Source organism: Pseudophryne corroboree, chromosome 1 (genome assembly GCF_028390025.1).
Source record: "Pseudophryne corroboree isolate aPseCor3 chromosome 1, aPseCor3.hap2, whole genome shotgun sequence".
Lineage (NCBI taxonomy): Eukaryota > Metazoa > Chordata > Amphibia > Anura > Myobatrachidae > Pseudophryne > Pseudophryne corroboree.
Genome location: NC_086444.1, coordinates 593,565,560 through 593,637,648, shown reverse-complemented (window position 1 = coordinate 593,637,648; position 72,089 = coordinate 593,565,560).

Genomic DNA, 72,089 nt, shown 5'->3' with positions numbered 1-72,089 from the left:
GCGTATACACGCACACATACATTTATCTGCATTTCTTTTTCAAATTTCGTATATCACTATTCCTGTTTGCCAAGTTTTATAGTTGATAGAAAGTGCAAAAAGAGATTTGCTGTTATTTCATAGTAGAGGTAATAGTTAAAGTATAGACCAACACACGGCTTGTCTGGGAGATAAGACAGTCAGTGTGGTGCGCGGTAGATGATCAGGGATCACCTACATTGATAAAGGTAGAAATTGTGTTACGGTGGATCTTTGTTTTGCGTACACGTGTCCCTAACAAAAGACTTGCGTACGCAATCCAAACGGCAGACGCACGCAGCGTACATTACGCAACGTAGCGTCTGGTTACGCCCACGTAGCTCAAGTCACGAAAAGTTGAATTAGCGCAAAGCGATAATTAGCGCAAAGGCGATAAGTAACGCACAGCGGTAAATAACGCAAATCTATTTTTGGAAAATCTGAAATTTAGTTTAACAGATCCTGCTCCTAATTAGTAACACTGTTGGACTGAAGACAATTTCTGCGCAGAAATAGATATAGAAACAAAAGTGTACATGTGTTGAGTGAGTGTGGTTTTGTATACAAAAGTTTATATAACTTTAAGGTGGAACCAAAAGGAAAGTCGGGTACTCGTCAAGGGACACACGTGTAAGTGACATATACGGTGGCTAGGGAGGCATCCCTGGTTAAATAATATTTGAGCATTAGAGTATAGCGGACCATAAGGTAACAGACCAGGAGGTCATAAGGTAACAGACCAGGAGGTCATAAGGTAACAGGTAAAATAGACAAAGAGGTCCGCTATAAAAGTCCAGTGGCACAACGCCTGGGGTGTTGGTGCAGAACCCATATAGGCCATAAGCTCTTGCTGAAGGAATCGCGGCCGGAAACATCGATTCCATTGATCTTTCAGTACATGACAAGTAGTGCTTATGTACTGAACGATTGGACCGCACGTAATTGTGTACAGTAGTTAGTAATCTGACCTAATACCATTAGAGTAAAGTGGTCACAAACGCTATCTGTACATTCTGACGTGATTTGTGTAATTTTTTATTTTTGGAAGGGAAGTTCGCTGGTCACTCAGGAACTATCTAACAACCCCACCTTTACTGGAAAGAGTAAGTGTCCTGCGGGTAACCCTCATATGTTCCAGTAAACTGAAGGTTCCATAGGGGCCCTGTATCGAGTACGCCAGCACCATATCGGTGTGATCAGGTCGTATTGGTCGAGGTGGGCGAGTGAGTGGGGTACTCGGTAAACCGCCACCGCCGGCCTACTGTGGAGTAATTTGGTTGTCTGTAAAGGCTTGCTGAAAACCTTGATACAGAAATCCAAGGAGGACTAAGCAACACCTGCAGACTATGGGGGCCAGTTGCTCAGGTAGGGGGCGATCAACCCTGGTTCAGGTTGATTCTGTGAACCGACCAGTTGGGTCGGCACGATATGTAATGTGTGAAAAATACGGAAGTCACACAGAATCTTTATGTGATGAATGGGAGAGAATGACTGTACAAGACAGGGACAAATTCCCAAGAATAGGTAGCTTCAGTCCAGACGTGTTACAAAATTTAAGGAGGAGGATATGTCTCGTAAAATCATCAAAGAGACGAATTCAGCATCATGATTACTTACAGTTATGGCACCAGGAAGGTGAGATACAGAGAGGTTTGGCTCTGGCGGCGGGATCTGGGGCAGTCAGGAAGCTGATAGCCACAGCTCCACCTCCACCATACATTGCAGGAGAGAAGTTGATTACGGAGAGAAACGCACTGGGTTGTAAAACACAAACTCTTAGTAACCCTGTAAATGTTAATGATGTTAACCAAATAACTCATGCAAGTATTAACCCGTGCAAGATGTACCCTGTTTTGAACCTTCCTCAGGAGTGTAATCAAGAAGAAGATTCAGCAACAATTTCAGCGCTCTCTCTAGCGGCCACCATATCAGAAACCACAGTAGGAACTGCACCACCCACGAGATTAGTTAAGGCCCCTAGCGGAGGGATAGGTGAGGTCGTGTCAACGGGTAAGTACGGCACCATGCACTACACTGAAACAATTGTACCACAAGTTGTAGAATCTACGCAGAATGAGGCTGTTAGAATTGCTCCTGTAAAGGTGATAGTAGTTCCCAATGGGAAAACAGATGCATCAGGAGCCACACCCGTCAGGAACATTGCCATGTATTGCCCGTTCACTAGAATGGAATTGAGGACCATAGTGTCTGAATTCCCAGACCCCAGAAAAGATTTAGTGGCAAGCCAAAAATACATCAGGGATCTAGGAAACACTTTAGAGCCCAATAATAAGGATTGGCAGATAGTGCTAAGAGCTTGCTTACCTTCCAATGTCGACTCAGTTAAATTCTTGGCTGATTGTGGACTAGATAAAGATGTACCGCTTACAGATGTGTACGACCAGGATAATGTAAAAAGGATAAATTTACAGCTAAAGGAGTATTTCCCAGCCGTTGTTAAATGGAATAAAATATTTTCCATTAAGCAAAAGGAGTCCGAAACGGCAGCAGAATATTTCCACCGGGCACTATCAGAAATGGCAAAATACACTGGTATAGAAGACATTAAGACCAACCCAAACCATCGAGAAGTAGCAGTATCTGTACTGATGGGTGGTTTGAAAGAAACATTAAAAGCTAAGGTACAGACCACACAACCATGTTGGCGAGGTCTGTCAGTGTCCACCTTGAGAGAGGCTGCTGTTGATCACGACAAAAACATCACTAGACACAGGGAGTCGCAAAGTGATAAGTTGATGTCCGTAAGTATACAGGCGCTGACCACAAGGCAGCCTGCGTATGTACCACCGAATCCTGTGGGTAAGGCAAGTGTAATAACATGTTTTTCTTGTAACAGACCGGGACACTTTGCACGAGAATGTAGAACAAAGAATGTACAAAGATCTTTTCAACCCCCTAGACAACAACACAACACACGACATTGGGAGCAGGGTCCACAGAGGCGGAGTTTTGAGCCACATACAGGGGAAACAAAAAGATATCCCCCGAACAGAGACTGGCAGGCCTCTGGTAGTTCCCAGCTAACTCCCCCACAAGTAGTTGCTGCCAATGGGATTCAGGGAGGTCAGCATACCCAATAGGGGTGTGGCCACACCTGTAATCTGCAGCCAGTTAAATTGATTGCCAGTCTTGGAAGCGAACCAGAGATTGCAATCAATGTAGCTGGTAAAACTTTAAACTTTCTTGTAGACACAGGGGCGGCCAAGTCAGTGATAAATTCGACAGTGGGCATGAGAACCACTGGTAGGACAATTCCAGCCATGGGAGTAACAGGAGTAGTCCAGCACTACCCTGTTAGCAAACCAGCCGAGATTACAATAGGGCCTTTGCATACCAAGCATTCCTTTTTGCTGGCTGCATCGGCACCAACTAATCTCCTGGGGAGAGACCTACTATGTAAAATGGGTTGCGTCATTTATTGTACTCCTGAAGGTGTATTCTTGGACATTCCTGAGAATCACGCTCAGGAGGTACGAGACATGTTAGACTCCCCATCAAAATTAATGTCACATTCCATTATGACAAATAGGAACCCATCCCAAGTAGAAGAGATGACATCTCAGATACCAGAGTCACTTTGGACAAAAGATGGACAGGACACTGGATTAATGGCAAACGTAGCTCCAGTAGTTGTACAAGTAAAAGATGGTAGGATAGCTCCAAAAATCCCACTGTATCCTCTGAAGCCAGAGGTGGAGTTAGGAGTTTTCCCAGTAATAGAACGCTTGCTGCAACAGGGCATTCTGGTAAGAACGTCCAGCACAGCCAATAGTCCCATCTTCCCTGTTAAAAAGAGTGGGGGGAGGGGTTACAGGCTAGTGCAGGATCTAAGGGGGATTAACAAAATAGTTGAAAGTCAGTTCCCCGTAGTGCCTAATCCAGCTGTCATCCTAATGCAAATTCCTCCCACTGCCAAATTTTTCACTGTTATTGACCTCTGCTCCGCTTTCTTTTCGGTACCTCTGCACCCTGACAGCCAATATTTGTTTGCATTCACATACAGAGGAGTCCAATACACGTGGACTCGGTTACCCCAAGGTTTCATAGATAGTCCAAGTATATTTTCTCAGGCTTTGCATGATTGTTTACAGTCTTTCCAACCAGACAGTGGATCAGTATTGATACAGTATGTGGACGATTTATTACTGTGTTCAGATTCACTGGAAGCATCTCTGAAGGATACGAAACAGCTCCTGTTTCATCTTTCAGACACAGGTCACAAGGTTTCCAAAGACAAGTTACAATTATGCCAAACTAAGGTAAAATATTTGGGACACTGTCTAACACAAGGACTGAGACACCTGACCGCTGATAGAATCCAAGCCATTAGAGACATGACACTGCCACAAACCCAGCAACAGATCAGGACGTTTTTAGGAATGTGTGGGTATTGCCGTAATTGGATTCCAGGGTTTTCCATATTGGCGTTACCTTTGCAGGAAATGGTCTCTTCAAACAAACCTGATCGGATTTCGCATACAGACGAATCCGAAACAGCATTTAAGAGACTCAAACAGTGCCTAACGCAGGCACCAGCACTAGGTATGCCAGACTATGGGAAACCCTTTGAACTATACGGAACAGAAAGTGCTGGGTGCGCAGCAGGTGTACTAACCCAAAAACACGGTGACGCCAGCAGGCCAATTGCATACTACAGCGCCCAGCTAGACACGGTAGCGCGATCCCTCCCCACATGCTTGCGTAGCGTTGCGGCGATAGCATTGCTAGTGACAAAAAGCGAAGATGTCGTGCTAGGCCACAACCTCACAATCCATACACCGCATGCGGTATCTGCCTTATTGAATTCTGCCCAAACCAGACACGTCTCATCAGCAAGGTTTACAAGATGGGAATTGGCATTAATGGCCCCAGTAAACATCACCATAAGGAGATGCAGTGCATTAAATCCTGCAACATTTCTCCCAGGTGTGCCTGGTCAGACACAAAGGGTGGAAGGTGAGAGTGATGGGGAAGGAGGATTTAATGCAAAGGGGGATACACATGATTGTATGGAATATTTGACCCAAAATTTTACCGCAAGGCCTGACATCAGTGACAACCCACTGGAAGATGCAGAACTCACGTTCTACACGGACGGTAGTTGTCATAGACAGTCAGACTCGGGAGACTTGTGTACTGGATACGCAGTCGTAGATGACCAAGACACCATAGAAGCGGAACCGCTAGGCCCACCTCACTCAGCCCAGGTTGCTGAACTGGTCGCCCTAACCAGAGCATGTGAATTGGCTAAGGGTAAGTCAGCCAATATCTACACCGATTCTAGATACGCCTTCGGGGTAGTCCATGATTTCGGAGCCCTATGGCGGCTCAGAAATTTCATGACGGCGGCTGGTACACCGATAGCGCATGCAGCTCACATAAAAAGGCTTCTAACAGCGATACAGGAACCCGACAGAGTGGCTGTTATCAAATGTAAAGCACATACATATAGCCAAGACCCAATATCCCTTGGTAACAGCCGAGCAGACGAAGCCGCAAAGCTTGCAGCTGCTACCCCCATACAGACAGACACCACACAACTGATGGTATTTAATACCATCAACACACAAAAGTTGTGTGAGATGCAGAATTTGTGTTCCACACAGGAAAGAGCAGTCTGGAAGGCAAAGGGATATGGCCAGGAGTCCTCAGGGCTCTGGACGGATGGACATGGTAAACCAGTGGCCCCCAGGGCATACCTTCCATGTCTGGCTGAAGCAGCTCACGGGCTGACCCATCTAGGCAAGGAGGGGATGTGCAAATTGGTAAGAGCATACTGGTGCGCCCCAGGATTCTCCTCTCATGCGAGTAAAAGAGCAATGTCATGCCTTACCTGTCTGAGAAAGAATATTGGAAAAGCAATACCTACAGAACCATCCCATATCCCACCTGCCGGCGGCCCTTTCCAGGTAATACAAATTGACTTCATTCAATTACCCCCATGTCGAAATTTGAAATATGTACTTGTTTGTATAGATGTTTTCTCGAATTGGGTCGAAGCTTTCCCAGCAGCTACAAATACCGCTATGTTTACAGCTAAGAAAATTGTGCAGGAATTTGTATGTAGATATGGTATCCCTAGAATCATTGAAAGTGATAGGGGTACCCATTTTACAGGTGATGTCTTTCAAGGAATGTGTAAGTTGATGGGAATTGATAGCAAGCTGCACACTCCGTACCGTCCACAGGCGAGCGCGAAGGTCGAAAGAGTGAACAGCACTATTAAAAATAAATTGAGTAAAGTAATGGCAGAGACAGGATTGACGTGGCCAGAAGCTTTACCCATTGTTTTGTATAGCATCAGAACCACTCCCAGGTCCCCTCTTAATCTGTCTCCTTTTGAAATCTTGTTTGGTCGACAACCGCATGTCATGATTAACCCTCAGGATGATTTGAAATGTAACAATGAAGTAACTGTAAAGTACTTGATTAACATGAGTAAGCAGTTGAGGAATCAAAATGATAATCTGAAGTTGATGATTCCTGATTTACCAGATAGTAATTGTCATGACATTGAACCTGGGGATTATGTAATGATACGAAATTTTCTACGCTCAGGTTGTCTTATTGATAGATGGGAAGGACCATACCAGGTCTTATTGACTAGCACCACAGCATTGAAGGTGGCTGAGAGAGAGACTTGGGTCCATTCATCCCACTGCAAAAAGGTTGCTGATCCAGAGAAGTCCCGTGATAAGGAACAGACGGTAGAGGTTGTATCACTGGAGTGTCTGTTCCAGGAGGACTGAGGCGGCACCTGAGCCTTGAAGACCGAAAGCAGTTGTCGACTCCCTTCTCCCTTTTATTGTTTTTCTCCACTTCCCATCCCCTCTTCCTTGAAATTTCTTTTTTCCCCCTTCTCATTCTTCTCTATTTCCTCCTCAAAGATGGACTTGCCCCAAGAGACTGTGATCCAGATTTTGATGTTAACCATGATGTTGACCAGAGCAGTCTGTTCCGGCGAGAGTACCATAGAGGTCGAGAGAGGTTCTGGAATGGGTTCCGATTATGATGATGGAGGCGTAGTTTTCCAAGATCAACCAAACCAACAAGCAAAGGCGAGTATCAGAAAACGATCCGATAGAAGAAATTGTGATGGATTGTTAGCTGAAGAAAATTGTATCTGTAGGCTCTGTGATAATCTGGTTGAAGATGGATGCATAAAGAAATGCCAATCTAGTTTTAATATCCATATAGACCGGCATCCATTGAGTGACTATCACTCTTTAGTGGGTAATGTGTTAAACCAAACAGATTGTTGGGTATGCTCTCAAGTACCTCAGGGTCATAGCAAATCAGGGCTAGTACCATTTCCTTTAACGTTAGGGGAGGTACTTGAGCTAAATGGTGGGAGACCGGTGGACCGGAGGTTTAATATCTCCAGCCCTCCTAGTTTGAAGCTCCACCAATACCATGTGGATAGGTCCCTCTTATGTTTCAACATCTCCAATCCCAGAAAACCGGGAAATTGGGAAGTGTCATGGAGCAACCATACCATGACCTTTTCACACAGAGCAGATAGAATGCCTACAGATACAGAGCTGGTACGCCACATAGCCAGTAGAGGAAAATCTTTCCGGTATCGATATACCTTAGGAAATAGGATTACTAGAGTTGGAGAAGTATCACCAGGATACTGTGCACATATCGTACAAACTGATACGTGCCTTAAGCAGATGGAAGAATTAGGGTCAGGAGATTTCACCTGGAAGGTTTGTAACATGGTCATGTCCTTCTCCGTCCCATATGTTCTCCCCGATGATGCATATTTCATATGCGGGAGAAAGGCGTACAAGTGGCTTGCCCCAAACTCTGAAGGATTGTGTTATATTGGAAAAGTATTGCCTGAAGTGATGACTGTAACACATGACAAAATGAAGGACATACACCGTGGTGCCCAAGCTCCTTATACTCACACTCATTACGAGCACCGAGTTAAAAGACAACTGTCAGAAAGGTTAGAGCATCCGGCCTCTGATCTTATCCATGAATCCACCGAGATTCAGGTCCTGGTCGCGTTAGATTTCACTCGCACCGCTCGGGGAGTGATGAATTATAGATACATTTCCGCACTCGCCAATTTGTTAGATAATATCACTGAAATGTATGATGACACGTTTAGATACACTGGAAGAGAACTTCAAGCGTACAAAACAGAACTAGTTCAGCATAGGATGGTTCTTAATTATCTTACAGCAGTAACAGGCGGATATTGTGTTACATTGGCAACACAGTACGGCATAAAGTGTTGCACGTATATCACCAATAGCACCGAGGATCCGGTAGAGGTCATAGACCAAAAGATGGACGATATTCTCCAATTAAAGTGGGAATTTCGTCGAAAACACAATCTCACCCTTGCTGCTGTAGGTAATGAGCTGACTGGTTGGGTGTCATGGTTGAACCCGCGAAATTGGTTCTCCGGTTTGGGAGACTGGGCTCAAGGAGTCATAATGGATGTTGGAAAGTTTCTACTATGTATCTTGGGTGTCGTTATATCGATTGGATTGATATTTAGATGCGGGCAGGCTTTAATGAGGTGCAAACAAAGTACAAAAGTGATGAGCCTGAGGAGTGAGGAAACTGTAATTAACCTGGATTTGATTTATGACCCAATGATAGAAACCAGAATGTGATGAAAATGCGATTATACGGTCCGTTTCTTTCACCTGTTTTTCTGCTTTTCTCCAAGATACAAAGACCCCCTTGGACGAGGAAGCTGACGAGACGAGATGTATACAGACAACGGATTGACCAAAGAAGAAGATTTGACAACTTTAAATATGGACACTTGATGAACTTTGCCATGGATCCCCAGTTTCCCTAGTACTTTTAAACTCACGCTAGCCCAACATTTTTTGTAAATCTGATGGCTCAGACAAAGCTATTTGCTCATGCCCAAGGAGCAATACAGCGCAAAGAAGACGACTCTCAACAGATACCGAACACAACTTCGACGACAGATGTACATTTCCCTGACATAGAATATCATTGCATTTTCCATAAGTGTTCTTTATCTTCATCTCTACAACCCTCAGGTAATGACACACATAGACGATAGGGAATACAGGCACAGATATCAGCAACCACATACCTCCCCCATTCATGTATCATCAACTAAAATGTGCTCCCCATTTTGTTCAAAATCCGAAAAGAGCTCGGTAAAGTTTGACAGCCCATCCACAGACCTGTACCACAGGATAAGAAGGAATTCAAATGTATACTTCGCAATACCTCGAAGCTTGATTTACAACACGTACGGCACGATGATACATGACCCTCCAAACATGGACTCATACACACATGCTTCTACTTTCTCACTAGGTCATACCCTCTTCACACCTACTCCTCTCTTCTTCCTTACCCCACCATGGAAATCAATTAACCCCTGACTTGCATTTTTCTCCTTAAATGTTTTGTGGCAGTTATTATTGACTGCCAAAGGGTGGACTGTCAAAGTCAGAAAAATGTCTCTATGCACGTTGCCATATTTGCACCGCACACTGGTCCGTGCTGCGCATGCGTACGCTCTCCCGTGAAGGCGCATACCCGCAATAGCGTGCACTCGCAGGCGCGGTATGCGTATTTACGGTAGAGTTTATGTAGTCGTAGCGTGCGACTCATTCGTTACATATTTTCACAATTAATGTAGTTTATAGATCATGGTCCCTTTGATAGTTTCTGAAAGTTTGGTTAATATAGAAGGTCCCTGTTTAAAGGAATCCCTCTTTGTATCGTACGAAGGGTCTAACAGGAATCATACAGCAGTGTTTGGTACCCATCGGAAGAGTATTTAATTAGCAATATTCCGGTGTTGGTTTGGAGCGTATTAATCGCTCGTGCGAATAGTTATGGACATAAGAAGTTTATGTCCATTTCTACTATTTACTCATACTCAGGTATGCGGCGGGAAACCTAGTTCCCCACCCACCTGAGCTGTTTGAAATCGTCACAGCCCACCTGTATGAATCAACCTATGACCTTTTGTTGTGATACAGGGTCGAATTCCTTCATCCAATAGACAATGGGATTGTAGGGACTATGAGATTGCATTGTGTGTGGGGCATAAATAGGCAGGCCGACCACATCCAGCTCTCACTCTTCAACGGTTCTCATTGCTGAAAATCGGGTGCTGGATGTCCAGGCGCATGCGATCGTTTACCCTTGTGCGTAAGTTTCTCTCCGTTATCATTGTCTTTCTGTGAGCCAATTTCTCTCATCTCTCTCCGTCTCTCTCTCTTTCCCTTCTCTTTCTCTCGTATCTCCCCTAGACTAGTATTGTATTGTATTAGATAGTATTGTATTTTGGTTAGGAAGTCTTTGTTATATTGTAGTGTATCATTTGTACTGTTATCCCCTTTTTACAAGTATACTAGATATAATACAGTTAATAGGCTTTGGACCCTAAACCAGTATCTGTGTATTTCCTATAGTGTTAAGTGTTCACTTGAGCGTCGGTGACGCTCAAGCAGCTTTGTAGTTAGTCAGGTTACACAAGGTTGCACTTACACCCTGTACTCACATTAAGGTATTCCGTGTATTTCATTGGTATAAGGTTTAGACATAAAGGTATAGCGTTGTGAGCATCTGCGCCGCTGGTGATCTCCTCGTGGTCTCGAGCGTCCGCTACGCCATAGCGAATCATTACTCTAGTCATAGCCAATAATGTGTCCTGTGATCGCTGGGCCGTGAGCGAACGTGACGCTTGAGCGTCTCGCCTACGGCTGAGCGATCGTTACGCAACTAGCGTACCATTACGGTACTTCTTTAGTAAACAGCGTACAGTGTTCTTAGCTTCATAAAGGGTTGTTTATACGACAAGGGAATTTAGCATTGTCAGGATATATCAATTAGGGACCCTGGTACCCAGGGGTCTCAATATTGACTTCGAATTGAAGAGCTTTTTAATATAATTTTACTTGTCCACTCTCTTGATTTGATGTACCTTTTCCCTCTTTTAAACATATGATACTAATCATGTGTTACATCCACTTAGTGGTGTATTCCTTTTTCTTTCACATTATACATCTGTCATATATGCATGTATTTTTTATATGTAGGAACATGTGAATATATTGTTTTTATTATATACATGTAGTGATCTAACTACTTGTTTTATGTTTTATATTCAAATGATGAATTAAATTTGTTGGCCTGAAAAAGAACGTTTAATCCGGTGGAATTGTACACTGGTGTTGGAAAGCAGTGCCCGTTCGAATCCACAGCGCCGGAGGTCGCTGGGTGGAACGCATGATGACAACATCCGGAACGCATAGACGCGTCACTTCCGGGTTTGGTGTGACACGCACGGAAGTCTATGTGAACGCGGTGATTGCCTGATTCAAACCAGCTGTCAGGCCAATTAACTACCTTTATAAGGAAATGTTTGAGAGCTACATACCACGCTACTGAAGAAGGACACTCTGTCTGAAACGCGTTTAGCGACGGTATGTTTATGGGGACCCGCTTATGCTGAACTTGGAACTCGAACTGATCCACTGAGCTCACTATCCGGAAGTGAGTTGTAGTGCACCCATGGACATCTCTTTGGGAAATTTTCAGGAGTGGGGACCTATTGTTCTGCCTGGCGGAGTTCTGTTGATGCCTTTTATAAACCAATGTTTGTAAGTGGATTAATTCATTAAAGCTGCTATTGTTTTTTATCAATCTGCACTATCCTGCACTTTTTTTGTTTTATATGGAATAATATTCGGTGGATGCCCTGAAAGAAGTTCCTTTGCTGCAGTGCCGATGTGGATGATATTATATGCCATTTAATATCACTTGTTTGTAAGTGTGCATCGTGCAATAAAATCACCATTTCACCTTGTCAGACTTTCTGCACTATTATTTTATGTTCTTTATCCTTTAGATGAATTTCTGACACATAAGGATGAATATGAACTGCTAAATAAGTATAAATAGTGACAACATTTAAGGAGCCATATAAAGTGGTGTCCTTTGTTTTTTTGATTGGTGGATGTGGCTTTCTCCTTAAGCGCTAATTGGTTTCTGTGTACTTCTTCTTCACAATTTGTATAACTTGAGTATTTTGGTGCTTACTCACATACAGAAATAAGCTGCATTATAGGGGAAATCTGTTGCGCACCCTGTTTGTAATCTTTGTACTTTGTATTCAAGGAACTTCTGAATACTATCTCTTAGAATACCTTCCAATACTTTCCCTACTATAGATGTAAGACTAACTGGTCTATAATTACCTGGTTCAGCTTTACTTCCCTTTTTGAATATAGGCACTACTTCCGCTATACGCCAGTCTTTGGGAACCATACCTGATATTACTGAATCCTTAAAGATCAAAAATAGCGGTTTTGCAAGTTCAGAATGAAGCTCCATTAGAACCCTTGGGTGAATACCATCGGGACCTGGTGACTTATTAATCTTTAAATGTTTTAATTGTCTCATCGTGATTTTGGTCCACACTTTATTAACTCAATTTGATTCTTTTATACTTCTCCGACCACCTCCCTCTTGATTAATGGTACTAGGAGTGAACCGATACTCATGTTTCGCTGCACTCGGCAAGGATGTTCCCTTTCTCCTATTTTATTTAATCTGTCCTTGGATCCCTTGCTGCGGATAATAGAATCGTGGCCTTTGTTGAAGGGTATTTCAATAGGCACAACTGAGATTCAATTCACAGCATTTGCTGGTGACATACTAATATATATCTCCAACCCCAGATCCTCGTTGAATCCCCTTTTGGAGTTGATTGTAGTGATGTGCACCGGACATTTATCGGGTTTTGTGTTTTGGTTTTGGATTCGGTTCCGCGGCCGTGTTTTGGATTCGGACGCATTTTGGCAAAACCTCACCGAAATTTTTGTGTTGGATTCGGGTGTTTTTTCAAAAAACCCTAAAAAACAGCTTAAATCATAGAATTTGGGGGTCATTTTGATCCCATAGTATTATTAACCTCAATAACCATAATTTCCACTCATTTCCAGACTATTCTGAAACCCTCACAATATTATTTTTAGTCCTAAAATTTGCACCGTGGTCGCTGGATGGCTAAGCTAAGCGACACAAGTGGCCGACACAAACACCTGGCCCATCTAGGAGTGGCACTGCAGTGTCAGCCAGGATGGCACTTCAAAAAAATAGTCCCCAAACAGCACATCATGCAAAGAAAAAAAGAGGCGCACCAAGGTCGCTGTGTGACTTAGCTAAGCGACACAAGTGGCCGACACAAACACCTGGCCCATCTAGGAGTGGCACTGCAGTGTCAGACAGGATGGCACTTCAAAAAAATAGTCCCCAAACAGCACATGATGCAAAGAAAAAAAGAGGCGCACCAAGGTCGCTGTGTGACTTAGCTAAGCGACACAAGTGGCCGACACAAACACCTGGCCCATCTAGGAGTGGCACTGCAGTGTCAGACAGGATGGCACTTCAAAAAAATAGTCCCCAAACAGTACATGATGCAAAGAAAAAAAGAGGCGCACCAAGGTCGCTGTGTGACTAAGCTAAGCGACACAAGTGGCCGACACAAACACCTGGCCCATCTAGGAGTGGCACTGCAGTGTCAGACAGGATGGCACTTCAAAAAAATAGTCCCCAAACAGCACATGATGCAAAGAAAAAAAGAGGCGCACCAAGGTCGCTGTGTGACTAAGCTAAGCGACATGGGTGGCCGACACAAACACCTGGCCCATCTAGGAGTGGACAAAATGGAAAGCTGCTCAATCAGATTGTAATGTCACTCAGGTGCTAAAAGGGAGGGGTAATTCTGTGTAGGAAAAAACTGTGTTCCCTAATGCGCACCGAGTGAAAAATATTACTACATAATAGTCAGATAATACGGAGATCTTAGTTGCGTATATCTGCAGATATAGGGTTAAGCCCCCAGGCCGATCAACAAGGCTTCTCCGTCACTGGGGGTCCCTAATACTAGGTATGGGTCCGGGGTGCAGGACCCCACGATGTCGGCACAGGTCGGCCACCCCAGGTCAGCACACAGGTGAAAATTAATAGGGGTTAATAAGAAGCACAGAAGTGCTATGTAAGTGGTGTGATTAAAATAATATATACAAAGTGATAGGGAAAATCATAAGTGTTAATAAAGTGTTAGGGTGTGCCGACCTGAAGCAGCCCAGCCATACCGACACAGGGGCCACCGCACCCCACACCCACCCCATGAATAATTACAAATATGTCTGGGTTAAATTCCTAGTGTAAGGCCACATGATAATGGCTCCTACAGCATCTGAGAGCCAGCTTACCTGGGGATACCCCTGGCTTCCCCTATGGCACTTGGGAGTCAGCAATCCCTCCTAATGCTGACCCATCTATGCCTCTCTAATACAATACACAAAATGGAAAGCTGCTCAATCAGATTGTAATGTCACTCAGGTGCTAAAAGGGAGGGGTAATTCTGAGTAGGAAAAAACTGTGTTCCCTAATGCACACCGAGTGAAAAATATTACTACATAATAGTCAGATAATACGGAGATCTTAGTTGCGTATATCTGCAGATATAGGGTTAAGCCCCCAGGCCGATCAACAAGGCTGACATTACAATCTGATTGAGCAGCTTTCCATTTTGTGTATTGTATTTAGAGAGGCATAGATGGGTCAGCATTAGGAGGGATTGCTGACTCCCGAGTGCCATAGGGGAAGCCAGGGGTATCCCCAGGTAAGCTGGCTCTCAGATGCTGTAGGAGCCATTACCATGTGGCCTTACACTGGGAATTTAACCCAGACATATTTGTAATTATTCATGGGGTGGGTGTGGGGTGCGGTGGCCCCTGTGTCCGTATGGCTGGGCTGCTTCAGGTCGGCACACCCTAACACTTTATTAACACTTATGATTTTCCCTATCACTTTGTATATATTATTTTAATCACACCACTTACATAGCACTTCTGTGCTTCTTATTAACCCTTATTAATTTTCACCTGTGTGCTGACCTGGGGTGGCCGACCTGTGCCGACATCGTGGGGTCCTGCACCCCGGACCCATACCTAGTATTAGGGACCCCCAGTGACGGAGAAGCCTTGTTGATCGGCCTGGGGGCTTAACCCTGTATCTGCAGATATACGCAACTAAGATCTCCGTATTATCTGACTATTATGTAGTAATATTTTTCACTCGGTGTGCATTAGGGAACACAGTTTTTTCCATCTAGGAGTGGCACTGCAGTGTCAGACAGGATGGCACTTCAAAAAAATAGTCCCCAAACAGCACATGATGCAAAGAAAAAAAGAGGCGCACCAAGGTCGCTGTGTGACTAAGCTAAGCGACACAAGTGGCCGACACAAACACCTGGCCCATCTAGGAGTGGCACTGCAGTGTCAGACAGGATGGCACTTCAAAAAAATAGTCCCCAAACAGCACATGATGCAAAGAAAAAAAGAGGCGCACCAAGGTCGCTGTGTGACTAAGCTAAGCAACACAAGTGGCCGACACAAACACCTGGCCCATCTAGGAGTGGCACTGCAGTGTCAGACAGGATGGCACTTCAAAAAAAATAGTCCCCAAACAGCACATGATGCAAAGAAAAAAAGAGGCGCACCAAGGTCGCTGTGTGACTAAGCTAAGCGACACAAGTGGCCGACACAAACACCTGGCCCATCTAGGAGTGGCACTGCAGTATCAGACAGGATGGCACTTCAAAAAAATTGCCCCCAAACAGCACATGATGCAAAGAAAAATGAAAGAAAAAAGAGGTGCAAGATGGAATTGTCCTTGGGCCCTCCCACCCACCCTTATGTTGTATAAACAGGACATGCACGCTTTAACGAACCCATCATTTCAGCGACAGGGTCTGCCACACGACTGTGACTGAAATGACTGCTTCTTTTTTGGTGGGGGCCCAAACCAACCAGTCAATCTCTCCTTGCACAAACTGGCTCTACAGAGGCAAGATGTCCACCTCATCATCATCCTCCGATTCCTCACCCCTTTCACTGTGTACATCCCCCTCCTCACAGATTATTAATTCGTCCTCACTGGAATCCACCATCTCAGATCCCTGTGTACTTTCTGGAGGCAATTACTGGTGAATGTCTCCACGGAGGAATTGATTATAATTCATTTTGATGAACATCATCTTCTCCACATTTTCTGGAAGTAACCTCGTACGCCGATTGCTGACAAGTTGAGCGGCTGCACTAAACACTCTTTCGGAGTACACACTGGAGGGAGGGCAGCTTAGGTAGAATAAAGCCAGTTTGTGCAAGGGCCTCCAAATTGCCTCTTTTTCCTGCCAGTATACGTACAGACTGTCTGACGTGCCTACTTGGATGCGGTCACTCATATAATCCTCCACCATTCTTTCAATGGTGAGAGAATCATATGCAGTGACAGTAGACGACATGTCAGTAATCGTTGGCAGGTCCTTCAGTCCGGACCAGATGTCAGCACTCGCTCCAGACACGGGTGGGCTCGGAATTCTTAGCCTTTTCCTCGCACCCCCAGTTGCGGGAGAATGTGAAGGAGGAGATGTTGACGGGTCACGTTCCGCTTGACTTGACAATTTTCTCACCAGCAGGTCTTTGAACCTCTGCAGACTTGTGTCTGCCGGAAAGAGAGATACAACGTAGGTTTTAAATCTAGGATCGAGCACGGTGGCCAAAATGTAGTGCTCTGATTTCAACAGATTGACCACCCGTGAATCCTGGTTAAGCGAAGTAAGGGCTCCATCCACAAGTACCACATGCCTAGCGGAATCGCTCTGTTTTAGCTCCTCCTTCAATGTCTCCAGCTTCTTCTGCAAAAGCCTGATGAGGGGAATGACCTGACTCAGGCTGGCAGTGTCTGAACTGACTTCACGTGTGGCAAGTTCAAAGGGTTGCAGAACCTTGCACAACGTTGAAATCATTCTCCACTGCGCTTGAGTCAGGTGCATTCCCCCTCCTTTGCCTATATCGTGGGCAGATGTATAGGCTTGAATGGCCTTTTGCTGCTCCTCCATCCTCTGAAGCATATAGAGGGTTGAATTCCACCTCGTTACCACATCTTGCTTCAGATGATGGCAGGGCAGGTTCAGGATTGTTTGGTGGTGCTCCAGTCTTCTGTACGCGGTGGCTGAATGCCAAAAGTGGCCCGCAATTCTTCGGGCCACCGACAGCATCTCTTGCACGCCCCTGTCATTTTTTAAATAATTCTGCACCACCAAATTCAATGTATGTGCAAAACATGGGACGTGCTGGAATTTGCCCAGATGTAATGCACGCACAATATTTCTGGCGTTGTCTGATGTCACATCCCCAGGAGAGTCCAATTGGGGTAAGCCATTCTGCGATGATCTTCCTCAGTTTCCGTAAGAGGTTGTCAGCTGTGTGCCTCTTCTGGAAAGCGGTGATACAAAGCGTAGCCTGCCTAGGAACGAGTTGGCGTTTGAAAGATGCTGCTACTGGTGCCGCCGCTGCTGTTCTTGCTGCGGGAGGCAATACATCTACCCAGTGGGCTGTCACAGTCATATAGTCCTGAGTCTGCCCTGCTCCACATGTCCGTGGTTAAGTGGACATTGGGTACAACTGCATTTTTTAGGACACTGGTGACTCTTTTTCTGACGTCTGTGTACATTTTCAGTATCGCCTGCCTAGAGAAATGGAACCTAAATGGTATTTGGTACCAGGGACACAGTACCTCAATCAAGTCTCTAGTTGCCTCTGAATTAACGGTGGATACCGGAACCACGTTTCTCACCGCCCAGGCTGCCAAGGCCTGAGTTATCTGCTTTGCAGCAGGATGACTGCTGTGATATTTCATCTTCCTCGCAAAGGACTGTTGGACAGTCAATTGCTTACTGGAAGTAGTACAAGTGGTCTTCCGACTTCCCCTCTGGGATGACGATCGACTCCCAGCAGCAACAGCAGCAGCACCAGCAGCAGTAGGCGTTACACTCAAGGATGCATCGGAAGAATCACAGGCAGGAGAGGACTCGTCAGACTTGCCAGTGACATGGCTTGCAGGACTATTGGCTTTCCTGGGTAAGGAGGAAATTGACACTGAGGGAGTTGGTGGTGTGGTTTGCAGGAGCTTGGTTACAAGAGGAAGGGATTTAGTGGTCAGTGGACTGCTTCCGCTGTCATCCAAAGTTTTTGAACTTGTCACTGACTTATGATGAATGCGCTGCAGAAGAGGTGATTTTTTTTGTATTTTGACCAGGCATGTCAATGGCCATATTCGTCCCACGGACAACAGGTGTCTCCCCGGGTGCCTGACTTAAACAAACCACCTCACCATCAGAATCCTTCTTGTCAATTTCCTCCCCAGCGCCAGCAACACCCATATCCTCAACCTGGTGTACTTCAACAGTGACATCTTCAATTTGACTATCAGGAACTGGACTGCGGGTGCTCCTTCCAGCACTTGCAAGGGGTGTGCAAATGGTGAAAGGCGCAAGCTCTTCCCGTCCAGTGTTGGGAAGGTCAGGCATCGCAACCGACACAATTGGACTCTCCTTGGGGATTTGTGATTTAGAAGAACGCACAGTTCTTTGCTGTGCTTTTGCCAGCTTAAGTCTTTTCATTTTTCTAGCGAGAGGATGAGTGCTTCCATCCTCATGTGAATCTGAACCACTAGCCATGAACATAGGCCAGGGCCTCAGCCGTTCCTTGCCACTCCGTGTCGTTAATGGCATATTGGCAGACGCTTTCAATTTTGATTTTTGGGTCATTTTACTGAACTTTTGTTTTTTGGATTTTACATGCTCTCTACTATGACATTGGGCATCGGCCTTGGCAGACGACGTTGATGGCATTTCATTGTCTCGGCCATGACTAGTGGCAGCAGCTTCAGCACGAGGTGGAAGTGGATCTTGATCTTTCCCTATTTTAACCTCCACATTTTTGTTCTCCATTTTTTAATGTGTGGAATTATATGCCAGTATCAATAGCAATGGCCTACTACTATATATACTGCGCACAACTAAAATGCACCACAGGTATAGAATGTAGATGGATAGTATACTTAATGACGACACAGAGGTAGGTACAGCAGTGGCCTTCCGTACCGTACTGCTATATATACTGGTGGTCACTGTGTCAGCAAACTGCAAAACTAAAATGCACCACAGGTATAGAATGTAGATGGATAGTATACTTAATGACGACACAGAGGTAGGTACAGCAGTGGCCTTCCGTACCGTACTGCTATATATACTGGTGGTCACTGTGTCAGCAAACTGCAAAACTAAAATGCACCACAGGTATAGAATGTAGATGGATAGTATACTTAATGACGACACAGAGGTAGGTACAGCAGTGGCATTCCGTACCGTACTGCTATATATACTGGTGGTCACTGTGTCAGCAAACTGCAAAACTAAAATGCACCACAGGTATAGAATGTAGATGGATAGTATACTTAATGACGACACAGAGGTAGGTACAGCAGTGCCCTTCCGTACCGTACTGCTATATATACTGGTGGTCACTGTCAGCAAACTGCACAACTGAAATGCACCACAGGTATAGAATGTAGATGGATAGTATACTTAATGACGACACAGAGGTAGGTACAGCAGTGGCCTTCCGTACCGTACTGCTATATATACTGGTGGTCACTGTGTCAGCAAACTGCACAACTGAAATGCACCACAGGTATAGAATGTAGATGGATAGTATACTTAATGACGACACAGAGGTAGGTACAGCAGTGGCCTTCCGTACCGTACTGCTATATATACTGGTGGTCACTGTGTCAGCAAACTGCAAAACTAAAATGCACCACAGGTATAGAATGTAGATGGATAGTATACTTAATGACGACACAGAGATAGGTACAGCAGTGGCCTTCCGTACCGTACTGCTATATATACTGGTGGTCACTGTGTCAGCAAACTGCAAAACTAAAATGCACCACAGGTATAGAATTAGAATGTAGATGGATAGTATACTTAATGACGACACAGAGGTAGGTACAGCAGTGGCCTTCCGTACTGCTATATATACTGGTGGTCACTGTGTCAGCAAAACTCTGCACTGTACTCCTCCTATATAATATTATACTGGTGGTCCCGACTCCCCAGTCCCTACAATAAAGCAGCACACTGAGCACAGATATGGAGTGTTTTTCAAGCAGACAACGTATACTGGTGGTCACTGTCAGCAAAACTCTGCACTGTACTCGTGCTATATAATACAGCTGCTCCCCAGTCCCCACAATTAAGCAGTGTGAGCACAGATATATGCAGCACACTGAGCACAGATATGGAGTTTTTTTTTCAGGTAGAGAACAAATAAAACTGGTGGTCACTGATCAGCAAAACTCTGCACTGTACTCCTCCTATATTAATATAAAGCTGCTCCCCAGTCCCCACAATGATATAAGCAAGCACAAATATTTGCATCAACTCAACAATGAATAAACGGAGAGGACGCCAGCCACGTCCTCTCCCTAACATTTCCAATGCACGAGTGAAAATGGCGGCGACGCGCGGCTGCTTATATAGAATCCGAATCTCGCGAGAATCCGACAGCGGGATGATGACGTTTGGGCGCGCTCGGGTTAACCGAGCCATACGGAAGAATCTGAGTATGGCTCGGACCCGTGTCAAAAGGGTGAAGTTCGGAGGGGGTTCGGTTTCCAAGAAACCGAACCCGCTCATCACTAGTTGATTGATGAACTAGGTTCTGTGTCTGGCTTCACGGTCAACCTTGACAAAACACGGGTATTTTACCTAAAAAAAAAAGATTCCCCCGACCTGCATGGGCTGCACACTTACCCATGAAATGGACCAAAAAGCAAATTTCTTACCTGGGCATTTCTCCCCAAAAATATTAATGATTTATATGACACAAACGTGAAGAAAATAATCTTACATTTCTGCTGAATTAAAGGGAATGAGCTGTCCAATTATCATACTTGGGTTGAGCTAATTTATTACACATGGTATACTTCCCCAAACTTTTATATCCCCTACAGGTTCTACCAGTATTGCTATCCCAAAGGGATCTTAAACAAATCACCTCAATGTTGGTGGAATTAGATTTCCAGATGTCTTATTGTATAGCCATGCTACACATATACGTTATCTTAAAGATTGGTTGACTAACGACCAAACGTATGCCAATTCTTTTTTGGAACAGAATTTTACACCACAAATCTCCCTCGTGGCATTCCTACATTTAGCAGATACTGATGTTCCTATGGAACTGTTGAATAATCCTCTTTTAATGACTACACGGAAAGTATGGCTGATACTCAGACATAATTATAAAGTTCATCAACAATACACTATCCATCTCCCTCTTTTAAGAAATCCACAATTTCAAAATGGTGAGGCTACCCACCCGTTCACTGGATGGGCCTTGGAAGGGTTACTGTGTATTGGCCAATTGATTAACCCTACTTCCCATAAACCTCTCTTGTATTCGGAAGCATCCATAAAATTTACCAGTATAATTCCCCACAGGATGGCATTCTTACAAGCGTAACACTATGTGAGTACAGTTATAAAAAAAGATCCCAATACACGACTGGGATAATACCCTGGATAGTTTCCCTTTATCCAAGGGGTCTATCTCCTCATATTACAAATTTCTCCACCACAACATTGATTATTGCTTGATAAAATCTGGAATGACTAAATGGTTGGAATATTTCACCTCTCTAACAACTAATGACCTCTTGAAAATGCTACATGTCTCGATCACTACATTTCCAGCAGCAAAATATACCAAGATGTGTTATAACATGCTCATATATTTCTCCTCATACTATTGGTCTATTAGCGGATTTCTCTTGCCCCAAGTGTGGACATCCCTCCGCTGACTTATATCACTGCCTTTGGACTTGTCCACTACTGAAGAGGTTTTGGTTACAGGTTTGGAAGTTTTCTGGAGATCATTTGGTCAATTACGCTCCTTTTACATCTGAATGGGCAGTTTTCGGTATACTCCCCATGGGTACTAGGGTCCCCAAAGCAGTTAAAAATCTTTTATTGGCAATTTCCTTGCCAGCCCGAAAATCCATCCTACAGTTATGGATACAAAGCTCGAACCCTAGAGATGTTCAAAGAAAAATTATTTTTTATCTTCCACATGGATTGGCTGGAAGCTTTTCTCCAAAAAGAATCCCATACAGAAAAGTTATTTGACACTTGGGAAAGTTTCATTAACACTCTCCCTATTTCTACCAAAGAAGCGATCACACCATGCTACCACAATAGTTTATGGTATGAAACAAGAGTCTATCTGTGAGATCCCCCAGTGTTGTTATAGTCCACCATTTTAGAATACTGTTGGCTGCCGCTCTGGTTCTTGTTTTTGTTTATCTCATGTTCACTCAATGTCTATTTGGTACTGATGTTTTGACCTGTATTTGTTGTCATCAAGTGAACTATTTTGTCAAGCTGTACCATATGATGTGAGAACTATTATCATTGTATCGACTTATTCACACTACTTCTGTTTTCAGATATCTTGTCAAATGTTCTTTACTTTTCTGCTCCAATAAAAGAAATGTTAAAAAAAAAGTTTCTCACGTGGAAGGCTGTCACTTGGTTGGCCTTAGCTTCTGCTAGATGTGTGTCGGAGTTGGGGTCTTTGTCTTGTAAAAGCCCCTACTTGGTTTCGGATGAAGATAGAGTGGAGCTCCAGACACGTCAGCAGTTCCTTCTGAAGGTTGTCGGCATTTCATATCAACCAACCTATTGTGGTGCCAGTTGCTACTGACTTCGCAATTTCATCAAAGTCCTTGGAAGTTGTAAGGGCTCTGAAAATCTACGTGAAGAGGACTGCTTGTCACAGAAAATTGGACTCTCTGTTTGTCCTGTATGATCCCAAGAAACCTGGGTGTCCTGCTTCTAAGCAGACGATCTCTCACTGGATCAGGTTCACTATCCAGCATGCGTATTCTACGGCAGGATTGCCGTGTCCAAAATCTGTTAAGGCCCATTCTACTCGTAAGGTGGGTTCTTCCTGGGCGGCTGCCCAGGGTGTCTCAGCTTTACAGCTTTTCCGAGTGGCTGCTTGGTCTGGGTCGAACACGTTTGCTAAGTTCTACAAGTTCGATACTTTGGACCTAAAATTTGGTCAATCAGTTCTGCAGGAGTCTCCGTGCTCTCCCTCCCGTTCTGGGAGCTTTGGTACATCCCCATGGTACTAATGTGGACCCCAGCATCCTCTAGGACGTAAGACAAAATAGGATTTTAATTACCTACCGGTAAATCCTTTTCTCGTAGTCCATAGAGGATGCTGGGCGCCCGCCCAGCGCTTTGTTATCCTGCAGTGGTTACTTGATTCAGTACTGCTTTGTTCTTAGTTAAGTACTGCGTTATTACTTGGTTCAGTAATGTTATTCAGCTGTTGCTGAGTTTTTCAAGCTAGTTAGCTTGGTTTGCCTTGTGTGAGCTGGTGTGAATCTCGCCACTATCTGTGTAAAATCCTTCTCTCGAAGTTGTCCGTCTCCTCAAGCACAGTTTCTAGACTGAGTCTGGTAGGAGGGGCATAGAGGGAGGAGCCAGCCCACACTCTTAAACTCTTAAAGTGCCAATGGCTCCTAGTGGATCCGTCTATACCCCATGGTACTAATGTGGACCCCAGCATCCTCTACGGACTACGAAAAAAGGATTTAATGGCAGGTAATTAAAATCCTATTTTTTCCCACAGCCAACGGATAGCGTTATCAGCCTCAGGCTTCATTCCTGGCCCTTGGGTGCCTGGAGGGGGGTTCCCTTTATTGTAGGGGTCCCCACTCCCCCAGGGAACCCAGGCCAGGGGTTACTAGCTGTGGGGTGGGATGCTGCATCCACAGGGACCTATATAAGTTTCCCCCGGCTGCGGCATTACTCCCCTGGCTAGTGGAGCCCGGTGCTGGTTTTAAAATACGTTGGAGCCCTACTTCTTTTGACCCCCATATTTTTGAAACCAGGACCAGTCTTAAGAGCCCGTTGCCGGTTGTGTAAATACGAGGAACCCCTAGTCAATTTTCCCCCCGTATTTTAGCAACCAGGACCGGCTCAAAGAGCGCAGGGCTGGTTTTGCTTTTGGGGGCGACCTGCACGTCTTTTTTTTTTTTTTTTGCTGTTCTTACTTTTACAGACAGAAGCATGCACGGATTATACTCGCCAGCCAGAACCTGGTCTGTTTTCAGACTAGTTTTTGGTAATGTTTTGTGTGTGAGATACAAACTCGCATTACATTATATTGCCCAAGATCTATCTGTTGTATTGGAAAACATCTGGATGCGATTTGTGATGTGTGATTTTTCTAGTAAGGTCAGAAATGTGCGCGTTTTATCACATTCACACCCTATTAGATTGGTAGAGTTTGCAAAACGTACGAGTTTAACGCTAAACTCGCACATTTGTGCAATCTCACGCTCCATTACATGTGGCCCAATATCCGAGTTTGGTTGTGATAGGGTGGATAAAATGGTAACAAACAAATCATAAAATCTAAGAACTTGTGACCTTAACTGTCCATGATAGAGGCTAGTGGAGATAAGCATATAGCAATTTACAGTGTGACCATTCCCCCCCCCCTGCCCAGGTCACACAATCCTCATATCTTGAATTACAACATAGTGCCCATAACCTATGGAATATAGGCAATTCAATTCAGGGGACTCCACCACAATCCACTAGTAGAGCAGAATTGGAGATAAACCCACCAATGGAGAACCTAGCCATAGGGGCTTATTAAAGAAGCCAAGGACAGCCTATACAATGTGTCCCCAATCCAGATTCTGTAAACACTAGCCACAGTGCATCCCACTCCACTGAGTCAAAGTAATTGACATGGGTAGACCAGCGGTGTAAGTTAGTGGAGCCTGTTTGGTAAGAATGGACCAGTTGGAGGACAGCATTATTCAGTTGAATTTCCAGCACTTTTAACATAATCTTGACGTCAGTCATGAGCAATGAGATTGTCACTAGAAATCTACTCTTTTTCCAGCCATTGCACTTGGCAGGACAGGCCCATTTTTACGTCATTAGTAAGGGACATCAATTATGGGTTAAAACAACTTTCAACGGTTTTAGAGACTTAAAGATATGCTGTCCACTCCTGGTGCTTTATGATTAGGGTATTCAGATCTGGCATAGTCTACTTCAGTAAAATTGGTACCCAAATAGTCGATCGTTTCCTTTCATGAGAGAACTATGCCATATCAGTATGTGGCTACCCTTAGCATTAGTATATGAGGCTTCGGAGGCATAAAGATCATGGTACCCCTTAAAAAAAGCTTGGACCACACTAGTAGTGATACGTATGGCAGTAGTAACAATTTCTGCCTAACTAGGCAGTCAAAGTATCTACCTCCCATGTCCCCCTGAAAATACAGACTAAAAAATGTAATCGTCTTCTAGATTTTTGAAAACAGCAGCCCAGTCCCCTTGCTTCATCAAAAAATCTACTCTGGATTGTAGAGGCAGAAAAAACCTGTAAACACTTACATTTCCAACACCTCTTCTCCATTTCTGCCTCACTGCACCTAATAAAGCATTTAATCTCTAAAGGTTCTATTGATAAACTTCAATGGAATGCAAGATGAGAGCAGAGTTGGCCTCAAGTAGATTGTCTCCAAAATAAAACACCCCAGTCCATTAATGTAAGCAAGAATGGCTTAAAATGTTTTTTTTAAATAATCGGTTTTTATTAGGATATTGTCATATACATTGCAATATGGATTTTAAAAAACAGACAAACCACATAATAGCACAGAAATACAGACACTCGACGCAGCCATATAACAGAGTAAGTCAAATCATAGACAGAATGGCCACTCTAGAAAGCAGTATCTCATAGAAAATCACAGTGTTGCAATATACAGAAAACATTCCAATCAAGATGAAAATGTAAGAACAAGAGGGGGGAGGGAGGAGATAGACAAAAGTAGAGAAAAAGAGCAAACAGGGAAAGAATGAGGAAGAAAAGAGGAAGAATGGTATATTAGAATATTGAGGGAGCTACAATCAGGGTAAATCTCATAAGCCTTCTAGTAAGCGGAGGTATGTCTTAACCGTTCGATTTAGCAATATAGTCTTTATAGGCTCTTGAAGCTTTATGTTCTATCCAGGGGGTCCAGACCGACATGAACTCAGATAATTTATCCACAGAGGTCAGGAGGATTTCATCCATAATCTGGAAGTAGTCTAACCTAGAAAACCAGGTGTTGCGAGTGGGCGGGAGGGAAGATCTCCATAAAATAGGTATGGATGCCCGGGCAGCATTACTCAGATGGCGGAGTCGCGAGTGTTTGTAGTTAGACAAGGTGATAGAGGAGTAGTTTAGTAGCCAGAAAGCAGGAGTAGTAGGAATCGCCATATCGAGTATAACAGAAGAAGTCACTACAACATCATCCCAGAAACTGCAAATAAGCGGGCAATCCCACCATATATGTAAAAAGGTCCCCTTCACGTTACGACACCTCCAACAGTTAGCGGACACCAAGGGGTACATAACATGCAGGAGAGAAGAGTGTCTATGCCAACGCATTAAGACTTTATATTGGGTTTCTCTCACCTGGACACACACCGAGCTCCTGTAAACCTTAAGGAAAATAGTTTCCCATTCTTGGTTGGATAGCGCTTTCCCAGGTCCCTTTCCCAGGCAGAGGTTGCGGGAGGGAGAGATAAGGAATCAGTATTTTGTAAAAGTTTATATAGGGTAGACACAGTATGTCTGGGGTCACAAGAGCCAACACATAATCTTCAAAAGCTGACAGTTCTCGGGATACCAGGGGGATTCTGCTACACAAGGTTAAATAGTGTCTTATTTGTAAATATTTCTTAAAGTCTTTTTGAGGTATACCCCATTTTGCCTGAATCTCAGTAAAAAGTTTCACACCTGAGGCTGACGTCAATTGTCCAACCCTGAAAAGACCCTCCGCCGCCCACCCAGAAAAATGCAATAATATAAGACCTGGTAGGAAATCTGTATTTGCTAGGAAGGATGTTAGGGGACCAAAGTCAGAGGATATATGAGGTTGGCGACGTAAAACCTTCCAGATGGAAAGAGTGGGAGAAATGGTAGGGTGGGGGAAGGGAGGCTTAGGCAAAGCAGGGAGCCAGGGGGGAAATTTCGGGATATTGCTGCATGCATATACCCTCCAAAGCCCCCCACTGTTTTGTCTCTCAACATCTGGTCCAGTCCAAGACGCTACTCAGCAATATTGCATGATAATAAAGTTTTATGTCAGGAAGTTGAAGACCTCCCCAACGTACAGGCCTCGTCAGTATAGACCGTTTAAGTCGTGGCCTCTTGCACGACCATACAAATTGCTGAATTAGAAGTTGTATGGAATGAAACCAGGAGTCTGGAACAAGAATAGGTAGTGTCTGGAGAGCATATAGGAGTTTTGGTAAAGTATTCATTTTGATGACGTTCATCCTCCCAAACCAGGAAAGTCGTTTCAGGTGCCAGCTGCTAAGGTCAATCCTCAGGGCTTTGACAAGGGGCTGAAAGTTCAGAGAAAATAGTTGGGATATGTCACGAGGTAGTTGAACCCCCAGATAAGTTATATGTGAGGTCTTCCACGTAGAGGCGAAAGAACTTATCAAGGTGGCCACCATATCAGGAGAGTCCAAAATATTCAGGACACAGGATTTGGACATATTTACTTTGAAATTGGAGAGGTGACCGAAGACGTCCAGTTCACACATTAAATGGGGAAGGGAGGATGTGGGATGAGAGATTATAGCTAGTCAGCAAACAGAGAGAATTTGTATTCAACGTCACCCACTGTTAAACCAAGAATTTGTCTGTTCGCTCTGATAGCTCTAGCCAGGGCTTCAATACAGAGAACAAAGGTCAAGGGGGATAAGGGATATCCCTGTCTGGTCCCATTATGTATAGGGAAGGGGTCAGAGAGTAGACCGTTAACCCAAACCCGTGCAGTAGGCCTGGTGTAAAGTGCCAAGATCCTGTGAAGTGCTTGCGGATCCAGTCCAATGTGCTTAAGCACAGGCCTCATAAAACTTCAACTAACCCTATCGAAAGCCTTTTCGGCATCTGTGGAGAGTAGTATAGTTTGCGCTTGACTCTGGGAGGCCAGATGGATCAAATTCAAGACCTTAGTCGTATTATCCTTAGCCTCTCGGCCAGGGACAAAGCCCACCTGGTCATTATAAATCAAAGAAGGGAGAAACAATTTCAGTCTGTTGGCCATTAGTTTCGCAAACAATTTAACATCAACATTCAGTAGGGAAATGGGTCTGTAGCTGGAACACACCGAGGGGTCCTTCCCCTGTTTGGGAATTACCGTTATATGGGTCTCGAGGGATTGTCTGGAGAAGTGGGTGTCTGCAGAGACTGAGTTGAATGCTTGAAGAAGCCTGGGGGCCAGAACTGTTTTAAATGTTTTGTAATATACAGCAGTAAAGCCATCGGTTCCCGGACTTTTCCCTGAGGGGGTAGAAGCCAAGGCCTGTTCTACTTCTATTAGGGAGAAAGGTTGTTCTAGAGCTTCTCTATCAGCGAGTGGGAGAGTGGGAAAGGCGACATTCCTCAAGTAGGTTTTGGATGAGGAATTATCAAGTAGTAGAGGAGTACAGGATGAGCAATTAGAAATATTATATAGAAGTGAGTAATAGTGTCTGAAACAAGATGCAATATCAGGTGTTTTGTGGTGCAAAGAGCCATTCTCATCCTTCATATTGCTAAAAAACAAGGACGTCCGCTGGGTGCGCAAAACCTGGGCCAGGAGATGACCCGGCTTGTTACCCCACTGATAGTATTTGGTATTTCACTTTCTGATGGAAAGCTGTACACCATCATTAAGGGTTTTCCGTAATTGTGCTCTTGCTTCGACTAATTCCGCATAAATCACCCCGGACAATGTAAGTTTGTGTGAAGCTTCTAAGCAGTTAATTTTTTGTAGCAATTTGTTGATGTGTACTGATCTCTGCTTCTTCATATAGGAGCCCAGTTGGATAAGCTTACCTCTCAGGGAGCATTTATGAGCCTCCCAGATGGTAATTTTAGAAATGTCTTCAGTATCATTAAAATCAAAATATTCAGATATGGCTTTATCAATTTTTCCCTTACAGTAATCATCCTGTAGCAAGGATTCATTTAAGCGCCAGGTCCATTGGCCAAGGGAGTAAATGTGGGACTGATAAGGTCAGAGACACTGGGGCGTGGTCGGACCACGTAATAGGGCCGATTGAAGCATCTAGTAGTAGGGTCAGGTGTCTGTGACCTAAAAACAAATAATCTAGTCACGAATATACCTGGTGGGGAGCAGAGTAAAATGAGTAGTCACGGCTAGTCGGATTAAGAACTCTCCAGGAATCTGCCAGTTGGAGTTCATGAAAAAGCCGCTTAACCCGGCGGTGCTGAGGTTTAGAAAATCTAGGTGCATGAGAGGAAGAGTCTGAACAGGGGTCAAGAACCCAATTCAAATCACCCCCCAGAACTACCGTGCCCGTAAGAAGAGAGTCCATTCATGTAAGGTGAGACTGAAAAAACAAGGGCTGGTTGTAATTAGTTGCATAGATCACAACGAAAGTATAAGATTGTGTATAGATATTACAATTCACCAGGAGTATCCTACCCGGGACCAATCTATGTGTGACAATGTCGGACAATGGTATATTTCTGGAGAACAATATTGCTACCCCTTTAGATTTATTGTCCGGATTATTGCAATAATAAGCCAAGGGGAATCTGCAGTTGGTAAGGGATGGAGTGCGAGCAGATATCTTAAGTGTGTCTCCTGTATAAGAGCTACATCTACCTTATCCGCCCATAGGGACCTAAGCAAGGTGGACCTCTTTTCAGGCACATTAAGGCCTCTAGCATTAATCAATTAGATTTTAATTGTACCTTGTACTGTCATGGTGGCAAAAAGAGAAGAACATTCACAATAGCTCCCAAAGAATTGAAAAAGAAGAAAAAGAAAGAAAGAAATAGAGAAAGAAAGAAAGAGAGAAAGATAAGAATGGGAAAGGAAAGGAGATTAAGGAACATGAAAACAAACAATAACGATAATACAAAACTTGCTGTGGGGAGACTGGTGAAATATTGGACCAGGGCCCCAGAAGGCATAACTGCCAAAGGCGGGTAAGGGGCAGGGGAGTCAATATTGAGGGCACAGTAGTTAACATATAAACAACATATGAAGTAAAACAAGTATAGAAACATCTATAACACATTATGAATACACCAAGCGCTATGGCACTCATCTTTTTACTATTGTCAAAATAGAAAAGGGTAAATAAACCATCTAGACCGAAAAAAATTCAAGGAGGGGGGGATGGGAACAGCAAAATATATGAGAGCAACACAGTCAATTATATCAACGTTCTCACCAACCACCAAAATCCTTGAAAACAAACACATCCAGGGTCAGAAAAGCAGGAGGAAGCTTCCCAGGAGACAAGTACTGTCATTCAGGTGATGTCCGCTTCCTGGTGGACTAGGGATGCTCCTGTTTTTTTCTTGGAATTGTGGACTACTTGCCAAGAGGAGGACTGGTTGGCAGGCCTCGGAAGCTGTAACTCAGGCATGTTGTATTCCCAGTTAGGCACGTTGATCTTCGGGTGACCAAATCCGGAGCTATCTCTGACGGAGAATTCAAGATATGCATCTTCCCAGAAAGGAGAACTTGGAGATTGAAGGGGAAGCCCCACCTATACTTCAATTGGCGTCTCCGAAGCTCATCAGTGATTAGTTTAAGAGCCTTCCTTTGCTGGAGAGTATGCCACGATAAATCTTTGGTAAATGTGAATCATTGTGCCATTAAATCCACTCCGTCCAATTGTCTCACCTTACGCATAATGTCATCCTTTTGGGTGAAATAGTGTAAACGGCATATGACATTGCGTGGGCGATCAATAGAAAGTCCTCTCGGCCGAAGTGCCTGATGGGCCCTGTCGAACGTGATGGTGGAGCTGGGGTCCTTGCCTAGAATTTAATTGAAAATCTTTGTAAGGGCATCCACCAAGCCCGAGGAAGGGACCTCCTCAGGGAGACCTCTGATGCGGATATTGTTCCGCCTCCCTCTGTTGTCAAGGTCCAGTATACGCAGGTGTAGTGAGCGAATCTCCGCTGATTGAGCCAGAACGACATCTTGTATAGATCTCATGAACGCGTCAGAGGAATCTTGGTAGTGCTCCAACGCGGAGGCACGAGCACTGAGCTGAGAGATATCCTGTCGTACAGTAGAGAGTTCCCTACGAATTGTATCCTGAAGATCTTGTTTAGTGGGGAGGGTCTTCATAAATGACAAAATGTCTTGTAAATCCCTGTCGCTCCTAGTGGAAACGTGAGGCGTATCCGTGATCGGAGATGCTGTCGGCGTATCAAGGGAAGAGGAAGAGCTCGAAGCGGAGACGCCATCCAAAGGTCTAGATGGGGTAGGTTGCAAAAAGGGTCTTAGATCCGTCTGGGACATGGCCTCCTTCGGAATAGGTGTATCACCTCTCTGGGAAGACTTCTTGTTCCTGGACATAGTGCAGTGAAAAAAAAAAAAATAAAACAAAGGAATCAGCAAAAAGTCATAGAGGCCAGGTTGGGCAATGGCAAGGTGTGTGTTTGTTACATCAGCAAAACCCCTCAGACATCGACTCCCGGTGGGCTGGCCTCAACAGGACACCAGGCGGCTGTGGGCAGCATAGCATCAGGGAGAACTCAGTGGAGTTCAAGGCAAATTCAGTAGAAAGTGAAAACACAGGAGGTGCTGTCAGTCTACCACAAGAGGGAGCTCCGGTGACTGAAATAATAATTAAATGGAGGTAATGGAGGGATGCAACTTTAAGAAGCCAGACTAAGAGTGTCACCCAGCAAAGGTGTGTTAAACCTGGGCAGAGACACCTGCGCTGGAGGAGGTAGATGGGTTACAGGGTTCACCAGGGTTTTCTTATTTTTTTGTTTCTATTTTTTTATTTTGTGGAGCCACAAATGTGGAAAGCCCAGGCTTAGTGCTGCCCTCATCTATGGCTGCCAGGCCACAACAGTATTTGCTTCCCCAGGGACTGTCCCAGTTACCGAGGGCCCCCCAGACCGGGAAGAGGGGGTCAGGAACCCCCCCACCAGCCGCCGCCGCTGCACCGCAGGACGGATGGTCCGGGAGGAGAAGTAGGTCAGCAGCAGGCGTCTGTCACGCGGAGGAGAGCAGGGAGCCGAGCGTGGAAGGCAGCAGATCCTCCAGCTCCACGGGCATCAGCGGGAGCAGAGCAACACCGTCAGTGGGGCGCAGGGAGACAGCGCCCATGTCCAGGTAAAGAGGAAGGGGGCACCACTTTGCTGCACAGGGCCGCGGAGGGTCCCGCGGGAAGTCCCGGTCTGAGGGAACCTCACAGGCCGCAGCCCGCAGGGACAGAATAAGGGTCTCTCGGCTCCACGGTCCTAAGCCCGCAGCTGCAAAGGAGTTCAAGTGTGTCAGGGGGGTAGGCAGGGAGTCATTTTAGACCCCACAGGGTGTAGAAAATGGGGTTTAGAGCAGGCGGCAGGTAGGCGCTCTATCCAAGCACTTCTTCCTCCACAGCGGGCTTAAATTTTTAGAACTGTATGCCCCTCTCCATAGAGTGCTCCAATACTGTCAAAATCAGAGAGTGATCAGAGATACCCCTGGGAAATAGTTGTCAGTAATTAAGGGAGCCAGACGTGGAGATACAAAGAAGAAGTCGATGTGGGACAGTATAATGAGAGGCCATGTAACAAAAACATAACTGATTAATTTAAGTCTGTACTGTACATAGTCAAGATGGCAGTTCAGCACCTCTCTAGCAAGCAATGAGACATCCCCCCGAGAATTAGGAGAATGGTTGGCGTGATAACCCCACCACACCCAGGGTGAGATGTACCACACATCTCATCTGTGATGCAATACATCCCACCACTTATTGGGTACATACCAGCTGTCCTTTGCAATGGAAGGACTTCTGGGTTTATGACCCGGGAGTCCATCTGCACATGAGCAGACTGAGGCGTACTACTGCAGGGGGTGCTGGGAGAAAGCATGCTAAAAGAGGCCCATAGGCTTCCTATTACACAATGCCATCTACAGATGACGTTACCTATTCAGTCCAAGCTCTGGAATGTATTGTATTCCAGAGCTTGGTGCATATGGAAATACGGCCAAACCTCAGAAAACAGCATTTTCTGAGTTTTGGTCGCACTTTCAGATTTAGTACATCCCGCCCCCAGTGGGGGGGGGGGGTTTTGTTAAAGCCCCAGCACTTACCCATCACACCAGTCAGATGCATTTAGAAAATGCAGGCAATGTAATTCGGGCCATTTTGTTTTTTTGTCTCATTCAAACACAAGTACGCAATACTATCACTGAGACCCTTACATTCCAGGGGAGCAAGTTTAGTGGTCCACGTACTAAGCCTTGGAGAGAGATAAAGTACCAACCAATCAGCTCCTAACTGCCATGGTACAGGCTGTTTGAAAAATGACAGGATCTGGCTGGTTAGTAACTTTAGCTCCATCCACTTTTGTCTCTCTCCAAGGCTTAGTACATTATTCTCCCCTGAGCAGGATTGTTTGCATGCATGACAAACCGCTGGTTATAAGATTAAAAAGGGAAGCAACAAAGCTCGCTAAATCGGAGGAGCACGGGGCAACCCACTGGAGACGAGCCCAACCAATATTACAATGCTAAACATGACTCCCAAAGAAAACTGATGATACTCTCCAGTCACTGACATAACTACAGTGGCTGCAAGGGCTTGGAGGCTCCAGGCGAGGTGGGGGGGGGGGGGTGCAGCAGATTCTCATGTGGACTAGCCGTCTGCATGTAATTCTGCTAAAGTCCCTCCAAACATGGCTGCTGCCTTGGAGGAGACAGATGCTGGAGGTCATACTTGGCCTCTAGCATCTGAGTCCCCTCTCCCTGCGCAGCGCTGCAGTGTTACCTGGAAGTGAAAGGAGCGCTCAGTACTGGCGGCAACGCTAGCCACTACCTGCCACCATTACACCCCTGGCAACGGACATTCTCCCCTGGCAATGAGCATGAAACTCCTGGCAACGAGCATGATACCCAGTGCATGAAACTCCTTGCAATGTGCATTACACCTGGCAACGAGCATGACACCCAGAGCATGAAACCTCTGTCAACAAGCATTGCAGAGCATAAAACCCCTGGCAATGAGCATGACACCCAGCGCATGAAGCCCCTGGTAATGTGCATTACATCTCTGGCAACAAGCATAACACCCAGAGCATGAAACCTTTGGCAATGAGCATTACAGAGCATGAAAGCTCTGGCAATGAGCATGGAACCCAGAGCATGAAACACCTAGCACCGACCATGGAACCCAGAGCATGAAACTCCTGGCAACAAGCAGGTAATTTAAATGTAATTAGAAGCCTTACTGTGGGGCATAATGTGTCAGGGGCATTGTGTGTGGCATAATGTGTAACAGGCGTTAAGGTATGTGCCATATTGTTTCAAGGGCATTGTGTGTGGCATAATGTGTTGGGCATTGTGTGTGGCGTAATATGTTGGGCATTGTGTGGTATAATGTGTCAGGGGCATTGCAGTGTGTGGCATAATGGGTCACAGGCATTGCGGTGTGAGGTATAATGTGTCACGGCCATTACAGTGTGTGGCATAATGTGTCGGGCACTACGGTGTGTGGTATGTGTCAAGAGGCATTGTGGTGTGTGGCATAATGTGTCGCAGGCATTACGGTATGTGGCATAATGTGTCGCATGCATTATGGTGTGTTTAATAATGTATCACAGGCATTGTGGTGTGTGGCATAAAGCAGGCAGAGATCCGCATAGGCTCGAAGCCACATAAACTCCCTGAATTTTTCTGACGTGTTGAGGATAGGCAGGGCTAGCCTTAGTGATTGACAGTGGTGGTCAGGTGACAGATGGGTGCCTATTAGGGATAGGTAGGAGGAGTATGCACAGGGGTATATAGTTCAGGGTTTTGGCAGCCATCTTCCTCTTGCCAGTTTTTCTTGGATGAGGGTAAGGCATACTGTCAGCATTTTGTCAGTTATTTCCCCTCTTTTCAATACTGCATATACTACTGCTCCCTCCCTTTATATTACAGTCAGTGTGCGCTTTAGGTGTTATCCACACTGTTCTGCTGCAGCATGCCCCGTCCCAGAAGATCAGCGCCCCCCCCCCCCCCCCCCCCCGCCGCCTGGCTGAGGCCTCCCGACCGCTCGCGGCAGCGGGCTATCGCCGGCCGCGGGTGCGCGCGGTCCCCCCCTCCGCTTCGCCGCCCACCGGAGACAGGGTCCTGCTCTCCACGGGCGGCGGTGCTTCCCCAGCGTCGGCCGTTCCCGGAGCCCGGCGCAGCGGCAGAGCCGCATGCGCCGGGGCTCCGGCCTCCACAGGCGTTAGTACGCCTCTCCACACGGCCGCGATTGGCGGGTCACGTGACCCGGCGGGTGGGTGCCGCGAATCAGCGGTGAGGAGGGGAATGAGGGGTCTTTCACCGGCCAGCTCCCCTGCGGGTGCCTGGCTGGTGCAGGATGTAGTGTCCCTGCCTTCTGGTCCAGGGACAACGGGGGGTGCGGGGCCTGCGTTTGAGCATGCGCAGGCTCTGTTTCCCCCCACCGTTTCCATAGGTGCCAATATCGGGGTGGGCAGCGGGGTGTCGGGCGTCAGCGGGCAGACAGCTGGGATTTACCCCGGTGCGCTCCCGGTGTCCCAGATACTGCTGCCGCCTGTGAGTGGCCTGTGGCCCAGCGAGCAGACGCCGTCTGCTGGCCAGCTCCTGGTGCACCAGATGGGGCCGGGACCAAGTTCCTTGGCCGGTCCATTCGCATACCGGGGCGGCACGTATACGGCTTCGCCCGCGGGTTTCCTTCCGGCGGCTTCGGTGTCAGTGGCCTGGTCGGGGTCATTGCAGCTCCCGGTCATGACTTCCGGGGCGGCACCCGCATTCCGCGGGGTTCCTTCCCCCTTTTCGTCCACTTATTTGCCGGCGGCATTTACGCACGCGCAGGGATCGGTGACCTCCTGGCCCACGCCGAGTGGTCCGGGTTTTGCGCAATGGGGGGGTTCTTACTCCAGTGGTTTTACCCCAGGGGCCCTCGGCCAGACTCCTTACTGGGCGTCGCCGTTTTCACAGGCTCCGTCCACTTGGCACGCTGGTTTTACTTCCCCGGGCACAGTGCCTCCAGCGTCTGGCGCAGTGTTTGAAATGGTGGGCGTCGTGACATCGGGCTTGCCCGCACTCGGTTCACGGCCCCCACTTGCGGCTCCCCCTCCCCCGCTACCTCCGGTTCCCCCCCCCCGGAGGTGGCTGCTTTTGTGCCTCCCCTCCCCCCCCCTTCTGTTTCCCTAACAGGTGCAGGTACGGCGAGGGGGGTCTCTCCCCCGGCCGGATTGTCGGGGGCCACGACGACAGCAACATCCAGCGAGGCACAGACAGGAGCGGCGATGCAGGCTGAACATGTGGAGACGGGGGGATCTCGGGTCCCTGAAGAGGTTCCATCCGGCCCCGCCATCGCAGCAGTTGACGCGGGCGGTCCTCCTGGAACGGGTGAGACATTTAATCCTTCTTCTGATAGCTCTTCTTCCAGCTCCTCTTCTGATACTAGGTCTTCCGGGTCCCCCAGGCGCCCGCGTAAGTTAGCTAGGCTCATTGCGCATCGCTTGCACAAGAAAGAGAGGAAGGCTAAGGGCGCAGCTGCGGCAGCCACGCCGGACCCTCCGCGCTTTACGGAAATGGTGCACTGCGCTAACACTGCGGTCACCAGGGGTTTACGTAAACGGATGAGGGAGAAGATTAAGAAAGGTAAATACGTCGACATGTTCACCCTTACGGATGACATGCGGAAGGCTTTCGATAAGGCCAAGAAGGTTGGTGGCATTGGCGAGAATGCATTTCGCAATTTTCACCAGTGGCTCCGGGGGTTTTTAGTGTTCACGGCATGCTACGCCGAGACGAGGCCTAAGGAATATCACAACACGGTCAAGTATTTGTACCTGGTGCATGAAATGTACTTGACAGCCAAGGGTTACGCGTGGAGGGATTACGATGAGAAATTCCGTCGTAACCAAGACAGTAACCCGACACTACCCTTGGGTTTCAAGGACGTGGAAGTTTGGTTAGAGGTCACTCATCAGAATAAGCCCCTTTATGAAGCCCAGGGCGGTAAGCCGGGTTTAAATGTCCGGCCGAGCCCGCCCACGGGGAATAAAGGGAAATGCTTTGCCTTCAACGAGGGCAAGTGTTCACGAGGGGGCTAACTGCCAAACTCCTGCAAGGCGTGCGGCGGGGGGCACCCGGCCAAAGATTGCCAGTCCCCCGTCCAGGCCCTCTGATGCTGCCGAGGTGCCCGGAAGTGGAAAGTAAGGCGTTTTCCCCCATCAACGTCCCCGAATTGGCTAAATGGTTGGGCAGTTACCCCGACGTCACTTCGGGGTTGTTTTTGTTGGAAGGTTTTCGTAGCGGTTTCAGGCTTCCCATCCCGGATTCCGTCCTCGTGGTCTCCAGGCGCAATTTAAAATCCGCACGGGATTTCCCCTCCGTGGTCGCCCGTAAGGTTCGGGCGGAAATTGATTTGGGGCGCATGTGCGGCCCTTTCCTGTCCCCCTCACTGCCCCGGCTTTGCATTTCACCGTTAGGGGTGGTCCCCAAGAAAGCTCAGGGTAAATTCCGCCTCATCCAGCATTTGTCACACCCCCGTGGCGGCTCGGTCAACGACTCCATCCCGGAGGAAGCTTGCAGGGTGCGATATCAATCGTTCGATGAGGCCCTGCGGTTAGTCCAAAGGGCGGGTCCCGGCGCCCTCATGGCCAAGCTGGACATTGAGTCCGCTTTCCGCCTCCTGCCCATCCACCCCGACTCCCAGTGTGCTAGCCCAACGTCTCTAGGTATGCAAGATCTGCAGTCACTGTGTATAGTACATCACCCTTACCTTGCCCCGGCTTGTCATGGGTTCAGGCACAGTTACCAGAGGGTCCCCTGAAGAATCAGGTCTTTAACTACAAGTACATTGTGGGTGTGGACTACAGTTGTCGGTGCAGCGCATAAAGAATTGGGCGCCAGGCCATCTCAGAAAAACAGCATAAAGTTTATTTCAACATCAAACGGATATTTCAGGGATAACTTGTGAACACTCCTCCAGCACAAAGCATATCAGTTACAGTGGATCCCATATCAGGGCACCTCCTCCAGCGCATCGCTTAGTCGCAGCTGCATATATATAGCGAACATCAGCACATACCAGTGCATTCTGTGACCAGTAGTGCTACACATCAGGTTACCGTCTCTCTCTCTCTCTTACTGAGCGAGGATTCTTTTCCTTGGGGGGCTTCTAATCACGCCACGTGGCTTTCCGACCACTTCACCCAGATACCTCTCGAGATACTTTTCCATGGGGGCACTTACTCACGCCGCGTGGCTTCCAACCACTTCACCCAGATACCTCTTGAGACTCACACCTTGAGCACACTTTTCTCCTGGCATCACCCTTTCACTGGATTCTGCATACTGCTGCTCTCACACTGCGATGTCTCCCTCTGTCAAATGCTTTGCTGTGGCTGGCATCACTCCCCACCTAAACATGTGGGGAGCCCCCACTGGGGCTACATCTTTCTGGTTAATCCACCACACTTCAGCTAGCTAAAACATGTGCTTCTCCTCACTGTCTGTCTGCTCTCTGCTCTGCTGCTGCTGCTCTCATTCTGTTGTAGCTGTCTCGTGTCTCACTGCAGGACAACCTTTATATAACCCTGCATTCCCAGGGTCACATTCTAAATCTGGGATTTCCCGCTCTGTCTTTCCTGCTCTCAGTTTCCCGCTCTGAGTCTGCAAATGAGTGAGTCATGCCCTTTGCATTTTGCAGACTGATCTGTATAGCTATGAGCTGTGCTGTTAACTCCTTCTGTGCTGCAAGCTGTAGGCTGCTGGCACAGTGCTTATGCAACTCCAGCAAACATTTTACTTTGATTAAAGTCATGCTGGCACCTGTAGTGCCACAGTTGATTTGGGCTGCAGTTTCAGGGTATCACACCTGCGTTTCCTTGGTTTCAGGTTAGGGGGTGGGTATTATGTAGATAGGTGCTTGCCCATGGGGTGTTCCATTTCTTGTGCCTATTTTGAGAAATTCAGCTCATTTTTGCATTGGTGCGAAGTGTCGGCCTCCGGCCACCCGGGGGTCGCCCACTACCTAGACGATTTTCTCTTTGTGGGTCCAAGGGTGGGGTTGGTGTGCGGGGATGTACTGGGTTTAGCTCAGAGTTTATTCGGCCGCCTGGGCGTTCCCGTGGCCTCGGATAAGACCGAGGGGCCCACGGCGTGCCTCAGTTATTTGGGCATTGAAATCGATTCGGAAGCCGGCTGTTGCCGGCTTCCGGCCGATAAGGTACTCAAGTTGTTGGGTCTCATAGAGCAGTGCCTCCTCTCGCGCAGGGTCAGACTACAACGGGTTCAGTCGTTGCTCGGGTCATTTAATTTTGCGTGCAGGATCATACCCATGGGCCGGGTTTTCTGCCGTAAACTTGAGAGATCCATGGCGGGGGTACGGAAACCTCATCATACGGTTTACATTTCGCGCGAGGTCAGGGAGGACTTGAGAACCTGGTCCACTTTCTTGATTTCTTTTAACCGGGAGGTGTTGTGGCCAGCGAAACGCTGTTCCAACGCTGCGTTACAACTTTTCACCGACGCCGCTGGTGGTTCGGGCTTTGGGGCTTTTTTCAGAACACAGTGGTGCGCCGCGCCTTGGCCCGCAGCATGGGTGACTCGAGGGTTTACAAAGAACTTGCTCCTGCTGGAGTTATTCCCCTTGATAGTGGCAGTTGAGTTGTGGGCACCCAGCTTGTCGGATCGGAGTATTGTATTTCGCTGCGACAATCTGGGCGTCGTGCACGCCGTTAATAACCAGCGCTCGTCCTCTCCTGAGGCTCTGCGCTTGTTGCGTTATCTTGTGCTCAAGTGCTTGAGGCATAACATTCATTTCACGGCTGCGCATGTCCCAGGGGTTGACAACAGAATTGCTGACGCACTGTCGCGTTTTGAGTTCGACAAGTTTAGGGAGCTGGTACCCGATGCGGAGGTTGGGGGTCTATTGGTGCCGCCCTTCCTGTGGAGAATCGTTGACTAAGGCCCTCCCTGGTGAGTGGGTCTTGCCCCTGCAGGCGGGATACCGTTTGGGTTTGGGCAACCGGTATTCATTTGGCTAGGCTTGCGCCTAGTATAAGGATCTGTTAAGTATTGTTGTTATTGCGCCTGTTGCGCGAACCCGGAAACGTGTTTTACTCGTCGGTTTTTGAATGGCTAGCGTTCAGAAATGGAGGGTGTGAAGTGAATTTTTACATTTTCCTCCGAGGGGACCGAATTACAATTGGCATTCACACACGGTTCACGTGAGGTTTTTTGAGTTTTCTCCTTCACTCGGGTTCTTACTTGCATGTTAAGTTAATTTGTTTTTGATCTTTATAATGTCTGACGGTAAGGAATATTCTTTTTGCAGCTACTTTGGACATCTCGGATCAGATTTGGCTCATTGGCCATTCTTTTATTTTTTGGGCGGAGAGGCATCCAATGGCAGGACGAACGGGCGAATTATTTGGGGACAAGGTAGTTAGATGGTTAGGAGTTAGAGGTTTACGTTGGATGGGTTTACTTCGCTTGCTGTTTCGCCATGAGCGGAGGTGGGGGAGGCCCGGCTGGGTTGTCATTCACCTCGGGGGGAATGATATGGGGAGGGTCAAAGGCATTGATCTCATCTTGAGTATCAAAGCGGACCTAGTAGCGTTACGGGCATCTTGGCCACGGGTGATAGTGGTGTGGTCCGACATAGTGCCCCGTTTCCATTGGCGGGGTGCCATTCGTTTCTCCGCTATAGAAAAAGCTAGGAAGAAAGTTAATTCCGCAGTGTCAGTATACGTGCAGGCGATAGGAGGTTTAGTGGTTAGGCATGTGCAGTTTTATAGGGAAGATGGTATTCACCTTTCCCCTGCGGGTATTGGTGTGTTCTTGGACAGTATTTTTAGAGTACTGTCCGGTTGAATCTCTTCTCCTGTTGTTGGTGGATGGCGGTCTGCGGTTTTTTGTTAAAATCCTTGTTGTGGCGGAAAGTCGCTACCAGCCAGCGGTCAAATAGTTACATAAGTGGTAACTGTGGGGCACCCCCTTTTGAATGAACAGCGAGTATGCCCTCCCCTTGCGGGTGGACTACGGATGTTCCCTTGCGGGTTCGTCCACGGCTTTGCTAAAGTAAGGGGGGTGAGCCTGCGCAGTGCAGGTTATGTTAAGGAGGCGGTTGTGATGCCCCTCCTATTTTATGGTTTATTATAGTTGACTGGTGCTGGTGAGTTGGTAGCGCCTTTTTCTTGCCATCCTCCAATATTCTTAGTTTAAACGACAGGTCACCAAACAATAAATATCTGTTTGACCTTTTAAATCTAGCAGTTGGTGTCCGTGTGTTTATTTCTTAGTGATAAGCTAGCTAGTTATAAATGTTAAGTTCGTCGGAATAAAGTCATGGGTGATTTAAGCAGGCAGAGATCTGCATAGGCTCGAAGCCACATAAACTCCCTGAATTTTTCTGACATGTGTTGAGGATAGGCAGGGCTAGCCTTAGTGATTGACAGTGGTGGTCAGGTGACAGATGGGTGCCTATTAGGGATAGGTAGGAGGAGTATGCACAGGGGTATATAGTTCAGGGTTTTGGCAGCCATCTTCCTCTTGCCAGTTTTTCTTGGATGCCCTCCCACCCTCCCTATAAGGTTGCTTGAGGCTCGCTTTTCGGGCCTCTAATTCCATTTCTCAGCAGGCTTTGATAGCCAGATGGGCGGAAAGTCGCTACCAGCCAGCGGTCAAATAGTTACATAAGTGGTCACTGTGGGGCACCCCCTTTTGAATGAACAGCGAGTATGCCCTCCCCTTGCGGGTGGACTACGGATGTTCCCTTGCGGGTTCGTCCACGGCTCTGCTAAAGTAAGGGGGGTGAGCCTGCGCAATGCAGGTTATGTTAAGGAGGCGGTTGTGAGGCCCCTCCTATTTTATGGTTTATTATAGTTGACTGGTGCTGGTGAGTTGGTAGCGCCTTTTTCTTGCCATCCTCCAATATTCTTAGTTTAAACGACAGGTCACCAAACAATAAATATCTGTTTGACCTTTTAAATCTAGCAGTTGGTGTCCGTGTGTTTATTTCTTAGTGATAAGCTAGCTAGTTATAAATGTTAAGTTCGTCGGAATAAAGTCATGGGTGATTTATGTGTCACAGACATTATGGTGTGTAGCATAATGTGTCAGGGGCATTACGGTGTGTGGTATAATATGTAAGGAGCATTACGGTGTGTGGTATAATGTATAATAGGCATTGTGGTGTGCGGCATAATCTGTAAGGGGCATTAAATGACAAATAATGTAAGGAGCATGAATCAGGATTTTTTTCCTGTAGCAGCCAATGTCTGGGCGTGCAGGTTGCAAAACTGGGGTATAAGGTAGTCTTTTCTTGCAATGCCACGCCCCTTGCAGTAAGGCCACACCCTTTTTCGGAGCACGCTGATAAAGCTAAATATTTATCTTATATAAAACCCTTTATGAGGTCTAAGAACACTGTACGCTGTTTACGTATGGAGTACCGTAAGGGTACGCTCGTTGCGTAACAATCGCTTAGCCGTGGTCGAGACACTCAAGCGTCACGTTCGCTCACGGCCAAGAGATCACAGGCAGGCACACTATTGGCTGCTGGCTAACGTAATGGTTCGCTATAGCGAAGCGGACGCTGTATCGGGAGCGGGCCGCTCGAGCGATACAAACGCTCGCGAGAATACGCTGTTGGTATCGGGCACACTATAGGTGAGCGACTACCTTAATGCTACGCTATCAGCGTAGCGGACGCTCGAGACCACGAGGAGATCACGAGCGGCGCAGACGCTCACAATGTTAAACCTTTATATCTAAACCATAAACAATGTAATATGCTGTAAAACCTTAGTGTAGAGATAGGGTGTAGATGCAACACAGTGTAACCTTATTAACTTAAAAGCTGTTTGAGCGTCACCGACGCTCTGGGATTACTTAACACTATAAGAAATACACAGATATCGTGCTTAGGGTCCAACGCCTAATATATATATTATGAATGTTATACTTGCAAAAGAATTAATACATTACAAGTCATACACTACAATATAACATAGACTACCTAACCAGATAACTACACAGGAAATACAATACAATTACTATTTAAGGGAAAATAAGAGAGAAAGAGGAGAAGAGAGAGAGAGAGAGAGAGAAATTGGCCCACAATAACAAGAAGATCAATATAGTTGCGGAGAAAAACTTACGCACAAAGGAAACGATCGCATGCGCCTCTGGACATCCAGCTCCCGATTTTCAGCAATGATAACCGTTGAAGAGTGAGAGCTGGATGTGATCGGCCTTTCTATTTATGCCCCACACACAATGCAATTCAATGGTCCCTACAATCTCATTGTTCATTGGACACAGGAATTCCTCCTCGCATTATAACAAAAGGTCATAGGTTGATTCATACAGGTGGGCCGTGACTATTTCCAACAGCTCAGGTGGGAGGGAAACTGGGTTTCCCGCCGCATGGATAAGTAAGTGCAAATAAAGTAAATGTTCATAAACTTCTTATGTCCATAACTATTCGCACGAGCGATTAATCCGCTTCAAACCAACACCGGAATATTGCTAATTAAATACTCTTCCGATGGGTACTAAACACCACTGTATTACTCCTGTCTGACCCTTCGTATCAAACAAAGAGGGATTTCTCTGTTCACGAACATTCTATATTAACCAAACTTTCAGAATCTATCAAAGAGACCATGATCTACAAAATACATCATATAGTGAAAATATGTAACGATTGAGTCGCACGCTACGATCACATAAACTCTACCGTAAATACGCATACCGTGCGCCTGCGGGTGCCCGCGACTGTGAGTATGCGCACGTACGGGAGAGCGTACGCATGCGCAGCACGGACCTGTGTGAGGTGCAAATATGGTAGTGTGCATACAGATATTTTTCTGACTTTGACAACGCACATGCAAATTGTTCACTTTTTAAGTGGTAATTGGGGGGGGGGGATAAAAAAAAAATTCTAGTTATGCCACTGCCTCCAGTGTAGTCACAACATAATTATTAATGCACAAACATATTCATGGTTTATAGAGGACAAGGCAAAAAATACGTATATTTTGACACACATTGAGAAAACAGTAATAAAAATAAACCCACAACCATCAGATCCCGAGGAGGTAGGCCTAGTTCCTAAATACAATGAAAAGATTACAGGTAGTGATGAGCGGGTTCGGTTCCTCGGAAACCGAACCCCCCCGAACTTCACCCATTTTACACGGGTCCGAGGCATACTCGGATTCTCCCGTATGGCTCGGTTAACCCGAGCGCGCCTGAACGTCATCATCCCGCTGTCGGATTCTCGCGAGATTCGGATTCTATATAAGCAGCCGCGCGTCGCCGCCATTTTCACTCATGCATTGGAAATGTTAGGGAGAGGACGTGGCTTGCATCCTCTCCGTTTATTAATCTTGAATTCTTGATGCACAAATATTTGTGCTTATTGCTTCATTGTGGGGACTGGGGAGCAGCTGTATTATATAGGAGTACAGTGCAGAGTTTTGCTGACAGTGACCACCAGTATACGTTGTCTGCCTGAAAAACACTCCATATCTGTGCTCAGTGTGCTGCATATATCTGTGCTCACACTGCTTAATTGTGGGGACTGGGGAGCAGCTGTATTATATAGGAGGAGTACAGTGCAGAGTTTTGCTGACAGTGACCACCAGTATACGTTGTCTGCCTGAAAAACACTCCATATCTGTGCTCAGTGTGCTGCATATATCTGTGCTCACACTGCTTTATTGTGGGGACTGGGTACCACCAGTATATTATATAGGAGGAGTACAGTGCAGAGTTTTGCTGACAGTGACAACCAGTATACGTTGTCTGCTTGAAAAACACTCCATATCTGTGCTCAGTGTGCTGCATATATCTGTGCTCACACTGCTTTATTGTGTGGACTGGGGACCAGCAGTATTATATAGGAGGAGTACAGTGCAGAGTTTTGCTGACCAGTGACCACCAGTATACGTTGTCTGCCTGAAAAACACTCCATATCTGTGATCAGTGTGCTGCATATATCTGTGCTCACACTGCTTTATTGTGGAAACTGGGGACCACCAGTATATTATATAGGAGGAGTACAGTGCAGAGTTTTGCTGACAGTGACCACCAGTATACGTTGTCTGCCTGAAAAACACTCCATATCTGTGCTCACACTGCTTTATTGTGGGGACTGGGGACCAGCAGTATTATATAGGAGGAGTACAGTGCAGAGTTTTGCTGACAGTGACCACCAGTATATATAGCAGTATGATACGGAAGGCCACTGCTCTACCTACCTCTGTGTCATCAAGTATACTATCCATCTAGATTCTATACCTGTGGTGCATTTTAGTTTTGCAGTTTGCTGACAGTGACCACCAGTATATATAGCAATACGGTACGGAAGGCCACTGCTCTACCTACCTCTGTGTCGTCATTAAGTATACTATCCATCTAGATTCTATACCTGTGGTGCATTTTAGTTTTGCAGTTTGCTGACAGTGACCACCAGTATATATATAGCAGTACGGTACGGAAGGCCACTGCTCTACCTACCTCTGTGTCGTCAAGTATACTATCCATCCATACCTGTGGTGCATTTCAGTTGTGCGCAGTATATATAGTAGTAGGCCATTGCTATTGATACTGGCATATAATTCCACACATTAAAAAATGGAGAACAAAAATGTGGAGGTTAAAATAGGGAAAGATCAAGATCCACTTCCACCTCGTGCTGAAGCTGCTGCCACTAGTCATGGCCGAGATGATGAAATGCCATCAACGTCGTCTGCCAAGGCCGATGCCCAATGTCATAGTAGAGAGCATGTAAAATCCAAAAAACAAAAGTTCCGTAAAATGAACCAAAAATCAAAATTGAAAGCATATGATGAGAAGCGTAAACTTGCCAATATGCCATTTACGACACGGAGTGGCAAGGAACGGCTGAGGCCCTGGCCTATGTTCATGGCTAGTGGTTCAGATTCACATGAGGATGGAAGCACTCATCCTCTCGCTAGAAAAATGAAAAGACTTAAGCTGGCAAAAGCACAGCAAAGAACTGTGCGTTCTTCTAAATCACAAATCCCCAAGGAGAGTCCAATTGTGTCGGTTGCGATGCCTGACCTTCCCAACACTGGACGGGAAGAGCTTGCGCCTTCCACCATTTGCACGCCCCCTGCAAGTGCTGGAAGGAGCACCCGCAGTCCAGTTCCTGATAGTCAAATTGAAGATGTCACTGTTGAAGTACACCAGGATGAGGATATGGGTGTTGCTGGCGCTGGGGAGGAAATTGACAAGGAGGATTCTGATGGTGAGGTGGTTTGTTTAAGTCAGGCACCCGGGGAGACACCTGTTGTCCGTGGGACGAATATGACCATTGACATGCCTGGTCAAAATACAAAAAAAATCACCTCTTCGCTGTGGAATTATTTCAACACAAATGCGGACAACAGGTGTCAAGCCGTGTGTTGCCTTTGTCAAGCTGTAATAAGTAGGGGTAAGGACATTAACCACCTAGGAACATCCTCCCTTATACGTCACCTGGTCCGCATTCATCAGAAGTCAGTGACAAGTTCAAAAACTTTGGATGACAGCGGAAGCAGTCCACTGACCACTAAATCCCTTCCTCTTGTAACCAAGCTCCTGCAAACCACACCACCAACTCCCTCAGTGTCAATTTCCACCTTACAGAGGAAAGCCAATAGTCCTGCAGGCCATGTCACTGGCAAGTCTGACGAGTCCTCTCCTGCCTGGGATTCCTCCGATGCATCCTTGAGTGTAACGCCTACTGCTGCTGGCGCTGCTGTTGTTGCTGCTGGGAGTCGATCGTCATCCCAGAGGGGAAGTCGGAAGACCACTTGTACTACTTCCAGTAAGCAATTGACTGTCCAACAGTCCTTTGCGAGGAAGATGAAATATCACAGCAGTCATCCTGCTGCAAAGCGGATAACTCAGGTCTTGTCAGCCTGGGTGGTGAGAAATGTGGTTCCGGTATCCACCGTTAATTCAGAGGCAACTAGAGACTTGTTTGAGTTACTGTGTCCCCGGTACCAAATACCATCTAGGTTCCATTTCTCTAGGCAGGCGATACCGAAAATGTACACAGACCTCAGAAAAAAAGTCACCAGTGTCCTAAAAAATGCAGTTGTACCCAATGTCCACTTAACCACGGACATGTGGACAAGTGGAGCAGGGCAGACTCAGGACTATATGACTGTGTCAGCCCACTGGGTAGATGTATTGCCTCCCGCAGCAAGAACAGCAGCGGCGGCACCAGTAGCAGCATCTTTCAAACGCCAACTCGTTCCTAGGCAGGCTACGCTTTGTATCACCGCTTTCCATAAGAGGCACACAGCTGTCAACCTCTTACGGAAACTGAGGAACATCATCGCAGAATGGCTTACCCCAATTGGACTCTCCTGGGGATTTGTGACATCGGACAACGCCAGCAATATTGTGCGTGCATTACATCTGGGCAAATTCCAGCACGTCCCATGTTTTGCACATACATTGAATTTGGTGGTGCAGAATTATTTAAAAAACGACAGGGGCGTGCAAGAGATGCTGTCGGTGGCCCGAAGAATTGCGGGCCACTTTCGGCATTCAGCCACCGCGTGCCGAAGACTGGAGCACCAGCAAACAGTCCTGAACCTGCCCTGCCATCATCTGAAGCAAGAGGTGGTAACGAGGTGGAATTCAACCCTCTATATGCTTCAGAGGATGGAGGAGCAGCAAAAGGCCATTCAAGCCTATACATCTGCCCACGATATAGGCAAAGGAGGGGGAATGCACCTGACTCAAGCGTAGTGGAGAATGATTTCAACGTTGTGCAAGGTTCTGCAACCCTTTGAACTTGCCACACGTGAAGTCAGTTCAGACACTGCCAGCCTGAGTCAGGTCATTCCCCTCATCAGGCTTTTGCAGAAGAAGCTGGAGACATTGAAGGAGGAGCTAAAACAGAGCGATTCCGCTAGGCATGTGAGACTTGTGGATGGAGTCCTTAATTCGCTTAACCAGGATTCACGGGTGGTCAATCTGTTGAAATCAGAGCACTACATTTTGGCCACGTGCTCGATCCTAGATTTAAAACCTACGTTGTATCTCTCTTTCCGGCAGACACAAGTCTTCAGAGATTCAAAGACCTGCTGGTGAGAAAATTGTCAAGTCAAGCGGAACATGACCCATCAACAGCTCCTCCTTCACATTCTCCCGCAACTGGGGATGCGAGGAAAAGGCTAAGAATTCCGAGCCCACCCGCTGGCGGTGATGCAGGGCAGTCTGGAGCGAGTGCGGACATCTGGTCCGGACTGAAGGACCTGGAAACGATTACTGACATGTCGTCTACTGTCACTGCATATGATTCTGTCACCATTGAAAGAATGGTGGAGGATTATATGAGTGACCGCATCCAAGTAGGCACGTCAGACAGTCCGTACGTATACTGGCAGGAAAAAGAGGCAATTTGGAGGCCCTTGCAGAAAGAAACTGGCTTTATTCTACCTAAGTTGCCCTCCCTCCAGTGTGTACTCCGAAAGAGTGTTTAGTGCAGCCGCTCACCTTGTCAGCAATCGGCGTACGAGGTTACTTCCAGAAAATGTGGAGAAGATGATGTTCATCAAAATGAATTATAATCAATTCATGCGTGGAGACATTCACCAGCAATTGCCTCCAGAAAGTACACAGGGATCTGAGATGGTGGATTCCAGTGGGGACGAATTAATAATCTGTGAGGAGGGGGATGTACACAGTGAAAGGGGTGAGGAATCGGAGGATGATGATGAGGTGGACATCTTGCCTCTGTAGAGCCAGTTTGTGCAAGGAGAGATTGATTGCTTATTTTTTGGTGGGGGCCCAAACCAACCAGTCATTTCAGTCACAGTCGTGTGGCAGACCCTGTCGCTGAAATGATGGGTTCGTTAAAGTGTGCATGTCCTGTTTATACAACATAAGGGTGGGTGGGAGGGCCCAAGGACAATTCCATCTTGCACCTCTTTTTTCTTTCATTTTTCTTTGCATCATGTGCTGTTTGGGGACAATTTTTTTGAAGTGCCATCCTGCCTGACACTGCAGTGCCACTCCTAGATGGGCCAGGTGTTTGTGTCGGCCACTTGGGTCGCTTAGCTTAGTCACACAGCTACCTCATTGCGCCTCTTTTTTTCTTTGCATCATGTGCTGTTTGGGGACTATTTTTTTGAAGTGCCATCCTGTCTGACACTGCAGTGCCACTCCTAGATGGGCCAGGTGTTTGTGTCAGCCACTAGGGTCGCTTAGCTTAGTCACACAGCGACCTTGGTGCGCCTCTTTTTTTCTTTGCATCATGTGCTGTTTGGGGACTATTTTTTTGAAGTGCCATCCTGTCTGACACTGCAGTGCCACTCCTAGATGGGCCAGGTGTTTGTGTCGGCCACTTGGGTTGCTTAGCTTAGTCACACAGCTACCTCATTGCGCCTCTTTTTTTCTTTGCATCATGTGCTGTTTGGGGACTATTTTTTTGAAGTGCCATCCTGTCTGACACTGCAGTGCCACTCCTAGATGGGCCAGGTGTTTGTGTCGGCCACTTGGGCCGCCTAGCTTAGTCACACAGCTACCTTATTGCTCCTCTTTTTTTCTTTGCATCATGTGCTGTTTGGGGACTATTTTTTTTAAGTGCCATCCTGTCTGACACTGCAGTGCCACTCCTAGATGGGCCAGGTGTTTGTGTCGGCCACTTGTGTCGCTTAGCTTAGTCACACAGCTACCTCATTGCGCCTCTTTTTTTCTTTGCATCATGTGCTGTTTGGGGACTATTTTTTTGAAGTGCCATCCTGTCTGACACTGCAGTGCCACTCCTAGATGGGCCAGGTGTTTGTGTCGGCCACTTGGGTCGCTTAGCTTAGTCACACAGCGACCTCATTGTGCCTCTTTTTTTCTTTGCATCATGTGCTGTTTGGGGACTATTTTTTTGAAGTGCCATCCTGTCTGACACTGCAGTGCCACTCCTAGATGGGCCAGGTGTTTGTGTCGGCCACTTGTGTCGCTTAGCTTAGTCACACAGCGACCTTGGTGCGCCTCTTTTTTTCTTTGCATCATGTGCTGTTTGGGGACTATTTTTTTGAAGTGCCATCCTGTCTGACACTGCAGTGCCACTCCTAGATGGGCCAGGTGTTTGTGTCGGCCACTTGGGTCGCTTAGCTTAGTCACACAGCTACCTCATTGCGCCTTTTTTTTTCTTTGCATCATGTGCTGTTTGGGGACTTTTTTTGAAGTGCCATCCTGTCTGACACTGCAGTGCCACTCCTAGATGGGCCAGGTGTTTGTGTCGGCCACTTGGGTCGCTTAGCTTAGTCACACAGCTACCTCATTGCGCCTCTTTTTTTCTTTGCATCATGTGCTGTTTGGGGACTATTTTTTTGAAGTGCCATCCTGTCTGACACTGCAGTGCCACTCCTAGATGGGCCAGGTGTTTGTGTCGGCCACTTGTGTCACTTAGCTTAGTCACACAGCGACCTTGGTGCGCCTCTTTTTTTCTTTGCATCATGTGCTGTTTGGGGACAATTTTTTTGAAGTGCCATCCTGCCTGACACTGCAGTGCCACTCCTAGATGGGCCAGGTGTTTGTGTCGGCCACTTGTGTCGCTTAGCTTAGCCATCCAGCGACCTCGGTGCAAATTTTAGGACTAAAAATAATATTGTGAGGTGTGAGGTGTTCAGAATAGACTGAAAATGAGTGTAAATTATGGTTATTGAGATTAATAATACTATGGGATCAAAATGACCCCCAAATTCTATGATTTAAGCTGTTTTTGAGGGTTTTTTGTAAAAAAAACACCTGAATCCAAAACACACCCGAATCCGACAAAAATTTTTCAGGGAGGTTTTGCCAAAACGCGTCCGAATCCAAAACACGGCCGCGGAACCGAATCCAAAACCAAAACACAAAACCGGAAAAATTTCCGGTGCACATCACTAATTATAGGTAACATACTGGCTCCCCCTTCGCCTGATCACTCTCTATGCACAAAGTAACCAGCAGTGAGGGAACATGGAAAAAGGGAGGTACTGTAAGTGAGAAGAGATTAACAAGAAACGGAAGCTGAAGCACGCAAAGCAGGCTATTGTACGGGAACCCCTCCTGACATAAGAAAGCGCCACAGTAATACCATCGTGCCAGTATAGTCAATGAGTACCGAGAACATAGGTCAGATATATAAAAATACTGTAATAACCAAGAGACCTGCCGAGATCTAGTAAAAATAAAGACATAGCAATTGGGCATCGCCGCTCAACTGCTGCATCAAGGAGCCTCAATCGTTTGCACAGGTTATTAAAACAGGATTTTGATACCTACCAGTAAATCCTTTTCTCCTAGTCCGTAGAGGATGCTGGGGTCCACTTCATGACCATGTTGTATAGACAGTTCCGCAGGAGCCATGGGCACTCTTTAGACTTTTCAATGGGTGTGAACTGGCTCCTCCCTCTATGCCCCTCCTCCAGACCTCAGTTATAGGAACTGTGCCCAGGGAGACGGACATTTCGAGGAAAGGATTTACTTTAATACTAATGGTGAGATACATACCAGCTCACACCTCAACCATGCCGCACAACATGGCATTCAACGTAACACACGCCAACAGGCATGAACCAATTACAGCAAACATGCTGAAACTAATAAAACACAACATGTGTAACTGTAATAAACAAAACTGCAGGTAAAGTACGCACTGGGACGGGCACCCAGCATCTTCTACGGACTAGGAGAAAAGGCTTTACAGGTAGGTATCAAAATCCTGTTTTCTCATACGTCCTAGAGGATGCTGGGGTCCACTTCATGACCATGGGGTTTATACCAAAACTCCAGTACGGGCGGGAGAGAGCCGATGACCCTGCAGCACCGATTGACCGAACTTGAGGTCTTCATCGGCCAAGGTGTCAAACTTGTAGAATTTTGCAAATGTGTTTGACCCCGACCAAGTAGCTGCTCGGCAAAGTTGAAATGCCGAGACCCCCCGGGCAGCCGCCCAGGATGAGCCCACCTTCCTAGTGGAATGGGCCTTCACCGACGTCGGTAACGGCAATCCAGCCGTAGTATGAGCGTGCTGAATCGTACTTCTGATCCAACGTGCAATAGTCTGCTTGGAAGCAGGACACCCAATCTTGTTGGGAGCATACAGGACAAACAAAGACTCTGTTTTCCATATTCGAGCTGTTCTAGCGACATAAATCTTCAAAGCTTTAACCACATCTAAAGACTTTGACTCAGTGAACGTGTCAGTAACTACTGGCACCACAATAGGTTGGTTTATGGGGAAAGATGAAACCACCTTTGGAAGAAAATGTTGACGAGTTCTCAACTCTGCCCTATCTTCATGGAAGATCAGGTAAGGGCTCTTGTGAGACAAGGCCCCCAACTCAGACACCCGCCGTGCGGATGCCAATGCCAAAAGCATCACCACTTTCCAAGTGAGAAACTTCAACTCTATCTCTTGTAGAGGCTCAAACCAATCCGATTGAAGAAACTGCAACACCACATTAAGGTTCTTATGGTGCCATGGAGGCACAAATGGAGGCTGGATGTGCAGAACCCCTTTCACGAAGGTCTGAACCTCTGGAAGAGAGGCCAATTGTTTTTGGAAGAACACTTACAAGGCCAAAATCTGGACCTTGATTGACCCCAATCGGAGGCCCGCCTCCACACCAGCCTGCAGAAAATGGAGAAAACGTCCCAACTGAAACTTTTCCGTAGGAGCCTTCTTGGATTCACACCAAGACACATATTTTCTCCAAATACGGTGGTAATGTTTCGACGTTACTCCTTTCCTGGCCTGAATAAGGGTGGGGATGACTTACTTGGGAATACCCATACGGGCTAGGATCCGGCGCTCAACAGCCATGCCGTCAAACATAGCCTCGGTTAGTCTTGATACACGCACAGCCCCTGCTGCAGCAGGTCCTCGCGAAGAGGAAGAGGCAGAGGATCTTCTGTGAGCAACTCCTGAAGATCTGGGTACCAAGCCCTCCTTGGCCAGTCTGGGGCAATGAACTCTTGTTCTCCTGAGCACCTTTGGGATCAGCGGAAGTGGAGGGAAGACATACACCGACCAGAACACCCACTGGGCCACTAGCGCATCCACTGCTATTGCTTGAGGGTCTCTCGACCTGGAACAATATTTCTGAAGCGTCTTGTTGAGACGAGATGCCATCATGTCTACTTGAGGAACTCCCCAAAGACTTGTCACCTCTGCGAAGACCTCTTGGTGGAGGCACCACTCTCCTGGATGGAGATCGTGTCTGCTGAGGAAGTCTGCTTCCCAGTTGTCTACTCCCGGAATGAAAATTGCCGACAGAGCCTTTACATGTCTTTCTGCCCAGAGGAGGATCTTCGTCACCTCTGCCATTGCCGCTCTGCTTTTCGTTCCGCCCTGCCTTTTTACGTACGCGACTGCTGTTACATTGTCCGACTGGATCTGCACGGAATGATCTTGAAGAAGATGTACCGCTTGTTGATGGCCGTTGTAAATGGCTCTCAATTCCAGCACGTTTATGTGAAGGCAGGCTTCCTGACTTAACCATTTTCCTTGGAAGCTTTCCCCCTGAGTGACAGCTCCCCAGCCTCGGAGACTTGCATCTGTGGTTACCAGGACCCAGTCCTGAATCCCGAACCTGCGTCCCTCTAGTAGGTGAGAACTGTGTAGCCACCACAGGAGCGAAATCCTGGCTTTTGACGACAGGATTATCTTCCAGTGCATGTGTAGGTGGGATCCCGACCACTTGTCCAACAGGTCCCACTGGAATATCCTGGCATGGAACCTGCCAAACTGTATGGCCTCGTAGGCCGCCACCATCTTCCCCAACAACCGAATGCACTGATGGATCGACACACTCAATGGTTTCAATATCTGTTTTACCATTTTCTGGATTTCCAGAGCCTTTTCCACCGGAAGAAATACTCACTGAACTTCTGTGTCCAGAATCATCCCGAGAAAAGACAATCTTGTACAACTGTGACTTTGGATAATTTATGATCCAACCGTGTTGTTGGAGTATTGACAGGGAGAGTGTGATGTTTTGTAACAACTGCTCCCTAGATCTCGCCTTTATCAGGAGATCGTCTAGATAAGGAATTATATTGACTCCTTTTTGACGCAGGAGAACCATCATCTCCGCCATCACCTTGGTGAATACCCTCGGCGCCGTGGAAAGACCGAAAGGTAACGTCTGGAGTTGGTAATGGCAATCCTGAACCGCAAATCTCAGATAAGCCTGGTGAGGAGGATAAATGGGAACATGCAGGTAAGCATCTTTTATGTCTACAGACACCATGGAGTCCCCCTCCTCCAGACTGGATATCACTGCCCTCAGTGATTCCATTTTGAACTTGAATTGTTTCAAGTAGAGATTCAGATTTTTCAGGTTTAGGATCGGTCTGACCGAACCGTCCTGCTTCGGAACTACAAAAAGGCTTCAATAAAACCCCTCCCCTTGTTGTGACAAAGGTACCAGGACTATGACCTGATCCTGACATAATTTTTGGATTGCCGCTGTTACTGCTTCCCTTTCTGAAAAATTGGCATGGGGGAACGTCTTGAAACTCCAGCTTGTATCCCTGGGACACTATTTGCAACACCCAGGGATCCAGGCCAGACAGAATCCAACCTTGGATGAACAGTTTGAGACGTGCCCCCACCCGAGCGTCCTCCCGCAAAGGAGCCCCAGCGTCATGCTGAAGATTTGGCAGAAGTAGGGGTAGACTTCTGCTCCTGGGAACCTGAAGCTGCTGTGGACTTCTTTCCCTTTCCCCTTCCCCTACCCGCAAAGAAGGGGGAACCTCTCGCTTTTTTGTATTTATTGGGCCGAAAGGATTGCATGTGCGGGTGATATGTCTTTTTTGCCGGTGCAGACGCAGAGGGCAAAAATGTCGACTTACCTGCGGTCGCCGCCGAGACTAACGTATCCAGTCCATCGCCAAATAAGCCCTCACCTATTATGAGCCTACATATTTCTTTTGGAATCTGCATCCGCGTTCCACTGGCGAATCCACAACGCCCGCCGAGCCGATACTGCCATGGTAGCGGCTTGTGAACTCAAGAGTCCAATATCTTTCATCGCTTCTAACATGTATGCGGCAGCGTCTTTGATATTCCCTAACTTAAGGAGTATCTAATCTTTATCAATCGTGTCAATTTCTGATGACACGCTTTCTGACCATTTTTCAATAGCGCGACTCACCCATGCGCAAACAATTGTGGTCCTGAGCAGCGTACCATTGGCAACATAAATGGATTTCAATGTAGTTTCCATCTTTCAGTCTGCCGGCTCTTTTAGTGAAGCCGTGCCAGGTGCAGGGAGAATTACCTTCTTTGTCAACCTGGACAGTGCATTGTCTAACACAGGGGGTGACTCCAATTTTTTCCTGTCCTCCACCAGGAAAGGATAAGCTATCTGAATTTTCTTGGGAATACGAAATTTCTTTTCGGGATTCACCCACATCCCTTCAAAGAGTGTATTAAGCTTGTGGGAAGGAGGGAAAGTGACCTTAGATTTCTTTTCTTTATAGAAATAAGCCTTCTCCTGAGGTACAGGAGTGGCTTCCGTGACTTCCAGAACTTCCCTTATAGCCACAATCATATACGTATTGTATATTTTTTGCCAATTTATGATCTATTTCTCTGGAGTCACTATCGTCGACACAAGAATCAGTGTCCGTGTCGATATCAGTATTCACAATATTCGCAAATGGTCTCTTATGTGACCCAGAGGGGTCGCCTGCAGATGGAAGAACAGAGCCCTGAAAAATCACATCCTCCAGCACTCAGCATGAGATTCAGACTTATCTAATCTCCTATTGATATGATACATGCTATCACGTATTTCTTCCACCCATACAGGCTCTTGGTGTGCCGGCAGTGCCACCACATTACACTTCTGTGTCCCTAAAATGGTTTCCTCCGCAGAGGAACTCCCTGCCTCTGACATGTCTTACACACGTGTACAAAACACACAGAGACACACTGGGATTTATAGAGGACAGATCCACAGTAAAATCTGTCAGAGGGACACAGTTTAGGAGCAGCCAGTTCACAACCCCAGCGCCAGTATCTAATGCCTGTGAACACAGAATGCCCACTGACATGCAGCGCTTTTTACACAGTAAAACACACTTGTAAAGCACCAAATTCGCTTGTCCCCCCCCCCCCCCTGTTTTGCACCCTGATACTTGTAGTCAGAAGTGAAGGAGGACCTGCGATGTCTCTGCAGCCTTAGGAGAGAGAAAATGGCACTGAGCAGTGTGCTGGCTGCCTGAGGAAGAAGCTCTGCCCTTTTTACCTCAGAAACTTTTCATAATATTTATACTGGCGGGGGTAGGCCTGTGCCTGGGCATCTTATGCCCCCTTTTTGCTAGTTTATAGAGGTGTTATTGCTGCCCAGGGCCCCCCCCCCCCCCACGCCCTGCACCCTGCAGTGCCTGTGTGTGTGGGCAGCAATGGTGCGCTGCGCTCCCGCCAGCCGCGCTGTACCTCAGCCGTCACTTTTCTTGATAGAAGATCTGTCTTCTTCTACTCACCTGTCTTCTGACTTCTGGCTCTGTGAGGGGGGTGACGGCGTGCTGTGGGAGTGAGCATCTAGACACAGCTAGCGTTCAGTACCCTTCAGGAGCTAATGGTGTCCTATCAGCCAGAAGCAGAGCCATGAAACTCTTCAGGAAGTTGGTTCCTTCTTCTGTCCCCTCAGTCCCACGAAGCAGGGAGACTGTTGCCAGCAGTTCTCCCTGAAAACAAAAAACCTAACATAAGTCTTTTCAGAGAAGCTCAGTAGAGCTCCCCTAGAGTGCATCCAGTCTGCCTGGGCACATTTCTAAAACTGAGGCCTGGAGGAGGGGCATAGAGGGAAGAGCCAGTTCACAACCATTGAAAAGTCTTAAGAGTGCCCATGGCTCCTGCGGAACCATCTATACCCCATGGTCATGAAGTGGACCCCAGCATCCTCTAGGACGTATGAGAAATGACTGCGCGTGCACACCCACAACTGGGTGGGGAACAGCTTTGTATATGAAAGCGGCAGGTCAATGAGCTTCCTCTTGACTGTCAAAATTTGCGCCAAGCTCTTCTGAACTTCTAAAGCACAATACTGGAAAACCACTGATGTTAAAAAACCACGGAGTGAATTTCTTCAGGAACAACCCGTGTTGCAATAAAAGGGGTTCAAATACATATTTTTTTTTTGCATGAGGGTAAAATTAGGGCTGCTAGGACACACCCTTCCCAACTATAAATCTCTGTACGTTTTGAATCTGGGCCACCTGCAGTGCAACTTGGTTTTGCCAAGGTGCAAATTGTTTCTATTCTTTTTTTTTTTTTTTTCTCCTTTTTTATTTTATTTGCTCCTTAAGTTGGGTACACTTTGGCCAATATATCGGGTGCATCAGCGAGTCTGTACTTCTGATATGTCTGTAAATGTCGTCGTTCACAGACATATCCGCCGGCACTGCAGCACATCTGATGGCCAATATACAGTATCTGCAGATATATTGTCAGCATCATGCTGGGTGTACAGGCAACCTGCGGACTACCCGTACACTTGTTGCAGAGGCCGTTGGTGACTGACATGACAGGCACAACGCTGGGCCAACGATCGGTAAGTGTGTATGCACTTACCAATCATCAGATAGGTCGGCCTAGTGTGACTTCTGCAGCGTCTGGTCATTGCTAAGTGACTAGACGCTTGCGAGTTTCCGCTCCCTAGCCACCGCTTCCTTGGTAACCGGTGACTCTTGTAGTTGCCCAGGTTGCCTGCTCCCTAGCAACCAGGGACGCTGGTGGAAGGGGGATGCGCTACAGACCTGTGGACATGCAGTGAGTCAGCTGCAAGGAATTTTGCAATCTAGTTAGGTTTGGCTATACCTGTGAGCTTATTGGCTCATGCTTCCTTTAGATTCTGTTTCTGCATCTCATTCCCTGATGGTCATAGTTTCTGGCTGCAGCGGGAGCCCTTGTCAGTTGATTCTAGTACTTTCCTGTGGATTCATCTGCCTGGTTACCTAGCTAACATCTCCTGCGGAGTTCCTATGTCCAGCCCCGTGCCCGTGGCGCACTCTGTCACTACTTATAGTTTATCATCCTTGTCAATTCTGCCTCCCATCTATTTATTTTAGTGTTCTGTGTCTTTCTGGTGTTCTCTTTCTCCTGTGCTACCAATTCCAGTATTCCACCTGCTGGTTCTGTGCACTCTCAGTCACACGCTCTCATATTCTCATTGCATTCTAGACTTGGTTACTCCTGTCCCGTCCTCGACCTTTCGTTCTTGTCTTAGTTCTTTGAATCTCTCTGCTTTTCCCTGACACAATAGTACCACACTCTCTATTGTATTTTGTCTTTGAGTAGCTCTTATCTTCTTTGGGTCTTTCGCTCTATCGGCATTGACTCGGGTGACTCAGAGGTTAAGCTCGCACTACCACCAGTGGCATAAGTCCTGGTGGCATCCCAGTACCGGTTGGCACATCACGCCTTATGGGAAAAGTGACTATTATAGGCAAAAACACCTGCTGGTGAGTTCGAGTCTTAATCCGGGGTGTGCAAGGGTCACTGCCCAGAAAATCTTCAGAGGCCACGGACAATTCGGAAAGAAGCTTCTTTAATCGTAACAGTACCCAGCATTACTCTAAATATGCCCCTGTATGTCTTCAACCCCATTACACTCAGAAGGACTGACACTTTCTTTTTGCCAGTAACATCATTTTCATCACAATAAAGTTTCTCTTTACGTACAGTATATGCCCCAATGTTCTACAGCACCACCAAAGGCTGAGACTGCCAAAGACTAGTATCCCAACTGTTTTCTGACTTTTTAATTGTTGGTTGGAAAGTGCTACTGCGCATACTCCATGGTTAAAGTTCCTTCAGGGAGGTTTCAAGTCCCTAACCAAGATGGCTGCTGAGACTACTACTTTGCATACACAGTGCCATCTTATCACTGTGTTACAGTGCCACAATGGGAGACAGATGTCTGCTACTTAGCTACAGAGAGACCCCATCATTGCCGCATTCACAATGGTTAGACACTGCCATCACTATTAGAAGGGTTAGTACAATTGCATTTTGCACCGCTACCCACATACAGTAACTGGCTGATGACATTTATACTCTGATAATGCTCTGCTTCATGCACATGTCTGTGTATACATAACTGTCAGTACCGCTGTACATTAACATTGCTAAATAAATGAACCACCCAACTGGTTAAGTACTGGGCTGTTTGTTGGCTCAGGGCATCCACTGCCACCTGTACACACATATCCCAACAATACTTTCTGCGGAGACCAGTTAGATACACTATAGGAGTAGCGGATGATGTGACTTACATTCCTCACCTGTGATCCACACCTGTATGGCATTCCTTTATTCACTGGCTCCCACTTTATCATTCCTGGCTGCTTGGTGACTTCCTTTGCACGGTGATGAGGTTCTCGTCAGGACCAGGGTGGGTCAAAGGGAAACCCATACCGTACCCCATGTGTCAGATGGGCCCCGAGGTTCAGAGACACAAATATGGCTCAGCAACACCTTTTTATAGTGCACACTCCTCCAGCCCACTAAATAACTAAAAAAACAAACAAACTGGCTGGCTGTAGCAGTGCCCAGTTCGCCACCCCCACCCTCCCCATTCCCGATTACCAGTCACTTGGTTCACTGACGGTGGTGCCAGATGATGATGATGAAGCTTCAATGCAGTACTGCACAAGTGATTCCTTGTCTCCTGTTGCCTCCACCGCCACCAAGGGGTAGCCCTGAGCCCAGTAGGTGTGCAGGCACCATGGATGTAGTGAGTTCCTCCTGGCACCCTCACCACCCTGACAGTCTGTAATTATTTTATTGTTTTGCATCTGCTTATATTGTCAAACGCCATCTTTTTTGCTTTCACAGTACTCGCTACTTCTTTCGTAAACCACACTGGCTTCCTTTTCCTTGTATTTCTCCTAACCCTTTTGATACAAAGGTCTGTTGCCTTCAGAATTGCACTTTTTTAATGTTTCCCACCTCTCCTTCACTCCTGAAATGCCCGACTTTGGGCAGATTTTTGTTCACCACCTGTGTGCAAGCAGAAATAATGTGCACTAGTGGCAGCTGCCCATTAGCAAAAAAATTCAATAGCTCCCGTTGGGCGCCCAGTACTTACAATTTAATTCCCCCCTTGAACAGAATTTTCAAAAGCATTCTACATTCTTTCTGGTTGACCTTCTTATTCCTTTAAGTTCCAAAAGTATTTTCAGCTCCTGGTCACATATTGAGCATACAGTGTAATACTGCAAATCTACAGACTAGACTGAACCGGCACAGAGCACAGCACCTCACTCTCTGGGAGATATTTACCCATTTGTTGTAAGCAAGTTACTGCTAACAGAACTTTTGGTTTCTAGAAACCAACACAGGAGGGCTTGACAGTTGTCAACTTTATTTATTTAGCACACTGAATGCACAAGCTTGTGAGGGGCTTATAGAAACTGTTCAGAATACCCCCCACTGTGACATCCTGTATAATAAAAGGTTAACGCTGCTCCTCACCTCTATGGGGTGGTGGAACCGAAGTGATTTGCATGGCGGCAGCCACTAGATTCAAGTGTTGCTCTGTTCGGATGCGCACAGCTACTGGCGTTGACATTACTGTTAGGTTGTTCCGTCATTTTGATGGGCTTATAACTATTTGTTTGTACACTGCTCAAAAAAATAAAGGGAACACTTAAACAACACAATATAACTCCAAGTCAATAACACTTCTGTGAAATCAAACTGTCCACTTAGGAAGCAACACTGATTGACAATCAATTTCACATGCTGTTGTGCAAATGGAATAGACAACAGGTGGAAATTGTAAGCAATTAGCAAGACACCCCCAATAAAGGAGTTGTTCTGCAGGTAGTGACCACAGACCACTTCTCAGCTCCTATGCTTGCTGGCTGATGTTTTGGTCACTTTTGAAAGCTGGCGGTGCTTTCACTCTAGTGGTAGCATGAGACGGAGTCTACAACCCACACAAGTGGCTCAGGTAGAGCAGCTCATCCGGGATGGCACATCAATGCGAGCTGTGGCTAGAAGGTTTGCTGTGTCTGTCAGCGTAGTGTCCAGAGCATGGAGGCGCTACCAGGAGACAGGCCAGTACATAAGGAGACGTGGAGGAGGCCGTAGGAGGGCAACAACCCAGCAGCAGGACCGCTACCTCCGCCTTTGTGCAAGGAGGAACAGGAGGAGCACTGCCAGAGCCCTGCAAAATGACCTCCAGCAAGCCACAAATGTGCATGTGTCTACTCAAACGATCAGAAACAGACTCCATTAGGGTGGTATGAGGGCCCGACGTCCACAGGTGGGGGTTGTGCTTACAGCCCAACACCGTGCAGGACGTTTGTCATTTGCCAGAGAAAACCAAGATTGGCAAATTCGCCACTGGCGCCCTGTGCTCTTCACAGATGAAATGAGCACATGTGACAGAGTCTGTAGACGCCAAGGAAAACGTTCTGCTGCCTGCAACATCCTCCAGCATGACCGGTTTGGCAGTGGGTCAGTAATGGTGCGGGTGGCATTTCTTTGGGGGGCCGCACTGCCCTCCATGTGCTCGCCAGAGGTAGCCTGACTGCCATTAGGTACCAAGATGAGATCCTCAGACCCCGTGTGAGACCATATGCTGGTGCGGTTGGCCCTGGGTTCCTCCTAATGCAAGACAATGCTAGACCTCATGTGGCTGGAGTGTGTCAGCAGTTCCTGCAAGACAAAGGCATTGATGCTATGGACTGGCCCGCCCGTTCCCCAGACCTGAATCCAATTGAGCACATCTGGGGCATCATGTCTTGCTCCATCCACCAACGCCACGTTGCACCACAGACTGTCCAGGAGTTGGCGGATGCTTTAGTCCAGGTCTGGGAGGAGATCCCTCAGGAGACCATCCGCCACTTCATCAGGAGCATGCCCAGGCGTTGGAGGGAGGTCATACAGGCACGTGGAGGCCACACACACTACTGAGCCTCATTTTGACTTGTTTTAAGGACATTACATCAAAGTTGGATCAGCCTGTAGTGTGTTTTTCCACTTTAATTTTGAGTGCGACTCCAAATCCAGACCTCCATGGGTTAATAAATTTGATTTCCATTGATAATTTTTGTGTGATTTTGTTGTCAGCACATTCAACTATGTAAAGAACAAAGTATTTAATAAGAATTTTTCATTCATTCAGATCTAGGATGTGTTATTTTAGTGTTCCCTTTATTTCTTTGAGCAGTGTATTATGTCTCCCAACTACCTGCTCTATGTATTATTACGGGTTATATTGGGCCTGATTCAGAGAAGTACGCTAATGCAGCTGCAAGTGTGATTTTATTCACAACGCAACTGCAGATATTAGCAAGTGCAGCTGCCTCCCAGAAATGAAAAGAGACACCCACAGGACCTACCACAACTCATTCACAATTGCGTACACATACGCAACCTATAAGCAAGAACTAGGAAGATCGGGCTGAAGGGTAGATCTATGGCTACGCAGACTGGACCCGGTAGTAGTCATGCAGGCGCCATGTTTTTGTACATTAAAGCACGCAGCTAAAGGCAGATACATGCCCCAAAAATGGCCATGATAACGCCTGCGTTTTTACAACCACTCCCCGCTAACATGTTAACACCCCCAAACGTCACTTCCTGTCAATCACTTTGCGTAGGATTCCTTATTAATAATAATAATAATAATTTTATTTATATAGCGCTCTTTCTCCAATAGGACTCAAGGCGCTTAACAGATACATAGCATAATATAGTACAGAAAATAATGAAGTACATTTTCATAAAATACAGAAGCATGAAGATACTAAAAGGGACACTATGGAAATGCTTGAGTAAACAGGAAAGTCTTGAGTCTACTTTTGAAGGATTCTATAGTTGGGGCCTCTCGCACTGTGCGGGGAAGTGAGTTCCATAGAGTCGGAGCCGCATGACTAAAAGCTTGACCCCCAGGTGAATTACGGTAGATTCTAGGTACTGCTAAAAGTCCTTCATCTACAGATCGCAGTAATCGAGTGGGGCAGTATGGGGTCAGAAGCTGTTTCAGGTACCTTGGGCCCTGGTCATGTAATGCTTTGAAACTCAGGCAGCCAGTGAAGGGAGTAGAAGATGGGTGTTATGTGGCTAGAACGGGGCTGGTTGGTTAACAGCCTGGCAGCTGTGTTTTGCACCAGCTGTAAGCGTTGCAATTCTTTTGCTGGGAGACCAAGGTAGAGGGCATTACAGTAGTCTAATCGAGATGATACAAATGCATGTATGACTTTTGGCATATCATCTGAGGGAATTAAGTGCTTGATTCTGGCTATGTTCCTCAGGTGAAAGAATGAGGTTTTGATTGTAGCTGATATCTGATGTTTAAGTGTCAAGCCACCATCCAGGACAACGCCAAGATTCCGCACACGATCACTGGTCTGTAATTCTGAATCCCCGAGTGTAAGTCCAGTTGGTTGGCTATGCTGCAGTCTTGTCCTTTGATGTTGCGGTCGTATCACAAGGACCTCTGTTTTATCCGGGTTCAGTCGCAGCCAACTGGCGCTCATCCACTCCTGTAGCTCAGCTAGACAGCCATTTAGGGTTGCTATTGGGTTATCAGTGCCCGGAGCAAAGGACAAGTACAGTTGTGTATTATCTGCATAGCAGTGGTAGACCAGGCCATGGCGCCTGATCATTTCGCCCAATGGGAGCATGTATACTGCAAAAAGCATGGGGGATAGTATAGAACCTTGTGGGACACCACATGACAATGGCACTGGTGGTGATGAGTATAATCCAGACGATACTCTCTGTGACCTGCCTGTGAGAAATTATTTGAACCAGCTTAGGACTGTGCCATCCAGACCACAGAAATGTATCAGTCGCTCAATCAGAAGCCCATGGTCCATGGTATCAAATGCTGCCGAGAGATCCATAAGGATTAATATTGAACAGTCACCTCTGTCTCTTGCCATCAGAAGATCATTTAACACACACACCAGGGCTGTTTCAGTGCTATGTCTTCTCCTGAATCCTGAATGGATCATAAATATCATGGGTTGTCAGGCGGGTTTCCAGTTGATTTGCAACCACTTTCTCAATAACCTTTCCAAGGAAAGGAAGGTTTGATACCGGTCTGTAGTTGGTCATGCAGTCGGGATCTAAATTAGGTTTTTTAAGAAGCGGTCTAACCAGAGGCGGAACTACCGGCAGTGCAAGCAGTGCGTTGCACTGGGGCCCGCCTCTGTTCAGGGGCCCAAGCATGTAATGAGTCAAACTGACTCATTACATGCCGCTGTGCGCTGCGGGCAACCGCTGCCCGCAGCGCACAGCCGCCCGGAGAGAGAGGAGAGGAGCGGCGCGCACTGCAGCGGTACGGGGTAAGGTGGAGGACGGAGGTGAAGGAGGGAGCCGCAGCAGCGCTTTGTTACTGGTGGAGGCGCTGCTGCTGCTGCTCCTCTGCTTCACTATAGGCTGTCTCTGAGAACAGCCTATAGTGAAGCAGAGGGGCAGCAGCAGCAGTGCCTCCACCAATAACACAGCGCTGCTGCGGCTCCCTCCTCCACCTCCCTCCTCCTTCTTCTCTACTGCCCGAGAAGCTGCACAAGGAGCTTGAGCCAACAGAGAGGGTAAGTATAATTTTTCTTTCTTTCTTTCTTTCTTTCTTTCTTTCTTTCTTTCTTTCTCTTTCTTTTTTTATTTGTTGGGACTGCCTGCCGCAATGTGTAAAAAGGGGGAATCAGCCTGCCGCAATGTGTAAAAAGGGGGGACTGCCTGCCGCTATGTATAAAAATGGGGAATCTGCCTGCCGCTATGTATAAAAATGGGGAATCTGCCTGCCGCAATGTGTAAAAAGGGGGAATCTGCCTGCCGCAATGTAAAAATGAGGAATCTGCCTGCCGCAATGTGTAAAAATGGGGAATCTGCCTGCCGCTATGTATAAAAATGGGGAATCTGCCTGCCGCTATGTGTAAAAAGGTAGAATCTGCCTGCCGTAATGTGTAAAAAGGGCACGCTGTCTGCCGTTATGTGTAAAAAGTGTATGCTGTCTGCCGTAATGTGTAAAATGGACACACCCCTTCCCCACGAAGCCACGCCACTATGTATTTTTGCGCGCGCCTACGGCGCGCACTGCCCATGGGGTGGACTTGGATGGGATGGGGGGGGGGGCAAAGCATTTTGTCGCACCTGGGCCCACCGCTTGCTTGTTCCGCCACTGGGTCTAACAATTGCTTCCTTTAGGGGTCCAGGAAAAATGCCTGTCTGCAAAGAGCATTGAACAATTTTTGCAAAGACAGGACCAATTATATACATACAACCTATTAGAAGCTTGGTTGAGGCTGGGTCCAGATCACAGGTGGTGGGACGCAAAATCCGAGCAATTTCAGCAGTGTCCTTTACATCCACTGGGTCAAAGCTGGTCCATGAAGGCAGGTAGCTTATATTGGCAGGCTTTGTAGTTTGGCACTCCTTTGATGGCACTGTGGAGATTCCAGCCCGGATGGTGGATATTTTATCTGCAAAGAAGTTTGCAAACTCGTTGCATCTTGCCTGGGAGAGAGTCTCATAAGTCTGCAGGCATGCTGGCTTGCAAAGCATCTCCACTGTGCGGAAAAGTTGAGCTGGCCTATTGTTTGCTGCTGTGATCTCATTTGACAGGAACTGTGATTTCTTACGAGTGATTGTCGATTGATATTCTTCGTTATGCTTTATTAGTTTTATTTTGTAATCCACTAGGTTAGTCTTCCCCCATCGTCTCTCCAGTCTACGCCCCCTTTTCTTGAGCTCACTAACACTGCCATGGAGCTTGACGTTGTGGTTTACGAGGTCTTCTACGCACAGGGGCGATAATATCAATTGCAGCCATAACATCCCTATTATAATAACGGACTTGGGAACAGGAATCTTCACAGGCATCCAGTATAGCAGAGAGATCCATATTTGCTGCAGGAGCTTGGGGAGTCATACCCCTCCTTGGACGATACCTGGTCAACTCCACGGGCAGAGATCTTATTTGAGGGGTTGCAACTGAGAACCAAAGGGAGTAGTGGTCTGACCAGATGACTGGGTTTATTTTTAGGTCAGTGACTTCTAATCCAATCTGAAAGACAAGGTCGAGAGTGTGACCACTTTTATGTGTGGCAGAGGGAATGACCTGTGTGAAGCCCAGACCATTCATTGTGCACAGGAGGTCTTGGCCAAGGCGTGAGAGCTCATCATCCACCCATGCATTGAGATCCCTGAGGATGAGCCATCTTTGATGTTCCAGAACCAAGCCAGCAACAGTGTCTGCAATTTCTTGTAGAAATATCTTTCCATCTCCAGGTGGCCGGTAAATGAGAAGTACTCTGAAACCTAATCGTGTTGAACTCCGGGCAGCAATGCACTCGAATGAGTGAGTAATTTCAATATGGTGGACCCTAAGCTTAAGTTCTTTTTTGAAGCAGATAGCCACCCCGCCACCCCTGCGGTCCAGTCTTGGGTTGTGGATGACAGAGTAGTTTGTTGGTACTGCAGCCTCCAATATAGGTGCTGCATTTTCATCTAGCCAGGTCTCTGTAATACAGGCTAGATCTGCAGATTCAATAAGGTCAGCAATTGTTGCAGTCTTGTTTCTTATAGATCTGGCATTACAAAGGACTGACCTGATTTGGCATACCAGAGGGCCTTCAGTTTTCTTTATGTTAAGTGCAGGAGCTCTGGGTATGGGGGTCACAAAGCGAGAGTTGACAGTTCTGTTCTTCCAAACACAGGGCCGTCTTTTGGGTATCACTTCTATTTGATTGTTCTTTGAATATGGGGATGAGCAGGTGGGCAAAGGACTTAGATGGTTACCGGGGGAAATACATTTCCGGCCTGCTCGCTTCCCACGAATGCGCCTGTGTTTTCTTTTTAAAATGCCAAGGGATTGGAGAATAGAAGCCTGCGATGGTGTGATAGGAACTGCAGAACGTGGTGGGCGGAGTGAAAGAATGAAGCTGGAGCAATACGTATACATTTGGTCACCAATGACAGATTACTATAAGTTTGAGCTGCATATGATGATGATGATGAGAGAGAGAGAGAAAGAATTTTTTTTTCTGTTTTGTTTTCTGTTTTTCCTTTTTGTGTTTTGTTTTCCCCAAATTCGGTATGTGATCCAAAATTATAATGGGTTTATGAACAAAAATATTGCTATAACCTATTGGGTATATTTGAAGCAAGTGATAAATAAAATAACTGCTGATTTAGTCAATTATACTAGGATAGGCAGTCTTTTAGAAAGGTGTTAGAAGCCAATTCCTACTGTGTAGGTGTGAAAAGTCTCAGGCCTTTGAAGTAGATTTCTCGTGAGGGTAGTGATAATGTGTCCTGGAAATGGATCCTGAGTTGAAACAGTGAGCCTTCAGCAATTCAGAGCCTGAATATACTGATATTAGTAGATTAATGCAATAATTCAGTTATTTGTTGCTCAGAGAACATAGGTGGATGATGTCTAAGTGAGGGGCTGGATGTAGCCAAAGATAGGTTGTAATCCACTGCATTGGGTAATGTCCAATGCAGAGTACAGCAGCTGCTAAACTGAAGGATTTCTCAGTGGAGGTATGCAGAGGATTCAATCCAGTGTGTATCTCAGTGCAGGAATGCAATCCGTTGGTTTTGATGAAATGTCCGTGTAGAGTAGTACAAGTTAAAGGTAAGTCCTTGGATATTTATGATGATTCATAGGTCAGTTGTGGTAAATTTAAGCTGTTTTATGGAGATGATCAGGAGCATGCAAAAGATGAGGCAGCCATCTTGGGCGCCAGTCTATTCAGACCGCTTCTTATTGCGTGTGGGTTCACAGTGGCAACTTGACGCATGCGCAATCTGAACGCAGCACATGCGCAGTCTGCCGATAATCACTCTGTTGCATGGAACATGGGCTTTGCGTACTTCTCTGAATCAGCCCCGTTATGTCCTGCACTCACGATAGATTTCCATACATCGATTCAAAATATGTTTACCCAAATATCAAATACCATGATGCTGTGCTTTTAAATGCAGTTTTAGTTCGGTATGTGATCCAAAATTATAATGGGTTTATGAACAAAAATATTGCTATAACCTATTGGGTATATTTGAAGCAAGTGATAAATAAAATAACTGCTGATTTAGTCAATTATACTAGGATAGGCAGTCTTTTGGAAAGGTGTTAGAAGCCAATTCCTACTGTGTAGGTGTGAAAAGTCTCAGGCCTTTGAAGTAGATTTCTCGTGAGGGTAGTGATAATGTGTCCTGGAAATGGATCCTGAGTTGAAACAGTGAGTCTTCAGCAATTTACAAGTTAAAGGTAAGTCCTTGGATATTTATGATGATTCATAGGTCAGTTGTGGTAAATTTAAGCTGTTTTATGGAGATGATCAGGAGCATGCAAAAGATGAGGCAGCCATCTTGGGCGCCAGTCTATTCAGACCGCTTCTTATTGCGTGTGGGTTCACAGTGGCAACTTGACGCATGCGCAATCTGAACGCAGCACATGCGCAGTCTGCCGATAATCACTCTGTTGCATGGAACATGGGCTTTGCGTACTTCTCTGAATCAGCCCCGTTATGTCCTGCACTCACCATAGATTTCCATACATCGATTCAAAATATGTTTACCCAAATATCAAATACCATGATGCTGTGCTTTTAAATGCAGTTTTAGTTGAATTCACATATGTACAGAGCAGAGACTATAACATGCATTATCAATGGGTGATCTTGGCTGTAGAGAGACTTAGCACATAACTTAAATACATTTAGGGGGTGATTCCGAGTTGTTCGCTCGCTAGCTGCTTTTAGCAGCATTGCACACGCTAAGCCGCCGCCTACTGGGAGTGTATCTTAGCATAGCAGAATTGCGAACGAAAGTTTCGCTAATTTTCTCGTAACGATTACTCCGCAGTTTCTGAGTAGCTCCAGACTTACTCAGCCATTGCGACCAGCTCAGTCCTTTTCAATAATGGTTTGACGTCACAAACACACCCAGCGTTTGCCCAGCCACTCCCCCGTTTCTCCAGCCACTCCTGCGTTTTGCTACTCGAACGCCTGCGTTTTTCCGCACACTCCCATAAAACGGCCAGTTTCCGCCCAGAAACACCTACTTCCTGTCAATCACACTACGATCAGCACAGCGATGAAAAATCTTCGTTATGCCGTGAGTAAAATACCTAACTTTTGTGTAAAATAACTAAGCGCATGCGCTCTGCGAACCTTGCGCATGCGCAGTAAGCGACTAATCGCATTATAGCGAAAATCGGCAACGAGCGAACAACTCGGAATGACCCCCTTATAACAGTAAACCTTCCTCCTCCCTGTTACCAGAACAGCAGGGATCCATGAGAAGCCGCCACATATACTAAGCAGGGAGTTGCAACTTACTTCTACTATTTATGATAGGAGAAATACAGTAGGCATCAGAGCTGCAGGCAGGAGCAAAAGTCTCCCGAGTGGCTGGTGTTCTGGGTATCTGACCCGCAATCATTAATAACTAACACCCTCTACAGGGCCGGTGCTAGGGTGTTCGACGCCCTCCTGCAAACTATAAATTTGCGCCCTCCCATACTTTACAAAGCAGTGACACGTATACACATAATGCTCCCTGTAGTAGTGCCACTTACACACGTAAGCCCTTGTACCCGTGATGCTTTCACACGTAACGCCCCCCTGTACCAGTGACGCTTACACACGTAACGCCCACTGTACCAGTGATGCTTACACACGTAACGCCCCTATACCAGTGACGCTTACACACATAACGCCCCCTGTACCAGTGATGCTTACACACATAACGCCCACTTTACCAATGACGTAATGCCTACACACGTAACGTCACCCTGTACCAGTGACGCATACACACGTAACGCCCCTGTACCAGTGACGCTTACACACGTAACGCCCCCTGTACCAGTGACGCTTACACGCGTAAAGCGCCCTGTACCAGTGACGCTTACACACATAACGCCCCTTATAGTAGTGTTGCTTACACACGTAACATCCCAGTACCAGTAATGCTTACACACGCAACGCCCCCTGTATTAGTTACGCTTACACACGTAACACAGCATAGACATGTAACACCCCCTGTACCAGTGATGCTTACACGCATAATGCCCCCTGTAGCAGTAACACTTACACACGGAATGCCCCCTGTAGCAGTGACGCTTACACACGCAACACCCCCTGTAGCAGTGACGCTTACAAACACGCAACGCCCCCTTTACCAGTGACGCTTACACACGCAAGGCCCCCTGTAGCAGTGACGCTTACACACAATATGCCGCACAGTCACACACACACACAGATACACACATACATACTGTACATACATTACACACATACACAGTCACACATATATTACACATACATACATACATACACACACACTTTCACTCACTCACTCTCTTTCAATCCTCTTACCTAAGGAAGTCTGGCAGGCCAAAGCTGGAGTAGATCATCCTCCTGTTCAGCCTGGTCCCGTGTAGCTCCGCCCCCTAGTTCTGTGTAGCTCTGCCCCCTTTTAGGTCAGCACACTACACTGACACAGGGGAGGGGGAGAGGACGGAGGCTTCATGCTGCTGGCTGGCCCTGCTGCCTGTCATAGAGTGTGACAGGCGCAGCAGCAGCAGGGGGACATCAGCTCAGCACAGGAATGCAGAGCAGGGAGAGCGCCTCTCCATTCCTGGCGCCTCCCTGCACTGCATCCCTTTGCTGAGTAGTTTGCGCCGGCCCTGACCCTCTACTTTGATAATGTTTTTAGTATATATTCCGTGTTCTTATTTGTTTTACAGCACTGTGTTGAAATACCAAAATAAAAATATTATGATACAGAGCTGCACGCATCTTCATTTTGTAAATGGATTTTTAGCACTGTGCATTGTTATTTGCCAACACTCCCAGAAGGTCTGGGAGAGTCCTGAATTTGGCGCAGCTGTCCTGGCCTCCCGACAGACTCAGCCAGTCTCCCAGTGTCACCACTTCACATTGAATATCATTATCCTGACCTTGTCCCCTGCTGTAAAATACCTTGAATCGCAGTGGGTGAGATATATCAAAGTTTGGAGAGAGATAAAGTACCAACCAATCAGCTCCTGTCATTTTTCAAACAGAGCCTGTAACATGACATAAGTTGATTGGTTAGTATTTTATCTCTCTCCACATTATCTCTCTCCAAGCTTTGATAACTCTCCTCCAGTGTGTGGAATCTGAGCACTCACACCAAACCCCATTCACATTATGGATAATCAGTGTTACAGTATATGTACAAGACTCTGTACTCCTGAGCACCCATCACAACAGTGAGTACACAGTATACCTTAACCAGAGGAAAAAAAGAGCAAGATCATTGTGTAATAAAAAAGTAAATATTCTATTTCTGCTGCGGGGTACACTGGGCTCCACAAGGATTAACATCGGGGGTGTAGAGTAGGATCTTGATCCGAGGCACCAACAGGCTCAAAGCTTTGACCTTCTTCCCAAGATGCATAGCGCCGCCTCCTGTATCACCCCACCTCCGTGCACAGGAGCTCAGTTTGTAAGTTGGTGCCATGCAGTATGCAGGCACTTTACAGGTGGCTGCCTTAAGCAGCGTTTTTCAAAGTAATTTTAATGACTGAACAGAAGTTTCTGTTTGAAAACTTCAAGGGCTGCTGCTGGTAAAGTCTCAGAGACTTTCCAGCGTGCAGCTCCATCACCCCCAGCGGCGCTGTGTACTCCCGCGCCGGGGTTGCCGGGTCACTGCAGCGGAAACGAAGGATTCTTCCTAACTGTGAGTCACACCCACGTCACCGTCTCCGGGATCGCGGGGCCGCAGACAAGGGGGAGGTAAGGGGCTCCTGTGCCGCACTTTACCGCGATCCAGCGCGGCCGTGGGAGGCGGGCCGCGTGTGCACTGATTACTGGGCAGCTTGCTCCACTAGCCACCAGGGTATTATTTGGGGCACAGGTCAGGGGGATTTAGTACAATTCCCCCATTTTATGTTCTGCCCGCACACCCGGTGGGGATGCCAGCAGGGGCAGCAGGCCGGACCTGAGGCACCTCTCCCCAGCCCCAGGGCACCATTTCTACAATGTTCCCGCCCTGGAGCTGTCTCCTTCTCCTTCACTCCTGGTCAGCG